Below are 72,089 nucleotides of genomic sequence, written 5' to 3'. Positions count from 1 at the left end.
CTATTAAAAGATACCAAGCCTAGGACGTCCAAATCCTTAAATGGAGCACAGAAAAAGTCCAAGCCCATAAGACTGGCGCTCAGCGTCCCAACTTAGTGCGCCCAGGCGTTACTTTGAAAGAATCTGTGCTTAGTGATGGCAAATTTATGATCACCAAAATATGATGTCACAAACTTGTTGAACAATCGGAAAGTATGACCGAATCGTTTCAAGTAATAAACTCAGTAAGACCAAGTATCGTTCTCCCAAAGGACTCACGGCCTAGTTTAGTTATGTGATTCGTTGATTAGCTAAGACTTAAGAACAAAATAATTGGATTTTACTATGCAAAAGACGAAAATAAACATGTATGCATTAGGTTGATCAATGGCAAAACAAAATACAAGCACTTTCAATGAAATATATGGATGAATATGTTGTTGGGGATCAATTTCATCTTATCCACTCTCATATATTCTAGGAATTCAACATTCAATTCATCATTGTTAATGCCATTCTCTAAATTACCTTGTCAAGAAGGCCTATCCCTAATTACGAGTTCATACAATTCCTAGCATTCCTAATAATTAGTTCTTTTAGCACAGGAGCTTATCGACAACCAATATACTATTGGGAGTAATTCCCCGGATCTAGACTTCCCCGTACGTTCCCGTATTGACAAAACCAATAATCATGCATTGAATGAGTTAAACAAAGCAAGCATTGAGCGAAGAGGAAAAACCCTAACTAATGATGAAAGAAAGCATAGGTCTTAGATTAAGATGTAAGCACAAATTCCATATATGAGAGCTTCAAAAGATTACATTGATTCCCCAACAAACATACAAGGTTTAGTTCACCATATTCATGGTGAACCTAGATGAACAATAATGAAAGAATGAAAGATAGAACCCTAGAAAGGTGAAGAGGTAGCCTGAGCATCCAAGATCCTCCTTCAAAGGGGTGGAAAAGAGAGTGTTTGCTTCGTTTCTGCCAAAGATACAAACCCTAGGACGTCCTAAAACTTATATACTATTCTAAAATTACAGAAAATTCAGGCCCAAGCCCATAAGTGTGCCGCTCAACGGTAAAGTGCCGCTCAGCGGTGAGTGCGTGAGTTGGTTTCTTCCCCTCAGCGGCCATTTTGCCCCTTAGCGGACCTCCCGTGAACTCCTGAGTGCCGCTCAACGGTAAACTGCCGCTGAGCGGCAGGTTCGGCTTCTCTTTTTGCACTTTTTGGTGTCTTTTCTGATTTCATCTCTCTCCTTCTTCACTTCTTTCACTAAATTCACCTTAAAACCTGCACAAAAACACTGAAATCAAGCATAAACCTGTCCAGCTCTCTTATTTCTGAAAATATGAATAAAAGCATGATTTCAAGCTAGTTTCTAAGTATAAAGGTTGCTTTTAGTGTCAATTTTAAGCATGAAAATATCAGTTTTTCAACTGTTATCACAACCCCAAACTTAGAACTTTGCTTGTCCTCAAGCAAACAAGATGTAACTCAATCTTCTACCAATTCATATGATGGTTCACTTATTCAAAAATCTTCTTTTCAAGATAAGTAAAGACTTCAATCAAACTTATGACCAAGAGTTCAATCAAGATGTGCACATGCTTTAGTGTTCACAAAGTCATTTAAATTCCAACAAATGCTATTTTTCATGAATGATGAATCAATTAAGCATGGATGTTCATGTGCTCATGGGATATTTCCTCACTAGGTAAAGTGTTTCACTCACACACAAGTGTATAAGAGGTAATCACTCATTCACTCCACTATCACAATGTCACATGAATCAATATTGCCTGTCATTTTACCACAATCAAAAACATTCACAAGCATGTGGTTGGGCTAACAAGAAAATTGGTTTTTCTGGATCACAAAATCCTTGAGTTAAGAGAATTATAACAACACAATTATTCTTATTCTTCCCAACTTGCCTTTGCATTTGCATTGAGCTTTTCTTTTTCTTTTCTTTCTCTTTTTCTTTGCATATTCTTAGCTCAATGCTTTTACTTTTTCATGTTTTCCCAACAACCCCAAACTTGAACATTTAACAATACCACACATGATTTTCTACTTAACTCAAGGTACAGTTTTTCAACAAGGGTTTTCAATTTATGTTCAAGGCTAAGGGTTCAAAGGATAGAACACAAAGTGTTCTCTTTTAGTGGACTAACTTTATGAATTTGGCCAATAAAAAGGGTTCCAATAAACGGCCTTGATCATATGATGCAAAACAAGCAATTGATTTAATCATAGAAAACCTGGGCAAAATCATTCATGCTTTCAAAGTAATAGCATTCAATCAATAAAAACTCTGGAGCTCAAAACCTCACATATAAGCTTATTCACAATTGACATACACATCCTGCTTAATCTCATAATCACAATCAAAATATCCTGCATTTGTTCACAAAGCTTGTGAATCACCTGTATAAGCATTTTATGTGCACATCTCAACATCAATCAATCTCAAAGTATCATAAAGCATTACTTATCACACAATCACAGTCAATAAGCAAACCATCATAATAGACAAAGTTTCCAATTGAGTACATCAAACCCTAGTCTAAAACAAAAGTAAATAAGTTCAGAACACTAAACCAAACAAAAGCATAAGTTCTGCTCTAGTTATGATAGCATTCATCAGTAAATGCTATCTCAGCTCCTCATCAATCTGAGTTGTCCTCTGTATCCTCCTTCTTCTTGGATCTTATAGTCTTGATTCTTTTTGCCCGATGAGGAGGCCATCCCTGCATCAAACATAATTCACAAAACCAAAAGATACATTGTTAAGCATTAGTAAATCACAATGAAGAAATCAGCCCCTTCAATGATACTCTCTCCCAACCCCAAACTTAGATGGAAAACTAGTGAGAAAGTGAGTGGAAGAGAGATTTTCTCAAGAGGGAAGAGGGAAAAGATGTGGAGAACCTTTGAAAAGGTATGTAGGAGTGTGTGTGCAAAGAAGATTCTGAAAAGAAAACCTAAAACGCAGCTTGGGGTATAAAAATATCCTAATGGGCTCGGGTTCCGCTAAGGGGCAACCAAAGCCCACTCTAAGATAGTACCGCTCAGCGGCACTTTCGTGAAGTGCTCTTTTCCTTCCTTGCTTAACCTAAGTGCCTCCTAGACATGCCTCTCACTGGTTCCCTGCAATTCAATGTTTAGAATACTTATGCAAACCCTATTATGCAACTAAAACGAAACAAACAAAAACAATCAATCAACTGGGTTGCCTCCCAGGTAGCGCTTGTTTAACGTCACGAGCCTGACCCAAAATCCACCAACACCCATCAGTAGGTGTTTAAAATCTTACCAACACCCATCAGTAGGTGCAAAATTTTCTCCCCAACACCCATCAGTAGGTGTTACAGACTTAACATCCTTCAGTAGATGCTATATCCAACTAGCATCCTTCAGTAGATGTTATGTCCAGCAAAATATTTACAAAATAATGTTCAACAAATTTAAAAATTACAAACCAAAATAAAATTAAAAGTTCTTAAATCAACTGGGTTGCCTCCCAGCAAGCGCTCTTTTAACGTCATTAGCTTGACCCAATAAAGCTCAAGTTCCTTCTTCATAGTTGATGTTGTTATCCCACCAACTCCTCAGTTGTTTCCTGTGCACTGTTTTGAATCTTCTAAAATATGGAGACTCTATCTCTATCATCTCCTTCTCTTTAAAGTCTTTCACAACCCACAACTTGTTTTTTATTCTCACAGGTGTACCAAGTTGGGGTCCTCCTTTCTTCAAGTCATCAGGAATTTCTCCTCCCCTTCCAATCTTCTCTCCTTTATGCACCTGAAACAACAAACAATAGTTACCTGTGACCTTGGGCTTTTCATCTTGATGGCTAGTCATGTGTGCATCTTGAAATACAGCTTTATAACTAGCTTCTTCCTCCTGTGTTTGCGTCTCATCTTTAAAGACGTCTACAACCACTCTCTCCTCTCGGTCCTGGAGCACCACTGTCTATACCTTCATTTACATCAATGATAGCTCTGGCCATTTTCATAAACAGTCTTCCAAGTATGATAGGTATCTTCTCTGTCTCCATCTTCATCACCACAAAGTCTGTCAAGAACTGAAGTTTGCCAACACAAACTATAATGTCCTCTGCAATCCCACATGGCTCCTTTGAAGATCCATCGGCCATTACTAGATTAACCTTTACAGGTTTCACATTAACATTGCCGATTTGCTCCAGTAAAGAGTAAGGTATCAAGTTAACACTTGAACCTAAATCAAGAAGAGCTTTCTTAACCCTTTTCTTCCCTATGGTACAAGGGATAGAAAAACTGCCTGGATCTATTGCTTTAGGAGGGAATGGCTCTTTTTTAACAGTTATACACTCCTTTGCCTCATCATCTCTACTTCTTTTCTTTGTAGAGATGTCTTCATCAGATTTCGTGTAAACTGTGATTTGTTGTAGAATCTGCTCCCAAGGTGCATCATTATCCACCATTCTGAATAATTCAGTGAAATCCAGTTGTTTCCCTTGATGTATTGGAAAAGGAAAAGTGCTTTTGCTCTCTATTTCTCTTTTCTCTTCTGTTTCTCCTTCTAACTCAACTATTTCTTCTTCAGAACTCTCTACCACCTTGCATTCTTCTTTGGGGTTAACCTCAGTATTAGCCCCAAAATTTCTATTTGGTCTTTCCTCCACCTGCTTGGTGACCTGCCCCATCTGAATCTCCAAATTTTTTATAGCAGCTTCAGTGCTCTTTTGGGTAGACTCAGTGATGAGAGGGTCGCACCTCCCACAAAAGTTGTGCATAAAAGAATGCAGTATAATACTAGGAAGTGACTCCTAGGTCGTCTCTCAAGGACCAAATGTGGTTCAGTCTCAGATCAAACACATAGTGGAGGGGGGGGGGGTTTGAAAGTGTTCTTATGATTGGAAATAAACTAAATTAAAACACCAATAAGCAAAGCAGAATAAACAAGAGAACAGTCCGGAAATCTCAAGAAAGCAATGTAATATCTCTAATGACCAACATATCTTACTTAAGCTAACATTACAATTAAAATATCACGACCGAACAAAATTATTAACATTAAAGTAAAAGAAAAAATTTAACCAAACTCTACAATAAACAAATATCCCAACACAATTTGGTCTATTAAAATTGTAACACTCAATTGAAAAGATGACAAGCAATTCCACATATAATGTAAAATATCCTAAGACAAAAGAAATAAAACAACGTAAATTTTTCTCTACCATTAACCGTGACCCATGTGCATCTACCAAAAGGGTTTGAAATTGCAAAGGCTCCTAAAACTCCTCTCTAGCCGTGACTTGTTGAACATTCCAGCAAAATAATCATGTGCTTCATTCTCCAAGAGAGTGCTCCCTTTAATAAATCACTGTTGCTTCACTTTTTCCAACTCCATTCTACAAAGTATTAATTCCTAAATTGAAAATGGGGTAGCCTTTCTCCGTGGAACATGTCAGCTACTCTTCTTCCAGCTCCACTTTTCGTGCTTACCCTTTCATCCCATAAATCACCGCATCCTATTTTCTAGAAAGCAAAATGGAAGCATTGTCCGCATCTACTCTTTTCAATTAGCATTCCAGCAGCTTGCACCATGCACACCACTCTCTTCCAGCTCAACAACGTGCCCGTGACAGCTGCTGGGCCATTCTCCATTCAACACCGCTTCATTCTCCTTCTCCCGTGCGCTACCTTTCTTTCCCTCTCGGTGGCTGCTCCAATACATCACCTTGCTGCACTCCAAAAGCAAGTGAATCAGTTGTGTGCTTCCTAATTAAATCCTCATTCTTCCAGCTACCATTCCCGTACGCTCCCTACTGTGACAGCACCTCCTACCTAGCTTGCATCCCAGCCTTCAACCATGTGCTTCTTCCTTTTTCATTTAATAAAAATTGTTCAAGAAAAAAGACCAAAAGAAGATGGCGGCTGCTGCCTCCTCTTCTTCTAATTTAAATCTCCATAACAGCATCAAGCACAGTGCATAAAAACCAAAAAAAAATGAGAAGGGAATGAGAGTTTAGCCACAGGAACAAAACATTCTCCTCCTTCCTCTATTGAAAACCGTGTTCAAAAAAATAACAAAAGCAGAATGAGAAAAACCCCCCACTCGTAACTGGTTGGCGGCTGCCCTAAGGGCCGTGGGTCACCTTTAATAAGGGTGGGGTCCACATAAAAACCCTAAGGTGCCAAGTCATTTTCCTTTACATTTTTGGGTCTAGTCTACTTTACCAAAAATTGTCCCAAAATGTAAAAGTTGATACAGAAATTCTAAACTACTGAATTACAATTTAATTAATTCTAAAATGTCTGTGTGGAGAGTCTTGAATTTATTTGGCATTCTTCCTGATGTCCCAAAATGTATTTCCGAAATTTTCCTGCACTTCAAAAATTCACTTAATCAGCTCAGAAAACCCAAATTAGCACAATTACAAATTTTCGACCAAATTTAAGCAGAATTCGGAAAACGGGGAAATAACAAACAATTAAACACAATTCCCTGGTTTATTTAAGTGCAATAAACTAAATATAATTCAAGAAATAACGACTCATCAAAATAGACCACACTTAGTCTTTTGCACTCCTGGGCAAAACCAAAACGAAAACCAGGGAACTACTCAAACATCAGGGAGCTGACACAGACTCGACAGACAGACAACAAAGACTCCAAGACAGAAACACAGTTGCACAATTCTCACAAAATCTGGATGGTAAAAGGTATAGGCAGAATCCCACACAGAGTCAATGAAAGCAAATACTCAAAGAATCATCCAAACAGTTCAGTACATGGAAAACATTCAATCAATTCAAGAGATGAATCAAAAGCAACAGAGCCTCACAGATGCACACAATCAGTGTTTCTCTCAAGTGTTTAAGGTAAATCAATGTCACTCAATGCACTCAAGAAAGCAATCACAAATAGACTTGGCAAGCCTCTAATATCAACACTCAAGCACATACGCATGTTCAAATCAAAAGGTCTTTTCATGGTTGTAATGGGGCCAAGGACAAGGGAGGATATATCTGGATAAGAAGCTACAAACCATAAGGAACAGAGGAGCAATTGGGAACAAGTGTAAACACAGTCAAATCACACCCAAAACCTCTAATTCAATCCTCTTCTTGACTCCATTATTCACAAATTTTTTTATTTTTTTTTATATTTTTTTTTCATCCTGTATCTTTTCTTTTCTCTCTGTTTAGGACACAACTATAAGAGACAAGATACACAACATATTTACAAACACAAAAACAAGAAGAGGAACCAACCAGCCAATTCATTAGAATCCCTAAGGAGACCACACTTGTTCCCAAAACACCTCCAAAGCTCCAAAATTTCCTAAGGTTAAGGTAATCATGGTTTTTTCACTTAGGGCCACTATATGAGCTTCAAAACAAAGAAATGAGGAAAGTATAGGTTCAAAAGGGGTTATCAAAGGATTAGAACAAGGTAAGCTTATTTGGCTAGAGAGGCTCAAGAACAAAACTGCCTTTATCACTTCCAAACATGCATATCAATCAAGAATTATCAACAAGAGTCAAGCCAAGGCATATGTGCAAGCAATCAAGAGACATATCACACACAAGAAAGAACATAAAGTGGCTCAAATTCTCACACAGGGCATTTGTGTCACAATCAATTCAACTCTCAAACATCATGATCATCTTCCAAGCAAAGAAAAGCAAGGAATCCAACATCTCAGAGTATCAATGACGTGAAGGAAAACTGACAACCTAACCACAATCCAGAATTCACGAAAAGCATGCAAAATTGTACACAAGACACAACAAAAACTACCTAGAAAAGAAAAAAAAATTTTAACACGGAAAACAAAAATTAACAAAGAAAAATCAGAATCTCCCCCAATAGACCACACTTAAACAACACAGTGTCCTCAATGTGTCATAAGCATAAGATCATAAATCAAAACAGTATGATCAATGTGCCTTTCCAGTAGAAGCTGAGGATGTGAACTACATGACCAATCAATACCGTCAAGGGAACTACAATCAAGGGTGGAAACCCCACCCAAGCATTGGTCAAGGGAAAACTGGGCAAGCTGGTCAATTCAAAAACCCTAAGGTGCCAAGTCATTTTCCTTTACATTTTTGGGTCTAGTCTACTTTACCAAAAATTGTCCCAAAATGTAAAAGTTGATACAGAAATTCTAAACTACTGAATTACAATTTAATTAATTCTAAAATGTCTGTGTGGAGAGTCTTGAATTTATTTAACATTCTTCCTGATGTCCCAAAATGTATTTTCGAAATTTTCCTGCACTTCAAAAATGCACTTAATCAGCTCAGAAAACCCAAATTAGCACAATTACAAATTTCTGACCAAATTTAAGCAGAATTCGGAAAACGGGGAAATAACAAACAATTAAACACAATTCCCTGGTTTATTTAAGTGCAATAAACTAAATATAATTCAAGAAATAATGACTCATCACTCAGTTTTCTGTATGAAATTATTAAGAGTTTTCTCCATCGTCATGGACCTTTCATTAAGCATAGAGATCTGCTGCCATAAGGTGGGTTGCTGCTGCTACTTATTGAATTGACCAGCTTGCCCAGTTTGCCCTTGACCAATGCTTGGGTGGGGTTTCCACCCTTGATTGTCGTTCCCTTGACGGTATTGATTGGTCATGTAGTTCACATCCTCAGCTTCTATTGGAAAGGCACATTGACCATTGATATGGTCGCCTCCAGATAATTCGCACAACTGGGATTGTACCTGTGCAGCAGTCTTTAACTCTTTGGGTAATTGTGCAAGAGTTTTAGTAAGAGTCTCCAGCTGTTGAGTTAGAATCTTGTTTTGTGCTAGCAAGGCATCATGTGTCTGTAATTGGAGAACTCCTTTTTGTTGCATAGGAGCTCATCTCTCACTGTTCAGCTCATTATCACTAGTAGCCATGTTTTCTATAATTTTGGTTGCTTCCTCTGGAGTTTTCCATTTAATATTTCCTCCTGCTGAGGCATCAAGCATCATCTTGGTTTGTGAACCAAGACCTCCAAGGAAAGTTAAGACTACTTCATGTTCTTCAAAGCCATGCGTGGGTGTTTTTCTTAACAAGCTTTTGTATCTATCCCATGCATGCCCAGTGATTCTTCCATGCCTTGCCTAAATGAAGAAATCTCTTGCTTGCCTTTTGTCACCTTTGATTGTAGGAAGTACTTATTTAAAACCTTTGTTACCACCGCTTCCCACTCTGTGAAACTTCCTTCTGGGAAAGAATTTAACCAAAGCTTAGCATTGCCTCCTAATGAGAAAGGAAACAAGCTAAGTTTGATCGCTTCATTTGGCACCCCATTAATCTTTACTGTGTTGCAAATCTCATTGAATGTAGTGAGGTGCTCATATGGGCTTTCATGAGATAACCCATTGAATTGGTTGCTTTTCACCAGTTGGATCAGTGCTGGTTTGACCTCCATATTAGCTGCATTGACTCTAGGTCTAGCTATACTGTTAAAGTGCTGAGGTCCAGCTATATTGGTGTAATCGGCAAGAGTTCTTCTGATGTTGTTGTTCTCCATATTTTCTGTGTTGTGGTCAGAACCTTGTGGTGATGATTGCAACAGAGTTTCCGGAGGAGGGAAAAGTTCTCTAGATGTTCGGATTCTTCTCCTCCGTCTACTCTCGTCTAAACCTTCAAGAAGAGGTTCTGTTGTTTTCTGGCTCCTTGTTCTAATTGCTTCCTGCATACACAAGAAAACAAAACCCTAGAAAATTGGTTAGCACAAAAAGATATAGGAGAAGATATAAGATTCAGAGAATAAAATAAAATAAAATAAAATAAAATAAAATAAAATAAAATAAAATAAAATAAAATAAAAGCCGAAAAAATAAAAACAGAAAATAAAAACAGAAATTCAAAATTAAAGTCAAAGATAATCAATAATCACACAAATTAACCAGTTAAACCACGAGTCTCCGGCAACGGCGCCAAAAACTTGATGACAAATTTATGATTACCAAAATATGATGTCACAAACTTGTTGAACAATCGGCAAGTATGACCGAATCGTTTCAAGTAATAAACTCAGTAAGACCAAGTATCGTTCTCCCAAAGGACTCACGGCCTAGTTTAGTTATGTGATTCGTTGATTAGCTAAGACTTAAGAACAAAATAATTGGATTTTACTATGCAAAAGACGAAAATAAACATGTATGCATGAGGTTGATCAATGGCAAAACAAAATACAAGCACTTTCTGATGGACGAGCACCCGAGGAGAGACCGATAGAAGCTGTGCGAGCACGATTCGAACTCCTCGAAGCTTCTTCCAGAGAGAGGATGTAGCGGAATTGATTGGAACGGAGCAAATCTGAGAATGAACACGAAGAACCCTAATCTGGACCTAAGGAACCCTAGAAAGGTGCAGAACATCAAATGAACCGATTAATCGGTCCAAAACAAAGATTGAATGGTGGATAATATGAAAAATAGTGTTTCAATCGGTGAAATCGAAGGAAACCTAAAGAAGAGGTGTTTTAGGTTTGGAAACTAGAAAAATAGAGAGGAAGCAGATATCGGGACATGAGATGATACGCGAAGGAGTATGGTTCGGTGAAGAGAAATGTGTTGCGCCGATGAAGAATCCTCTCTCTGATGCGCGAGAGATTAAATGAAAACGAAGGAGGTGGTAACGAAAAGAAGGTGTGGCGAGGCTTTGCGCGAGAGGAAGGAAGACGCGTGGATAAGGAGTGCTGACAAACGGTGATGATGTGTGATGAGAGAGAAGCACGGTGGAATGAAAAAGGAAAGTGAGATAGGTGCTTGGAAGGTGGCTAGAGGGAGTCTTTGGACTCTCTAGCCTGACTTTCAAGAGAGAATTATTTCTATTTCAGAAAACTTAATTCTCATTAATCTCAAAAGTGCCAATACAAGAGAGGAGTTGGGTATTTATAGTAACCCATGCTCCTTAAGAGCTAAGCTAGGAAAGATAAAAATACTAAAGGAAGACTAAGTCAAATAGGATTCCATCATGGGATTCCATCACTTTCAATGAAATATATGGATGAATATGTTGTTGGGGATCAATTTCATCTTATCCACTCTCATATATTCTAGGAATTCAACATTCAATTCATCATTGTTAATGCCACTCTCTAAATTACCTTGTCAAGAAGGCCTATCCCTAATTACGAGTTCACACAATTCCTAGCATTCCTAATAATTAGTTCTTTTAGCACAGGAGCTTAACGACAACCAATATACTATTGGGAGTAATTCCCCGGATCTAGACTTCTCCGTACGTTCCCGTATCGACAAAACCAATAATCATGCATTGAATAAGTTAAACAAAGCAAGCATTGAACAAAGAGGAAAAACCCTAACTAATGATGAAAGAAAGCATAGGTCTTAGATTAAGATGTAAGCACAAATTCCATATATGAGAGCTTCAAAAGATTACATTGATTCCCCAACAAACATACAAGGTTTAGTTCACCATATTCATGGTGAACCTAGATGAACAATAATGAAAGAATGAAAGATAGAACCCTAGAAAGGTGAAGAGGTAGCCTGAGCATCCAAGATCCTCCTTCAAAGGGGTGGAAAAGAGAGTGTTTGCTTCGTTTCTGCCAAAGATACAAACCCTAGGACGTCCTAAAGCTTATATACCATTCTAAAATTACAGAAAATTCAGGCCCAAGCCCATAAGTGTGCCGCTCAGCAGTAAAGTTCCGCTTAGCGGTGAGTGCGTGAGTTGGTTTCTTCCCCTCAGCGGCCATTTTGCCCCTCAGCGGACCTCCCGTGAACTCCTGAGTGCCACTCAGCGGTAAACTGCCGCTGAGCAGTAGTTGCGGCTTCTCTTTTTGCACTTTTTGGTGTCTTTTCTGATTTCATCTCTCTCCTTCTTCACTTCTTTCACTAAATTCACCTTAAAACCTGCACAAAAACACTGAAATCAAGCATAAACCTGTCCAGCTCTCTTATTTCTGAAAATATGAATAAAAGCATGATTTCAAGCTAGTTTCTAAGTATAAAGGTTGCTTTTAGTGTCAATTTTAAGCATGAAAATAACAGTTTTTCAACTGTTATCACTTAGCGCACCTAGAAGGGCGCCTAGGCGTGAGTTGCGGTACTAACTGGCACTCAACAGCACAAAAAAGGTGCTCAGGCGGCAAGGGGAGACTTCGACACTGAGGGCCTCCGAAAGGGCGCTCACGCGCCACCTGCGGTCCTTACGATGATTTTCCAGCTTTTCCTGAGTTCCAGCTCCTTGATACTTCAACTCTTTTTCCAAACGATCCTAATTTCTGTTAAAACAAGGAAAACCAAGCGTAAAACCAATAATTCCACCTCCAACTCTCCTATTCTCATAACTAAAGCCAAAAGCATGATTTCAAGCTAGTTTCTAAGTCATAAAGGGTGTTTTTAGAATCAAAATTAAGTATCAAATAGCGGTATTTTCAACCGTTATCAAAACCCCAAACTTAAAATTTTGTTTGTCGTCAACCAAACAAGATGTAACTCAGCTTTCAAACAACCAATACAATGGTTCACACATTCCAAAACTCTTTCTTTCAAGACAAGTAATTACTCAAATCAGTTCATCACAAAGAATTCAGTTAAGATGTACACATGCCTTGATTCAAACAACTCATCATGGTTCTCACAAAATCACATAATATCCTACAGATGATATTCTCATGAATGATCAATTAACTAAGCATAAATGTAATCATGTATTCATGGAACTACTCATCACCAGTCAAAGTGTTTCACTCAATCACACAGGTGTATATAGAGGTAACTCCTCACCAGTCAAAGTGTTTCCTTTCATTTAACCACAATCAAACACACTCACAAACAAGTATCATCACAAGGACTTTCCATGGCTTGTAATGTGGTTGCGCTAAGAAGAACATTGGTTTTTCTGGATCACAAAATCCTTGAGTTAAGAGAGTGATTCATAATTTTTTTTTTCATTCAAACACAATCTCTTGTTCCAATAACTCAATTTCACTTATTGTCAACTTTCCCTTGCATTGAGCTTTTCTTTCTTTCTTTTCTTTTCTTTTTCCTTTGCTTTCATTTGCTCAATACTTAGCTCAATGCTTATTCTTTTCATTTTCTTTTTTCCAACAACCCCAAACTTGAACTTTTATCAATACCACACAAAATATTCTCAACTTAACTCAAGGTAAAGGTTTTCCACAAAGGGTTTTATTTCATGATTTAAGGCTCAAGGTTCAAAGGATAGAACACATTGTGCTCTTTTTTTTGGACTAAAATCATGCATTAACTAAAAAGGGATAACAACAGATGGCCTTGATCATATGACACATGCAAGCAAGCGATTCAATCATAGAAACTTGGGCAAAATCATTCATGCTTTCAACGGAATATCAATCATTCACAACACAAACTCTGGAGCTCAAAACCTCACATACAAGCTAATTCAAAGTTCTAGATAATTCAGATAAACATCCTGCTCAGCATCATAATCACAATCATAACATCATGCATTTGTTCACACATCTATGAGCAATCACTTGCATATCAGCATCTTATGTACCATCTCAACATCAATCAATTATAAGAGCATCATCAAGCAATATTCATCACAACACAGTAAGCGCTTGTTTAACATCACGAGCCTGACACATGCATCTTCCATTGAAAGCATCATCAAGCAATCTTATCATAGTAACATCCATTAGTAGATGTTGTAGAGCATCCATCAGTACATGTTGTGCCATAGCAAGCTCATAACCAAATCACGAAATATAACTAAAATTTAAATTACATCACCAAAATAAAAAATCAAAGTTTTTAAATCACTGGGGTGCCTCCCAGGAAGCGCTCTTTTAACGTCCCTAGCTTGACTCAATAAAGCTAAAGTCCAATCTTCTATGTTGGTGTTCCTCTTGCTTTCTCACACCAACTCATCAACAACTTCTTGTCCACCTTTTTGACTCTTCTAGAATACGAAGCTTCAATCTCTATTATTCCATTCTCTTTTAACTCTTTCATAACCCATAACTTGTTCTTGAATCTCATCGGTGTGCCAAGTTTGAGTTGTTCATTCACCGAGTCATGATGAACCATCTTCCCTTTACCATCTTTTTCTTCCTCCTTAACATGTGACAAGAAACAATTTTTGCCTTTGTTGATCGGCTTAGCATCTTCAGGCCTAGTCATTAGTGCATCTTCATATGCACCTTTATGACTATTCTTCTTAACTTGAATCTTCTGTTCCACATTGAAGACATTAAATATCAGCTCCTCTTCTCGGTCTTTAAGTGTTATCATCCCATCATCCACATTGATGATTACCTTGGTCGTTTCCATGAATGGCCTCCCAAGAATAATAGGAATCTTCATGTCTTCCTCCATTTCCATTACCACAAAATCAACCAAGAATCTAAGTTTGTCTATGAAAACCACAACATCCTCCACCACACCATAAGGCTTTTTGGTAGATCCATCCGCCAATTGCAAATTAACCTCAGTGGGCTTCATTTTAAGACCATCAATCCTTTCAAGCACAGATACGGGCATCAAATTAATGCTTGACCCTAAATCAATTAGGGCTTTGCCTATCTTAACATTCCCTATGACGCAAGGAATAGTAAAACTTCCTGGATCTTTCACTTTTAGAGGAAGTGCCTTCTGCAAGATAACATTGCAATTGCCCTATACATCAATAGTTTCCTCATCTAAATATCTCTTCTTTTTGAGGACTTTCTTCATGTGCTTTGCATAAGCAGGAATTTGTTGTAGTGCTTCGGTCAAGGGCATAGTAATCTCCAATTGCTTGAAGATCTCCTTAAAACGCTCATATTGCTTCTCTTTATCAATTTTTTCACACTTCTTAGGGTAAGGAAGAATCTTTTCAATTTTGTCAAATTTTTTCTCTCCCCTCTTCTTTTCTTTCTCTTTTCTATCAACCTCACCTATTCTTTCTTCTTTTTCTTCTTTCAACTCAACTCTTTCTTTTCTCTCCTCTACTTTCTCATCACTTATACTCACAATAGCTTTACATTCTTCCTTAGGGTTAACCTCAGTATTAGCCCCAAATTGCTTCTAAACTTTATCCTCCAACTTCTTAGCCAGTTGGTCCACCTGCATCTCCAAATTCCTTATAGCAGCTTCAGTTCTCTTGTGGTTGGAGATAGTTACCTGCATAAATTGTTGAAAAGTTTCTTCAAGCTTTGAAGTTCTGTCAGATAATATTGATATTTGTTGTCATTGTGATTGTTGTTGCGATGGTTGATAACAGTTGAAAAAATGTTATTTTTATACTTAAAATTGACTTCAATTACAACCTTTATGACTTAGAAATTAGCTTGAACTCATGATTTTGTTGAATTGTTGGAAATAAGAGAGTTGGACAGGTTTTATACTTGATTTTCTTATTTTTGCAGGTTTTGAGATGAAATTGATGAAAGAAGTGAAAAGGGATAGAGATGGAATCAGAAAAGGACACAAAAAGTGCAAAAGAAGAGAAACCACAAGTACCACTCAGCGCAAACTACCACTGAGCAGCACTCTCAAAGACCCGTTGGCACCGTTGATGGGAGAAATGCTGCTGAGACAGTTTTATGGGCTTGGGCCTAATTTTCTGTATTGTTTAGAATAATATATAAGCTTTAGAACGTCCTAGGGTTTGGATCTTTGGCTGGATCGAAGCAGAAACACACTTTTCACCCCTTGGCGGTAGAATTGGAGATGATGACTACTCTCCTCTTCTCTTTCTCGGGTTTGTCTATCTCTTCCATTCTTTCATTCCATTGTTCATCTAGTTCTTCCATGATGATGGAGAACTAAACTTATTTTGTTGTTGGGGAATCAATGTAAATCCTTAGAAACTCTCTTGTATGGAATTTGTTCTTCAAGATCATTTTTATGATACATGCTTTATTTCATTAATTGTTAGAGATATTCTCCTTTGCTCAAATGCTTATGATATTTTATTCATGTATGGCATAAATCTTATGATTTGTAAGTATCAGGAGATTTCGTACCCCTAGGGTTGGACGATTTAGGGATGTGACAGCTCTCCTCTTCTCTCCCTAGGATTGTTATTGAGAGATATCTTACAAATCACGATCTGGGGAATTCTTCCAACAGTATATTACAAACCTAGACATAGGAGTATGATAGTTGGTTGCCTTTAAGCTTCTGTTCACTATAATGCATGATTAATTGCTAGGGAGCCAAGACATTGTAAACTAGTGATTATGATTAGGCTTTCTTTGCCGAGACATCGGGTTTAACGTAATTTATAAAGTGGCATTAACATTAATGAAAAGAATGATGAATTCCTAAATACAAGAGAGTGGATAGGGTGATATTGATAAACTCGAACAACATATTCATCCATATATTTCAACTCACGTGTTTTGTTTCTTCTTGCCCATTGATCATCACATGCATACATATTTACTTTTCAGTCTTTTGCATTTGAAACTTACAACAATTTGTTCACAAGTCTTAATTAATCAATAAATCACATAAATGTCTAGGCCGTGAGTCCTTTAGGAGAACGATAATTGTTCTTACCAGGTTTATTACTTGATACGATTCGGTTAACAAGTTTTTGACTCTGTTTTTGGGGATTAAAGATTTGTTGATCAGTGGTTTATTAAATTGTCCTTCTTGCCCAAATTGCACAAATTGACCTTGACCTATACTTAAGTGAGGTTTCCACCCTTGATTGAAATTACCTTTGCGGAATTGATTGCCCATATAATTGACGTCTTCTTGGGTCTCCACTGGAAAAGCACATTAACCATTGATATGATCACCACCACATAGTTCATAGAGTTTCAGTTGAACCTGTGAAAAATTCTGCATTTGAGAGAGTTTCTTTGTCAAATTCTCCAATTGTTGAGTGATAATTCTATTTTGTGCAAGCAAAGCGTCATGAGATTGTAACTGTAAGACTCCCTTTTGCTGAGATGGAGCTCCTCTTTCACTATGCATTTCATTGTCATTTGTAGGCTTATTGTCAACTAATTCATAAGCTTCCTCTAGAGTCTTACACTTGATATTACCTCCAGCTGAGGCATCTAGCATCAATTTGGTTTGTGAGCCAAGACCTCCAAGGAAAAGAGTTACTATCATTGCTTCGTCAAAGCCATGTGTGGGCGTCTTTCTCAACAAGCTTTTATCCCACGCTTGACCTAACGTCTCCTCCATGCCCTGCGTGAAAGAAGAAATTTCCTGTTTACTGATAACAATTGAAAAACTGTTATTTTCATGCTTAAAATTGATACTAAAAGCAACCTTTAACACTTAGAAACTAGCTTGAAATCATGCTTTTGTTCATATTTTCATAAATAAGAGAGCTGGACAGGTTTATGCTTGATTTCAGTGTTTTTGTGCAGGTCTTAAGGTGAATTTAGTGAAAGAAGTGAAGAAGGAGAGAGATGGAATCAGAAAAGACATCAAAAAGTGCAAAAGGAGAAGCCGCAACTGCCGCTCTGCGGCAGTTTACCGCTGAGCGGCACTCAGAAGCTCGCGTTGGATCCGCTGAGGGGCAAAATGGCCGCTGAGGGGAAGAAACCAACTCACGCACTTACTGCTGAGCGGCACTTTACCGCTGAGCGACACACTTATGGGCTTGGGCCTAAATTTTCTGTAATTTTAGAATAGTATATAAGCTTTAGGACGTCATAGGGTTTGTATCTTTGGCAGAAACGAAGCAAACACTCTCTTCTCCACCCCTTTGAAGGAGGATCTTGGATGCTCAAGCTACCTCTTCACCTTTCTAGGGTTTTATCTTTCATTCTTCCATTATTATTCATCTAGTTTCACCATGAATATGGTGAACTAAACCTTGTATTGTTGTTGGGGAATCAATGTAGTCTTGTGAAACTCTCATATATGGAATTTGTTTTTACATCTTACATTTAAGACCTATGCTTTCTTTCATCATTAGTTAGGGTTTTTCCTCTTTTCTCAATGCTTGCTTTGTTTAACTTATTCAATGCATGATTATTGATTTTGTCGACACGGGAACGTACGGGGAAATCTAAATCCGGGGAATTTCTCCCAATAGTTTATTGGTTGCCGTTAAGCTCCTGCACTTAAGAACTAATTACTAGGAATGCTAGGAATTGTATGAACTCGTAATTAAGGATAGGCCTTCTTGCAAGGTGAATTAGAGAGTGGCATTAACTAATGATGAAAAGAATGTTGAATTCCTAAAGTATATGAGAGTGGATAAGATGAAATTGATAACCCCAACAACATACTCATCCATATATTCTATTGAAGTGTTTGTATTTTGTTTTAGCCATTGATCACATTCATGCATACATGTTTATTTTCTGTCTTTTGCATTTAAACCTATAATCAATTGTTCTCAAGTCTCAAATAATCAACAAATCACATAACTAAGCTAGGCCGTGAGTCCTTTGGGAGAACGATACTTGGTCTTACCGAGTTTATTACTTGAAACGATTCGGTCACACTTGCCGATTGTTAAACAAGTTTGTGGCGCCGTATTTCGGTGTTCATAAATTTGTCATCAAGTTTTTGGCGCCGCTGCCCGGGACTCGTGGTTGAACTAGTTAATTTGTGTGATTATTGATTATCTTTGACTTTAATTTTGAAATTCTATTTTTATTTTTTCTATTTTTATTTTTTTGGTTTTTATTTTATTTTATTTTATTTTATTTTATTCTCTGAATCTTATATCTTCTCTTATATCTTTTTGTGCTAACCAATTTTCTAGGGTTTTGTTTTTGTGTATGCAGGAGGCAATTCAAACTAGTAGCAAGAAAACTGCAGAACCTCTTCTTGAAGGTTTAGACGAGAGTAGACGGAGGAGAAGAATCCGAACATCTAGAGAACTTTTCCCTCCTCCAGAAACTCTGTTGCAACCATCACCACAAGGTTCTGACCACAGCACAGAAAATATGGAGAACAATAATATCAGAAGAACTCTTGCTGATTACACCAATACAGCTGCTGATGGAATCGTACTTGACGTAGTCCTTCTTTCGTATTTTTACTTTTTATAGTTTAGCTCTTAAAGAGCATGGGTTACTATAAATACCCAGCTCCTCTATTGTATTGTTACTTTTGAGATTAATGAGAATTAAATTTTCTGAAATAGAAACAATTCTCTCTTGAAAGTCATGCTAGAGAGTCCAAAGACTCCCTCTAGCCACCTTCCAAGCACCTCTCTCACTTTCACTTCCTTTCCACCGTGCTTCTCTCTCATCACACATCATCACCGTTACTTCAATCTGTTCGTCCGCGCTCCTTAGCCACGCGTCTTCCTTTCTCTCGCGCAAAGCCTCGCCACACCTTCCTTTCATTGCCACCTCCTTCATTTGCATTGAATCTCTCGCACATCAGAGAGGATTCTTCATTTGCGCAACACATTTCTCTTCACAGAACCATACTCCTTCGCGTCCCCTGCCTATCGAAGCCTCGCGAGATTCCATTTCTCGTTTCAACCCCAACTTGCACCTTAAGGTAATCTCGCTACAAACCCTAGCTTTATTCATCTCATCTCCAGATCTCTGCTTCCTCTCTATTTTTCGAGTAAAACACCTCTTCCTTAGGTTTCCTTCGATTTCACCGATTGAAACAATATTTTCCACAATTTCCACCGATCAAACCTTGTTTCCCGATTCAATCCATTTTCCACCGTTCAATCTTCATTTTGAACCGATTAATCGGTTAATATTGGGTTTCCTTCCATTTCTAGGAATTCTATCGAATTTAACCCTCTATTTTTCTTGTTCTTCTTCGAGTTTTTGTTTTTCTCCGCTGCGTTCACATCTAGAGGAAGCTTCGAAGGACTCCGCGTCGCGTCGTCGGCCTCTCCTCCGGCGTTCGTCCATCAAGTGGTATCAGAGCTCGGTTCGAGCACGCTTCAAAGGTAAGTTGCTCGCGTCTCTATCTTCAAATTTTTTTTCTTCCTTTCCCGTTGTTTTCGCTTGAATCCGAGTTGAGATGTTTCGATTCGGTCTTGGCCGATTCATATTTTGTTCATTTGATTCGCGTTCTGTTTCATGTCATCGTCTGATAGTTTCATCTCTTTTTGATTTTTTGCGTTTTGTTTCGTTCAATTTTTGATTTGTTCATCATTTTCTATTACTGTCTTGTGATCTGGTTTGTGTCTTCATTGAATCAATTCCAGGTGTTTTCTAGTTTGATGTTGAACTCATTTTCTGATTTTGTGCTTGTCTGTGCCTTGAGTCAATGTTTTTTTTTATCATTTTATTCGGTGAATCCAATTTGTTTGAGTCTTTTAATTTGAAAATCACATTTCTGTCATGTTCTAGTCTTGTGCTTTGTTTTAATTGTCAATTTAATTCGAGTTTAACTAGCTGATGCTTGTGTTTTGTGATTCATTTGTGTTGCTTGCACTGAGTAAGTTCCTTTCACCTTAAATAAGCTATGATATTTGGATAAATGAGCTTGGTGACAGATTTCAGTGGTGGAGATAATGAATCTCATGTTCTTGAATCTGTTTAATGATAGCTTTGCTTGGTTTCTGCCTAATCAGTAACAAGTGCATACCAAGTGAGCAATGAAAGGCTCAGCCTAGCTCAGTTGCACATTGATTAATTAGCATATTTGTTATTTGGCCAGCTACACCGAACTGGTTTTTCTTTGCAGAGTCTGTGAGTCATTCATACTTGGTTTTAAATTCTTTGCCAAGTTCTGATTCAAATTTTTCCAGTATTGTCTTTGTTTCGTTGGCATCAATTGTAGTAAATGATTATGCATAATTGCATTAAAATTGTTTACAACAGTGATTGAACTAAGTTTGATCTACTGAGTTTGTGATCCATAGTGTGCTTCACTGTTTTCACTTTGCTATTAATTCTGCAATTGAGAATACATTTTGGTCACTCAAGGAAGCCTAAACCAGTAGTATTTGAAACTATAATTGTAGTTGAGAGTGATTAGTCTCTTGTTTTCCTTTGGATATTTTCTTTGCGTTGAACCATGTTCATTTTCCTTTGACAAAAAAAATCTGATTAAGTTGAAAACTGATTAAGTGATCTGTTGTGAACTGTGACTGAAAATAGCAAGTTCTAAAGTGTTATCCAACTCAGATTTGGCTATCAAATTGTGATAAAAAAATAAAAAAAAAAAGCAAGGAGAACTGGTGCATATCACAATAGTGTTCACTGTTTCAGTAAACTATCTCTGCCAAAATCAGATATAACTTTCTTCAATTATAACTGGTTCAACTTAAGTCCTTTTCTTTTTTTTATTGTTTTTAAAATTTGTTCTAGTTCTATTCCTTAGGTTCTATTTGCTGTGCTTACTTTGATCAAAAGCTTTGTTCTTGCTTGTCATTGTTGAATGTTCTGGTTTTGTCTCAATGCAAGTGTAAACTCTGATCTGCTATTCATAATTGAGCTTTTGTTGCTTTCATAATCTGATCTAGAGTTGATCTTGAGTCAGTTCTCTGTTGTGCTGTTAGTTTCATTATCTGGTGCTTACATTGTTTTGTGGCTGTCCTGTTCTGTTCTGCATATCACTTTGCCTTGCCTAGCCTTTGCCTATTTGAGAAGTTGTTACTCTATGGTTTCTGGAATTTGAAAGAAGGTTTGTGTGCTTGGTAGCATCTTAGGTGGTGGTGGTCTGGAAGACTCTCCAGCTTTGTACTGCCAAGGGAGAATCTCCCTTCCAAACCTTGCTATTTTTTTTTAAGTGCTTTGAGCTTCCAGAGAGACCTATTTTTTTTTTGTGAGCTTTGTGTGGCTACATCTAAAGCCAAATATCCTTGTTGAGAGTGTGTTCTTACTTCAGTTCTAAATCTGAATTGTGCTTACCAATTAGATTTGTGCAGTTTTTGTTTTGATTGCCATTTATAGCTGGTGTTTGAATTACAAAAAGCTGCAACAGTACAAAAGCTGAACAAGGAGTCTCATGACACGTGAACTAAATGGGCTTTGGAAGTGCAGACCAGAACCTTTACTGATGCAGTTGTAGAAGTTCAACAGAGTATAGCTTGAGCAACCAGTAGCAGCCATCTGAACTGAAGGGAGTTTTTTTCACCTTAAATTGCATTTGTTTTGGTTGAACTATTCTTGCTATAACTTATCTTTGACTAGCATAATTTCAAGTGTTGAATCTGGTATGACAGTTTTTTGTGCACTAGGATTAGCCAATCTGAATTCTAAATTGGAATTATTCTGCATTGCATTGGATTGGTCAGGTTTTGATTAGTCTGGATGGTTGTTTAATCAGCTTTGATTTACACCTATTTGCATCTGGTTTAATATCCATTTCCATTTGTACCTTGCTGAAATTTGGTGTGAAATTTTAGTGTGCAGAGCTGATCTGTTTGGGAGTTTAGTTGGAATTACATAGCTAAAAGTAGTCTTGTAAATAGGGAAATTGATTAGCTTACCTAATTCTAGTTTGGTTAGCTATTTCTAAATTTCATTTGACATTGATTTGCATTGTGTACTCTACTGAACTAGTTGTGAATTTTCTGTGTAGTTTTGGAAAAGCCATACTGCTTGTACTGTAGCAGATTGTAAATTGTGAGCTAAATCCAGTACTGTAGCAGATTGTAAATTGTGAGCTAAATCCGTGAGACAAGTAGCATTTGCATCTTGATGTGCAGTTTTGAAGGGAGTTTCTTCTACCTTCACTTACTTTTGTTGTGATTGAACTGCTCTTGTTATGGGTTGTAGTTGCTTGCAATTTGTGATCTATTGATTTTGGAATGAATTGTTTGTGCAGATTTCAGTTGAAGAGAAATATATATATAGCTAGTGCAGCGTCTTGCAATTTGAGAGCAAAAGCAATTCTATTAGCTGCCAGGATCAACAAGTGCACACGTGAAGGCCAGAGAATAAAAGGGAAGTTCTTACTGTTATGTGTTTTCATTGTGCAATTTGTCTAACTAAGGAAATTTTGATTGCAGCTCTGTGCATTTAATTTTGTAGGATTGAACTGGCCTGGAAAATTCAAGACAATTGATTCCAGAAGCAACAAAGTTGAACCAAGACTAAGATGTCAAGAAGCCAGATTGGGCACGTGGTTTTCCTGCAGTATGAACAGGACCGTAGCATAGGATTCTTGCTTTTGTAATTGTTTTTTTTTCTTCAATTTCTTTGTAATAGGTTTGTGTTAGCCTACTGGTTGCTTTAGCTTTTGTTTTGTAAAAGGGCCTTTTATAAAGTCCAAGTGCTTTGGAAGAGTCCTTGGTGCTCTTTCAAACTCTTGGCAACTTTAACTTGCTTTAATTTTAGCATAGTTAGACAGGTGAGTGTGTCTTGTTAGCCAAAGCAACAAGCCTCACCATAGGAGTAGACTTTAATATTGATTTGTTTTGTGTTTTACATTTAGGGGTGATTTAGGCTAAAAGGGATTAAACTCTAAGCCTTTTCACATTAGAGTCCGAAGAGTTTAGTCTTTTAGTGTTTAATTGTTTGTGATTGTTTGAGTTGTGTACTTTGTTTCTAAAGGTGATTTTAGTTTAACGGGTAATTAGTTAGTAGCCTAAGACATTTCTGGCAAGGCAAGACTTGGTACTTAAGCAGCTCTTTAGCTCACCTCTCTTACCTGGGACTTGTCTAAGTGAAAGTTTTGAACCCTTTAAATTAAGAAAACTTTTAAAAACAAAGATGTCTTCTTATGGTTCATATAGGTCTTCTAGGTTAGATAATATTGATGAAATGTTTAAACAAGCTAGGAATCTTCCATCCTTTGGTGAAGACATAGGTGCATTAACATACCTAGCTTGGGAAAAAGAAATTGATAAAATAAATCCTTGGTTTTATGAAGAGAGTGAATATTATGTTCTTAGTATATATCTCTCTAAGTTAGAAGAGCATGCAAGAGAGTGGTGGAATGAAAGACAATATCATGTTAGGAAAGGTAGAAAGTCCTCCATACGTGATTGGCATGATTTAAAAGCTTGCATGAGAAGAAAGTTTGTGCCTTCAAGCATTAAAAGAAACCTAGAACTAATTAGGGATTGCATTGATGATGGAAAATTATTTCTTGAGCGTTTAAATGATCATGGGTTTCTTCGTAGAGAATTAGAATTTGGGACAAGACTTAAAGAGATCAAGGATAAGAAAAAAGAAAGAGAGATTGAGAGAAAAGAAAAGAAAGAAAGGAAAGAAAAAGAGAAGAGAGAGAGAGAAGAAATAGAGAAAAGAGAAGAGAGAAGAAGAGAGGAATTAAGAAGAGAAGAAGAGAGAAGAAGAGAAGAAGAAAAGGAAGAAAGAGAAGCAAATAAAAGAAAAGAAAAAGAGAGAAAAGAAAAAGAGAGAAAAGAAGAAGAAAAGAGAGAAAGGAAAGAAAGAGAGAAGAAAGAAAAGGATAAATTGTTACTGATGACAAATCCTATTCTTTCAAAGACCATGAAACTTAAAAGGGAAGGTTTCCAAACCTTTAATTCTTTTTCAATAATTGATTACTTTTTAATTTTTGACTTCTCTTTCAAACCAATTGTCATGAAAACATTTTTCAAAATATGACAATTCAAATTTTGAGTTATTGTTATCTTTAAGAAAACAATTAACTCAAGATAAAATTGAATTTGGACTTCTAAAATTTTCAAAGATTACTAATCAAAGTATTAGAACTTCTTATTCTCTTGTTTTTAAAGAAAAATTCTTTCTTGGATTGATATTAACCGAAGATATATTTGATGTGTATTGCAGATTCGTGTTTGATCCAGGAGGAAGAAAACTAGATCTAAAAGAATAAGGCCACTCCAAGATGGCCATGCTCCCAAAGATTGTGTGGAGCTTCTTCATAAGGCGATTGTCAGATTTGAGGACAAATCTTTTCTTTAAGAGGGAGGGTATGATGGAATCGTACTTGACGTAGTCCTCCTTTCGTATTTTTACTTTTTATAGTTTAGCTCTTAAGGAGCATGGGTTACTATAAATACCCAGCTCCTCTATTGTATTGTTACTTTTGAGATTAATGAGAATTAAATTTTCTGAAATAGAAACAATTCTCTCTTGAAAGTCATGCTAGAGAGTCCAAAGACTCCCTCTAGCCACCTTCCAAGCACCTCTCTCACTTTCACTTCCTTTCCACCGTGCTTCTCTCTCATCACACATCATCACCGTTACTTCAATCTGCTCATCCGCGCTCCTTAGCCACGCGTCTTCCTTTCTCTCGCGCAAAGCCTCGCCACACCTTCCTTTCATTGCCACCTACTTCATTTGCATTGAATCTCTCGCGCATCAGAGAGGATTCTTCATTTGCGCTACACATTTCTCTTCACAGAACCATACTCCTTTGCGTCCCCTGCCTATCGAAGCCTCGCGAGATTCCATTTCTCGTTTCAACCCCAACTTGCACCTTAAGGTAATCTCGCTACAAACCCTAGCTTCATTCATCTCATCTCCAGATTTCTGCTTCCTCTCTATTTTTCGAGTAAAACACCTCTTCCTTAGGTTTCCTTCGATTTCACCGATTGAAACAATATTTTCCACAATTTCCACCGATCAAACCTTGTTTCCCGATTCAATCCATTTTCCACCGTTCAATCTTCATTTTGAACCGATTAATCGGTTCATATTGGGTTTCCTTCCATTTCTAGGGTTTCTATCGAATTTAACCCTCTATTTTTCTTGTTCTTCTTCGAGTTTTTGTTCTTCTCCGCTGCGTTAACATCTGGAGGAAGCTTCGAAGGAGTCCGCGTCGCGTCGTCGGCCTCTCCTCCGGCGTTCGTCCATCAGCTGGACCTTAGCACTTTAACAGCATAGCTAGACCAAGAGTCAATGCAGCTAATATGGATGTCAAACCAACGTTAATCCAACTGGTGAAAAGCAATCAATTCAATGGGTTATCTCACGAAAGCCCATATGAGCACCTCACTACATTTAATGAGATCTGCAACACAGTGAAAATAAATGGGGTGCCAGATGAAGCGATCAAACTAAACAAAAACTAACAAAGAAAAATAAAAATATCCCCCAATAGACCACACTTAAACTACACAGTGTCCTCAATGTGTCACAAACAATAAGATCAGAAATCAGAACAGTGAACAAATCATGGACAAGTGCAATAAAAGTACGGAAAGGGGGAGAAGAGAGAAAGAAAACTCCCCTGGTCATGGTGGCAGTTGCCAATTTTGGACTTTCAGGGAGATGTCTTCCACCACAGGATCCAGCCAGGAAGTTTTGAGGAAAAATTGCTTCATCCTCCATATTTGATCAAGCAGGGAAATGTCTTCCACAGCTGGATCTAAGAAGAAGTGATTGTTGATGAGTGGGTTCAGCAGGTGCCTATTGATCTTGAAGCTTTTGTCAGTGTCAGCACCTTTGTTGTCCACTGTGGGTGTTTGTTGATCAAATTCATTTGTACCTCCAGCAATAGGGTTAGTGCAATGTGGTTCCAAAGAAATGACATGCAGGGGTATAACACCCAATCCCAGTGTAACAGGCTGAACAACAGATAAACTCTCAGAACATGAATCAATTTCAAATTCAGAAACAATATCAACCACAGATTCAGATTCATGTTCAGTGCATGGAGAATAAACATACGAATTTGATATCAAAAATTGATTCTCATCATGCAGAGAGGGAGAATTAAAAACAGACTCATCAACAATACAATCACCAACATACCTATCAACAGCATAATCATCGACAGCATAGTCAAAATTAGGTATGTTTTCCTCCACTTCCCTAAAGATTGGAAAAGTGGTGGAAGATGAAAATTGTCTACCTGATTCAAAATTACTGCTTATACCTGCCTGGTCCTCAAGATCTTCAGCAGTCTCCTCAGGTGCAAGAGTGGGACCATCTGAAGGTGGGAAAGTATGTGGCGCAGTAGTAAGCTCATGACTCTTCTCCCCATCTTCTATATTGATGCCACTATCATCATCATCTGGAATCTGAACAGTCTGAAATGGTAACTTTGAATCTTGAGACTGTTCCTCAGTGAGTTGAGTGGCCATCTGCCCTATCTGATCAGTCATACTCTGAATGGCAGCTCCTATTTCTTGCTGGAACTGCATGTTCTCTTGCTGAAACTGAAGGTTCTGCATGGTCATCTGCTCCAACAACTCCTGCAATGTAGGCTCAGAAGTAGAAGGCTGAGGAGCTATTTGAGCAGGAGCATCATATTGCTGACTTTGGTATTGCTGGACTGGTGGAGGCATGAAAGTACTCTGGAATGGTGGTTCTTGATATTGATGCTGTGGAGCATTATACGATCCCAAAGTAGGGTCATTCCATCCAAGACCGTTGCTGTAAGCATATTGCACAAGGGAAAATTTGCTCAGAAACTGATGCTCAAGATATCCCCAATCGGTAACGGATCTCAGAGGAAGAGAGTCTTTCCAATCCTTAGCTGCTCCTTGTAATGAATGCGGAAATGCGCTCAAGAAAATGTAATCAAGAGGGACATCTGGAGGCTTCATTGAAGAGCACATGATGTGGAGCTCCTCCAAATGTCTGTGTGGGCATTCTCCTGCAAAACCATGAAACTTAGGCAACAAATGTATCAGTCCAGGGGTGAGATCGCAATGAAGATCATCCTCCTTAAGTGAGACCGGCTCACAAAGCGCACTCTCAGAAATTAGAGGATGAGTCGTATTGTTCTCAACATAGAAATCAGCAGAATATGAATTACAATCAGAGTAACATGCAGAAGGAGAATCATAATCAGAGGCACTAGCAAAACAAGCAGTGTTCACGAAATCAAAATAGGTAGACATGGAAAAAGAAGAATACTAAAAATCACGAAACAAATAAAACACAACACATTTATACATGCAACACGCACACACAAAACAGAACATCACATCACATCACATCACAACACAAGACAAAACACAACACACACAAACACAACAAAAAGACCTAAGACTGAACCGTTGGTCCCCGGCAACGGCGCCATTTTGATGAGCGGGTCGCACCTCTCACAAAAGTTGTGCATAAAAGAATGCAGTACAGTACTAGGAAGTGACTCCTAGGTCGTCTCTCAAGGACCAAATTGGGTTTAGTCTCAGATCTAAACACGTAGTGGGGGGTTTTGAAATTGTTTTTGTGATTCGAAACAACTGAATTAAAACTGGAAATTAAACACAACTAAACATGATTGACGGTATTCCAGTGCATGAAAACATTAAACTGAACATTGCAATAAATAAATATCCAAACACAATTCAAGTTATAGAAATGCAACACTTAAGCTAAAACATTAAATGCAATATTGTAAGGTAAACATTAAAAGTAATGAATCTAAAGATGTGGATGCAACCCGTGAGCTTCCAAAATGAAAAACCTCATGAGCCCTTAAAAGTCGTGATCATGTGCGTGATTCAATGCTTCCAACCGTGACATGGTCCCTCCTAATAATGCTGGAATGCTACTCCAAATGAAATGTCCTTCTATTGCTAAACCCAAATGAATGCACCGTGTGCTTTTCAAAAGAAAATGAAAATGCTTCTCAATATCTATCATCAGACCGTGACATGTGATTCTAAAATGAAAAGAAGTGAATCCTCCTTCCGTGATGGACTTTGGAGTAAACCCTTATGACGTGACAGCAGCAGCTCTTCTCGGTGACACCCCTCCATTTGAATTAAAAAAAATATAAAATGAAATGTAGCTTTTTTTTTTCCTCTCAACGTGCTAGCATTGGAGCTCTCCATCAAAGACGTGGTGGCGTGACAGCGTGTGCTTTTCTTCCTCCCATCATCAACAGCGGGACGTGTCAGCAGCTACTTGAAGAGTTTTTTCAATCAATCACCGTTAGCATCTTCTGGAGAAAGAACACTCCTTTTTCCTGCTAGACAACAACCGAATGATGAATGACTAATGTGCACAAAAAAAAAGAAAATGCTCACGCCCCATTCTCTCTGACCGAGTGCTGCTGGACTTGACTTCCCACTAACTCCCACCTAACCATCTCTTCATTCTCAAAGCAATTTGGTGCAGCGTTGCAAAGGAAATCAACCACCCTAATACTAAATAAAAAAAATGCAAGGTGCTCTTCAAATGCTAGAGTTGACGTGACCACTCTTCATTCTTTAATGAAAGAAATATCATAGCATCAAGCATGGTACTTTTGCATTCAATGAGAAGAGAGAAAATGTTACTTCCAATTGAAAATGAGCATCCTTTTTCGTTCCAGTCAAGAAGTAAAGAAAGGCTTCAATCAAAGTGCATAAAAAATAAACAAAATGAAAATGCCAGAGTGTGCTTCTTCCATTCTGCAAATTGTAACAGTGTATTTGTTTACACTCCCAAGTTCTTCCATTCTCCCCAAAAAGCGTTCAAAAACCAAGAGCCGAAAAACTAGTAAAATCGTGGCCAAAACGCCTGTGACGGCTACCCTAAGGCCGTGTGGCTGTTTTTAATAATTGTGGGTCCACACAACAAAACCCTAGGTCCAAGTCTCTAATCTCTACTTTTGGGCCTAATCTACTTTACCAAAAATTGACCCAAATTGTAAGAGTTGATTCAAAAATTCTAAACTACTGAATTACAATGTAATTAATTCTAAAATGTCTGTGTGGAGAGTCTTGAATTTATTTGGCATTCTTCCTGATGTCCCAAAATGTATTTCCGAAATTTTCCTGCAATCCAAAATGCATTTAATCAGCTCAAATATTCCAAATTAATTAAAATAAAAATTTCCGATCAAATTGAGCACAATTAGGAAAAATGGGAAAATACTAGACAATTAAGTACAATTCCCTGGTTTATTTAAGTGCAATAAACTAAATATAATTCAAGAAATAACGACTCATCAAGCACCTCACTACATTTAATGAGATCTGCAACACAGTGAAAATAAATGGGGTGCCAGATGAAGCGATCAAACTTAGCTTGTTTCCTTTCTCATTAGGAGGCAATGCTAAGCATTGGTTAAATTCTTTTCCAGAGGGAAGCTTCACGGAGTGGGAAGCAGTGGTAACTAAGTTTCTAAACAAGTACTTCCCACAATCAAAGGTGAATAAAGGCAAGCAAGAGATTTCTTCATTCAGGCAGGGCATGGAAGAATCACTTGGTCATGCATGGGATAGGTATAAAAGCTTGTTAAGAAAAACACCCACGCATGGATTCAAAGAAGAGGAAGTAGTCCTAACTTTCCTTGGAGGTCTTGGTTCACAAACCAAGATTATGCTTGACGCCTCAGCAGGAGGAAACATCAAATGGAAAACTCCAGAGGAAGCTACAGAAATCATTGAAAATATGGCTACTAGTGACAACGAGTTCAACATTGAAAGAGGATATCTTAGTCAGAAGGAGTTGTTACAATCAAATGATGCTTTGCTTATTCAGAATAGAATTATCTCTCAACAGTTGGAAGAAGTAATTATGAAGCTTTCTCAAATACCACAAGAAATACAACAGGTCTCAATGGTTCAAGGGCAACAGCAAAAATGGCAAATGCAATCTACTTCATCTGAGAAGACAACAAAACTTGACGAGACTTTCCAACGATTCTTGAAGACGAATGCATCTTATTGTCAGAATGTGGATGCTGCATTTAAAAATATGGAGATCTATGTTGAGCGAATAGTTGACAAGATGAAACATGATAATCTCAGAAAGGAGTGTAAAACTGTTGTGACCAGAAGTGGTAAAGTGTTAGAGGAGAGAAAAAAAGAAAAAGAGGAGAAAGAAAATGAGAGTGAGAGTGAAAAAGAAACATGTGAGTGGAAAGAAAGTGTTGAGAGAGAGAGAAAGAAAAAAAGAAGAAGATGAGAGGAGAGAAAAAAAAGAGAGAGAAGAGAGAGAGGAGAGACAAAAAGAAAAAGAGGGTGAAAAGCCACTTCCTTATCCAAAGAGTTATTCAAGGAAGGAGAAAGAAAAGTAGTTGGAAAGATTCATGGAGTTGTTTAAGAAGCTGGAGATCACTATACCATTCTCTGAAGCATTGCAACAGATGCCAGCATATGAAAAGTTTTTGAAGGAACTTCTTACAAAGAAAAACAAGTACATTGAAAAGGAAACTATCAATGTACAGGGTAACTACAGTGCAATCATACAGAAACTACCTCCTAAACTTAAAGATCCAGGAAGCTTCACTATTCCATGCACCATAGGAGATTTGAAAGTTGGAAGAACATTGATTGATTTAGGAGCTAGAATTAATTTAATGCCGCTATCCATGTGTAGAACAATTCAGGGTTTGGAAATCAAACCAACCAGAATGGCTCTTCAACTGGCAGACAGGTCTCTTAAATATCCATATGGAGTGGTTGAAGATGTTCTAGTGAAGGTTGATAAATTTGTATTCCCAGTGGATTTTATTGTGATGGAGATGGAAGGAAATAGTGATGTTCCTCTTATTCTTGGGAGACCTTTTATGAAGACTGCTAGAGTTTTAATTGATGTAGAGAATGGTAAGCTTCAATTGAGAGTTGATGATGAAGAAGTCACTTTTGACGTATCCAAGGCCATGACATATCCAAATGATGACAAAGCATGTTTTCAATTTGATGAACTTGATGAAGTTTGTATGGTGCAAGAAAGGATGGTGCGGAATATTTCTCCATTAGAGAAAACTCTCATTGATGCATGTGAAGATTTAGATGAAGAAGAAGAGAAATTGATTGATGAATGTCTGATGGACTTGGAAACATTGAAAAAGAGTCCAGTGGAAGATCCAATATTTGAAATAATTGATAAGGAAGAACAAGTCAAAGCAAAGATGCCAGAATTAAAAAGATTGCCATCACATCTGAAATATGGTTTTCTAGAAGAAGATGGAACAAAGCCAGTCATCATTAATAACTCTTTATCTCTACAAGAAGAAGAGCAGTTGATAGAAATTCTGAAAGCCAACAAAGAAGCAATTGGGTGGTCAATATCGGATCTTAAAGGTATTAGCCCAACTTATTGCATGCACAAGATTTTTATGAAAGAAGATTATAAACCAATTGCTCAACCACAGAGAAGGTTAAATCTTGTAATGAAGGAGGTGGTTAGAAAAGAAGTGTTGAAATTGTTAGAAGCTGGTATCATCTATCCAATCTCTGATAGTGAATGGGTGAGTCCAGTACAGGTGGTTCCAAAGAAAGGTGGGATGACAGTAATTTATAATGATAAAAATGAACTTATTCCTACTCGTACAGTTACTGGCTGGCGTATGTGCATTGATTACAGGAAGCTGAATAAAGCTACTAGAAAGGATCATTTTCCTCTTCCTTTCATGGACCAGATGTTAGAAAGATTATCAGGTCAAGCTTTCTATTGTTTTCTAGATGGATATTCTGGATACAATCAAATTGTGATAGATCCAAAAGACCAAGAGAAGACGACTTTTACTTGTCCTTTTGGTATTTTTGCTTATAGAAAGATGCCATTTGGATTATGTAATGCTCCAGCTACATTTCAAAGGTGTATGCAGGCAATTTTTGCAGATCTCTTAGAAAAATGCATTGAAGTATTCATGGATGATTTCTCAGTTTTTGGAAATTCTTTCCAAAGATGTTTGGCTAATCTGAACATTGTTCTCAAAAGATGTGTTTAGGCAAATCTTGTTCTTAATTGGGAGAAATGTCATTTCATGGTAACTGAAGGAATTGTACTGGGGCATAAAATCTCTGCTAAAGGAATTGAGGTAGATAAAGCTAAAGTAGAAGTCATTGAGAAACTGCCTCCACCAACAAATGTAAGGGGGATTAGGAGTTTTCTTGGTCATGCTGGGTTTTATAGAAGATTCATCAAAGATTTCTCAAAAATTGCTAAACCATTGAGTAATCTTTTGATGAAGGATGCTCCTTTTGTGATGAATGAAGACTGTTTGAAAGCTTTTGACACATTGAAGAATAAATTAGTGTCAGCTCCAGTAATTGTAGCGCCAGATTGGAATCAAAATTTTGAATTAATGTGTGATGCAAGTGATTATGCAATAGGAGTTGTTCTTGGCCAGCGAAAAGAACAAAAGTTTCATCTAATTTATTATGTTAGCAAAGTTCTGAATGATGCTCAACTGAAATATGCTACCACAGAAAAAGAATTCCTGGCTATTGTGTATGCTTTATAGAAATTTAGACCTTATCTTATTGGGTCTAAGGTGATTGTCTATACAGATCATGCAGCTATCAAATATTTGTTGACAAAGCCAGATTCTAAGCCACGTCTGATTAGATGGGTACTACTGTTGCAAGAATTTGATGTAGAAATCCGTGATAAGAAAGGAAGTGAGAACTTGATTGCTGATCATTTGTCACGGTTAGTCAACAATGAGGTCACTAGCAAGGAATCCGAAATCTGAGAGTCTTTTTCATATGAAACACTCATGTATATTCAGCAGAGGCCATGGTTTGCTGATATGGCTAATTTCAAAGCTGCAAGGGTCATGCCAGAAGACTTAACTTGGCAACAAAGAAAAAAGTTTTTGCATGATGCTAAGCAGTTTGTCTGGGATGATCCTTATTTGTTCAAGATTGGAGCAGATAATCCTCTGAGGAGATGTGTGACAAATGAAGAAGTAGAAGGAATTCTTTGGCATTGTCATGATTCACCTTATGGAGGACATTTTAATGGAGAAAGAACAACAGCAAAAGTCCTTCAATCAGGGTTTTATTGGCCAACCTTATTTAAAGATGCCCATAATCATGCTAGAAATTGTGATAAATGTCAAAGAGTAGGGACGATCACTAAACGTCATGAGATGCCTTTACAAGGCATTTTAGAGGTTGAGGTTTTTGATTGCTGGGGTATTGACTTTGTTGGACCCTTCCCTCCATCTTTCAACAATGAATATATTTTGGTAGCAGTGGATTATGTGAGTAAATGGGTGGAAGCATTAGCTTATCCTAAAAATGATGCTAGCATAGTAATTAAATTCTTGAAGAAGCAGATATTCTCACGTTTTGGCACTCCAAGAGTGCTGATTAGTGATGGAGGTTCTCATTTTTGCAATTATCAGCTAGAAAAAGTACTCAAACACTAGGGAGTGAAACATAAGGTAGCTGCACCTTATCATCCACAAACCAATGGACAAGCTGAGGTGTCTAACAGGGAAATAAAGAGGATCCTGGAAAAAACAGTGACTTCATCAAGAAAGGATTGGTCACTCAAATTGGATGATGCTCTTTGGGCTTATAGGACGGCAATGAAGACGCCTATGGGATTATCACCATTTCAATTAGTCTATGGGAAAGCATGTCATTTGCTAGTAGAATTGGAGCATAGAGCGTTGTGGGCTTTGAAATTCTTGAATTTTGATCCTTATGAAACTCAATGCACACGTAGAAGGCAGATTTTGGAGCTTGAAGAAATGCGATTACATGCATATGATTCATCCAAGGCTTACAAAGACAAGATCAAATTTTATCATGACAGGAAGTTGGTGAATAGAGTTTTCAATCCAGGACAACAGGTACTATTATTCAATTCAAGATTGAAGATATTCCTTGGGAAGCTGAAGTCAAAATGGTCAGGACCATTTGTGGTAAAAGAAGTGCATCCGCATGGAGCAATTGAAATATTTAATCCAGCTGCTGATGATCCACAGAAAAGTTGGGTGGTGAATGGTCAACGTCTCAAGCCCTATCTAGGGGGAGAGGTGCAACAATTGTCCACATTGATGCTGTTGGTTGATCCTTGAAAGTTTGGGTCAGGCTCGTGACGTTAAACAAGCGCTTACTGGGAGGCAACCCAGTGTTCTGTACGTATTTTTGATTTAGATTAGGGTTGATGTACTCTATTGGAAACCTGGTTTGTTATGATGGTTTGCTATTAACTGTGATTGTATGATAAGTAATGCTTGATGATGATTATTGATTGATTGATGTTGAGATAGATGTGCGCATTAAATGCTTATACAGGTGATTCACAAGCTTTGTGAACAAATGCAGGATATTATGATTGTGATTGTGAGATTAAGCAGGATGTGTATGTCAAATGTGAATGAGCTTATATGTGAGGTTTTGAGCCCTAGAGTTGTTATTGATTGAATGCTATTCCTGTGGAAACATGAATGATTTTGCCCAGGTTTTCTATGATTGAATCAATTGCTTTTTTTGCATCATATGATCAAGGCCGTTTGTTGGAACCCTTTTTATTGGCCAAATTCATGAAGTTAGCCCACTAAAAGAGAACACTTTGTGTTCTATCCTTTGAACCCTTAGCCTTGAACATAAATTGAAAACCCTTGTTGAAAAGCTTTACCTTGAGTTAAGTAGACAATCTTTTATGGTATTGTTAAATGTTCAAGTTTGGGGTTGTTGGGAAAGCATGAAAAAGAAAAAGGAAAAGCATTGAGCTAAAAGTTAAGAATAAGAATGTGAAAAGAAAAGAAAAAGAGAAAGAAAAGAAAAGAAAAAGCAAAGCTCAATGTAAAGGCAAGTTGGGAAAAATAAGAATAATTGTGTTGTTATGATTCTCTTAACTCAAGGATTTTGTGATCCAGAAAAACCAATTTTCTTGTTAGCCTAGCCACGTTATAAGCCATTGAAAAGTCCTTGTGATGATGCATGCTTGTGAATGTTTTTGATTGTGGTAAAATGAAAGGCAAAGTTGATTCATGTGACATTGTGATAGTGGAGTGAATGAGTGATTACCTCTTATACACTTGTGTGTGAGTGAAACACTTTACCTAGTGAGGAAATATTTCATGAGCACATGAACATCTATGCTTAATTGATTGATCATTCATGAAAAATAGCATTTGTTGAATATTAAATGACTTTGTGAACACTAAAGCATGTGCACATCTTAATTGAAATCTTGGTCATAAGTTTGATTGAACTCTTTACTTATCTTGAAAAGAAGATTTTTGAATGAGTGAACCATTATATGAATTGGTAGAAGATTGAGTTACATCTTGTTTGCTTGAGGACAAGAAAAGTTCTAAGTTTGGGGTTGTGATAACAGATGAAAAAATGTTATTTTCATGCTTAAAATTGATACTAAAAGCAACCTTTAACACTTAGAAACTAGATTGAAATCATGCTTTTATTCTTATTTTCAGAAATAAGAGAGCTGGACAGGTTTATGCTTGATTTCAGTGCTTTTGTGCAGGTTTTAAGGTGCATTTAGTGAAAGAAGTGAAGAAGGAGAGAGATGTAATCAGAAAAGACATCAAAAAGTGCAAAAGGAGAAGCCGTAACTGCCGCAACTGCCGCTCAGCGGCAGTTTACCGCTGAGCGGCACTCAGAAGCTCGCGTTAGATCCGCTGAGGGGCAAAATGGCCGCTGAGGGGAAGAAACCAACTCACGCACTTACCGCTGAGCGGCACTTTACCGCTGAGCGGCACACTTATGGGCTTGGGCCTAAATTTTCTGTAATTTTAGAATAGTATATAAGCTTTAGAACGTCGTAGGGTTTGTATCTTTGGCAGAAACGAAGCAAACACTCTCTTCTCCACCCCTTTGAAGGAGAATCTTGGATGCTCAGGCTACCTCTTCACCTTTCTAGGGTTTTATCTTTCATTCTTCCATTATTATTCATCTAGTTTCACCATGAATATGGTGAACTAAACCTTGTATTGTTGTTGGGGAATCAATGTAGTCTTGTGAAACTCTCATATATGGAATTTGTTTTTACATCTTACATTTAAGACCTATGCTTTCTTTCATCATTAGTTAGGGTTTTTCCTCTTTGCTCAATGTTTGCTTTTGTTTAACTCATTCAATGCATGATTATTGATTTTGTCGATACGGGAACGTACGGGGAAATCTAGATCCGGGGAATTTCTCCCAATAGTTTATTGGTTGCCGTTAAGCTCCGGCACTTAAGAACTAATTACTAGGAATGCTAGGAATTGTTTGAACTCGTAGTTAAGGATAGGCCTTCTTGCAAGGTGAATTAGAGAGTGGCATTAACTAATGATGAAAAGAATGTTGAATTCCTAAAGTATATGAGAGTGGATAAGATGAAATTGATAACCCCAACAACATACTCATCCATATATTCTATTGAAGTGTTTGTATTTTGTTTTAGCCATTGATCACATTCATGCATACATGTTTATTTTCTGTCTTTTGAATTTAAACCTATAATCAATTGTTCTCAAGTCTCAAATAATCAACAAATCACATAACTAAGCTAGGCCGTGAGTCCTTTGGGAGAACAATACTTGGTCTTACCGAGTTTATTACTTGAAACGATTCGGTCACACTTGCCGATTGTTAAACAAGTTTGTGGCGCCGTATTTCGGTGTTCATAAATTTGTCATCATTTACCTTTGTTGATTTTAGATTGTGGGAAGTATTTGTTCAAAAACTTTGCAACAACATCTTCTCATTCAATAAATCTATCTTCTGGGAAAGAATTCAACCATAACTTAGCATTGCCTCCAAATGAGAAAGGAAACAAACTAAGCTTTATAGCATCATCCAACACTCCATTTATCTTTACAGTGTTGCAAAACTCATTGAAAGTTGTCAGATGCTCATATGGATTTTCATGAGACAATTGGTTGCTCTTCACCAATTGTATCAATGCAAGCTTTACTTCCATGTTTGCAGCATTGACCCTCGGCCTTGCAATGTTATTAAAATGATGAGGGCCAACTACTATTCTCGGCAAAGAAAGCCTATCCTTAATTACTAGTTTACAATGTTTGCCTCCCTAGCAATTAATTCTAATTTATAAACGCACAAAAGCTTAAAGGAAACAAACCCTCATTTCCCTATGTCTAGGCAATACTGCTTTTGGGAGAGATTCCCCAGATCTAGATTTTCCCGTATGTGTTCATATCGACAAAATCAATTATCATGCTATGAATGAGTTAAATAAAGCAAGCATAGAGTATAGAGGAAAACCCCTAACAATTAGCGAACAAAGCATTTAAAATAAGAATCAATTCAATACATGAGAGTTTCAAAGGATTACATCATTTCCCCAACAACAATTGAAGTTTAGTTCACCATAGACATGGTGAAACTAGATGAATAATGGAAAACAATAGGATAGAAAAACCCTAAAAGATGAAGATAAGAGCTTCCACCTCCCAATCTGCATCCAAGAGAGTGTTTTTGTACCTCTTCTTTCAAAAGATACCAAGCCTAGGACGTCCAAATCCTTAAATAGAGCACAGAATAAGTCCAACCCCAAGAGACTGGCGCTCAACGCCCCAACTTAGGGCGCCCAGGTGGGACTTTGCAAGCATTTGCGCTCAGCACCCCTGGAAGGGCACCCAGGCGTGAGTTGCAGTATTAACTGGCGTTCAACGGCACAAAAAGGGCGCTCAGGCGCCAAGGCGAGACTTCAACACTGAGGGCCTCAAAAAGGGCGCCTAGGCGCCACCTGCGGTCCTTCTCTTTGATGATTTTCCAGCTTTTCCTGAGTTTCAGCTCCTTGATACTTTAACTCTTCTTCCGAACCATCCTAATTCCTGTGAAAACAAGGAAAACCAAGTGTAAAACCAATAATTCCACCTTCAACTCTCTTATTCTCATAACTAAAGCCAAAAGCATGATTTCAAGCTAGTTTCTAAGTCATAAAGGGTGTTTTTAATATCAAAATTAAGTATGGTATTTTCAAGCGTTATTACTAGGTTTCCCCGTATGTGTCCATATCACAAAAACCAATAATGATGCCATGAATGAGTTAAAGATAACAAGCATTGAGTGAAGAAGAATAAACCTAACAATTAATGAAAGAAGTATAAATCAATCATAATCAATTCAAAATACATGAGAGTTTAAGAGGTTACATCTTTCCCAACAACAAATAAGGTTTAGTTCTCCATTATCATGGAAAAACTAGATGAACAATGAAAAGAATGAATGAAAGAGATAGAAAAACCCTAGAAATAGAAGAGGAGAGTTGTAACATCCCTAAATCTACCCCCAAGGGGTGAAAAGTGTGTTTATGTGCTTAAGCCATCAAGAGATAGAATCCCTAGGACATCCAAGTCCTTAAATAAAACATAAAAATAACAGAAAAATGGGTCCAAGCCCACTTCGTTGGTGCTCAGCGCCCTAAGTGGGGCGCCTAGGCGTGGTACGGGTCAAATCTAGGGTGCTCAGGTGCCCTTCTGGGGCGCCCTTTTGGGGCACCCAGGCGCCTTGCACTACGCTAGCGCTTAGCCCCGCTCAAGGGCGCTCAGCCCTGGCGGTAGCATTCCAAAACTCACTTTTTTTGTTGCTTTGCTTGCTTTTATGGCTGATTCAGCTCCATACAGCTCTATATATTGTTGGAAATTCTTCCAGGCACATTATTAGCTACAAAATAAAGGGAATTTATTGATAAAATCATAAAGTATAAACTCTACTCACTTATTCACAAAACTAAAGCAAAAACATGAGTTCAATCATAGATAATGGTATTTTCAACTGTTATCATGGGGTCGGTTGGAATGAAAAGTATAAAGTGATGTTGAGGTAAGGTAATAATAGTATAAGAGATATGAGTAGAGAGTGTGGTTAATGTGAGTGTTACGTGAGAATCATGGAGTGGAGAGGAGAATGTGAAATGTGAGTGTTAATGGTGGAGAAAATGGTTGTTTAGATGGGTTATAAGTAATAGAAGAAGAATGTTGTTTGGAAAAGGATAAGAAAAAGAAGAGTGAGAGGCTGGTCTGTTGAGGTTGATAAAAGAGAAGATGAAAAGATAAAGTGGAGTGCGGCTTTGAGGGGGGGGGGGGTAATGATGATCATGTATGGGAGTTTACTTGCAGCATGTTATGACTGGAGTAGAATGTGGGTGTTGTTTTATGTTGGGTTTCGGTGTTTAAAATCAAGAAGGAGGAATAAAACAAGAAGAAAAGATGGAAAGTTGCATGGATGTTGGACTGCCATGTATGAAGTGAGTGAGTGGATGATTGGGAGGAAATAATGGGGAAATTACGTTTCAGTAAGATGTGGGTGGGTGTAAGGGAATGAGAGATTGAGTTTGAAAAGTGAAGATTGGTCTTGGTCTAGAATTTAAGAGAGGGTAGACCTGTGTGAAAGGTAGAGGGTCTTTGGGTTTTCTAAATGAGGAAATGTGAATGGATTATGTACCAAGAGTTAAAATGAAAGGTATTGAAGTTGTTGAGACTATTTATATTTTGATAATGGTGAGATAATCTTATGATTTGTGGGGGGATACATGATATTGTGAATATGGTAGGATTTGTGATGTGGATATGAAACTATGTTATTTCCTTGTACTGTGGTCGGTCATGGATGAACTTTTCGTACTGAGCTATGTTGGACTCTCGTTTAGAGATAGTGATTCGAGTGTCACTTTCCTCTATGGAGGGATGTGGATGTCTCACCCAAAATGACTTCGGCTCGTGTGAGTATAGTGCTCGGTGGGTGCGCCTAACCGAAGTTTTTACTCGTAATTCCTTGAGAAGTCAGGGATATATGTTGTTGCGATGGAAGACTACTCGAATTGCCCTGTTAGTGAGAATAGGTTCCTATTAGTGATAACAAGTTATGACGGCACAGTAGAAGGAAACGACATTGGTTCATGAATTAATTGGTTATGACGATTAAATATGTTGTATGGTTATATTACTCTATGTTTAATATGAATATGATATGTTGTTCATTATGATATTTCTGGTTGCTCACCCTTGCATGTTGTGGTTGTGGTTTCCGCCTACGATGATCGTACTTGTACGGGAGTAGATGACATTGCATATAGGACTGGAACAAAGTAGCTGACGCGAGAGTTGGGATCTTTTATTTCGGGGATGATTATTTATTCTACTTGAATGTTTTCAAACTTGGTACTTTTATTGTAAAAGAGATTATTTAATATTTTTGTTTGAAACAGACAACATGTATAATTATGTTTTGCTTCCGCATTTTAATCAAAGAAAGCTTGATTATCTTAAACAATTATTTTATAGAAAAGTTTTGAAAAAATTTTACACCATGACATCTCAAAAATCGGGGTGTTACAGTGAGGGTATTTTATTCTAATTTGAAGATAAGTGATGGAACACTCTACTCTAGAGTAAAGCGAGTAGACATAAAGCTAACAAATGAAGTGTGGATTGAGATAGCCAATCTCAAACTTGGAGGTGAGCAATGTCATCTGGGAATGGAAGATTTTCACAAGTTCACAGTATATCAAGATTGTTTAAGAAATCCAGATGAAGTGAGGGATTACTCTCACCACATAACAAACAAAATGAAGAAAGATGATCGTTTGTGTGCCTTCATCATCTCTTGGATTCTGATGCCAAAAGGAAGGAATCATGCACAGGCAACAACTGAGGACTTGTGCCTTCTGAAAGCTCTCAAAGAGAATATCCAAGTCAATTGGACAACTACTATATTTGAAAACATGCATAAAGTAACTAGGCTTGAATCTGCTAGCCTACCCTACTGTGTATTCATTTCTAACCTGTTGATTCATTTTGGTGTAGAGTGTGTAAATGAGTCTAGTGAATCCTATGGGAAAAGTAACTTGATTGATAAATCTGCATTACATCACATGGGACTCCAACACGGTCCAGAGGGTTGGATGTTTAAATTAATGTCGAATTTCATTAATATACGACGTTAACTTAACATCAAATTTTGTCAATATTTGACGTTAATCATTTTTTTTTGTTTTTTTAATTAATTTTGATCCTTTTTTACAACTCTATGAGATCTGAAAAGCAAAAAAACAACAAATTTCAGTGTTTGGTATTTTATAAAGCATGAACTATGAATGTGTAGTGTAGTATCAACAGCAAACAATAATAACCAACAACAAACAAGTTCAATCAAACAACGACAACAACAAACAAGTTCAACTAAACAAAAACAACAAACAAGTTCAATAAAAAAAACAATAAACAAGTTCAACAAATAAGTTCTTCAAAACGAAAACTAACCTTCAAAAGGTGGGTTCGTCAGAATAAAGTTTCGTCACATTAAGAGAGAAATCAGAATGCGCCTATGAGGGACAAAAGTGGGTATCGCGCGCTAAGATAAAGTGAATGAATTTTCAATCTTCCGCTCAAATTTTTATTGAATTCAGTAACCTTTTTACGTCAAATTTAAAAGTCATTTTACGTTTTATATCTTTTTACGTCGAATTACAATTCTAAACAACGTTTAATAATTGCATTTATTCACAAAAATGTCACCGCTCATTTTTAACATTGGTTATTCAATGGTTGAACGTTGAACGTGTGACGTTATATGCTGTTTTTGTACTAGTGAATGAAGAAAATGAAGAAGATGAAGAGAGTGAAGAGGAGAGTAAGGCAGATGAAAGTGGTGATGATGATGATGAATTGCTGATTTGTGACATGAAGAAAAATAAAAATACGAAAAGATTGTAGGCATAAGTAAAGTTGAATCTGAATCAGAATAGGGGTCTTAGTGCTCTAGATATGAAGTTTTTTTTTATGTTCCTGTTTGTCTTGTTTAAGGCTTTTTAAGCCATATCTTATTGTCTAGTTGTAATCATCTTTTAATATCAAATGAAATGAAATTATGCTTTTAGTAATCAATCAATGAACTGTGAATGGTGATTGGTTTGATTGAATCTGATTTTATCATTTGTATGATAGCAATTGAACTTTTCATGGTTACATCATTACAATTGCATATTCATAATTAATATGTGTTAGTGATTCTTTATCAGTTTTGTTGCATATGATCTAACACTTTATCTAGATGAGATGAAAGGATTATGCAGGTGATATTAGTTGATTGATTGTACACTGTGTTGAAAAGAAAATTCAATAATACTCTGTTGCATTGGAATCGATTAAAGGAGAATTATAATCGATTGAAATCCGTCAACTAGTTTGAAGTTTCTAAACTTCTTATTCTTTTACTTTAAACCCTGAATTATGATTTGTTGTATGTTTATTCATCATAAATCTCATTGTGTATAATCTCCGCTGTGAATTTGGTATGAGCTTATGGATGATTAAACTAAACTGTTAGTTTCAAGCTATGTCAAATTTGCTCTGATGCTAAATCTATAATATCTTTTGGTACATTGCTTGAACATATTTGAACAATACATACTCTGTTATATCTCTATCATGCAACTTTGAAACTGGAATGTGATATGCATATTGGTAGGGGGAGTGTTGTATTCTACAATATGCTTGTTCACATGTTAAAAAGGGAGAGAAAATATTAGAATCATGTGAATATTGCTGACAAGGGGAGCATCATTATTTTTCTCTTATAACATGCTTAATGCCTATCTATATGATTCATTATCCTTGTTTCAATTACATTTTGGTATATATCTTTTTTTGCTAATGCCCAAAGGGGGAGAAATAATTGAACATTGATTGAGATGATTGAATGTGGTTGAAACTATGAAATAATTTTTGATTGTGTATTGTGTACATCATGGTTGTTTTATTAATCATGGTTGTGCATCATCAAAAACGGGGGAGATTGTTGATAGGGGAGCACATGTGATATTTAAACCCAATATCTATTATGTTGGTTTTTTATGATGACAACACATTGATAAAACACATGAATGTTGTCAAGTCACAATAGAAAGGAGTTTTTGTGTGTTATATCAATGCATATTTCTGTGTGTTATATCAATGCATATGCTGATTTAAAATTGCAATAATGCATATGTTGAACATACTATTGTGACTACATACTATTGTGTTTATGATGTGATTATATGTGTTTGCACAATGTATGATTCTGTGTTATGAATACCATATGCACAAAAAGCATATCTGAATGACAAAATCGATTACAATGTTGTAATATTCAACTAAGGTCATCATATAGCTTATGGTAGACAAACTTATGGTTTTGAACTGTGGCAAAATAACTAGTTTAAATCGATTACATTAGTTATTAAATCAATTAAAACTCGTGTGTTTGCATATATCATTTTCAGATGTGCTATGATGGATCTTTGGAAAGAAAGGTTTTCAAAATTCTGTTAAGTGTTAAAGCTTAATTGATTATATGTTTTCTGTATTCAACTAAGTTTGTTATGTTTGAAAATTGATTTCTTGCTTGTCATAACTATTATAGCGGTCATATTTTTAAACGTGTTTGACCAACATTTAATGAAAATCGATTACATTAAATTTGTATTCGATTAACGGCTAAAGTTGTTGTAATTCTGTTACGTGTGTTTAATGTAACCGATTACATATGTAAAGTAATCGATTACCTTGCGTCAGGACTGAAATAAGTTATATATTGATGCATTGTTTGAAAATTTGTAACAATTGATCATACTCACATTTTCATATCTGATTGAATTCATTTAAGAGATTTTACAGATTGATCAAAAGCTCCAAGAATCAAGAACGAGAAGAATTAGATCATCTTGAAGCATTCTTGAAGTAGAACAGGGGACTATATTGACTTATTATTTTCGCACAACTAAAGGTGCATTTATAGAGATCAGGAGAGAAGACTTGCAATCTTGGATTTGTTGTTTCCCTTTATGTGAGCGTTAGCAAGAAGAGTGGTCACTCTTGACTTTGAGAGGGGATATCTCAAAGGGTTTGCTGCAATAGGGACGAGTTGTTTTGTGTTGGCAGGTTTTGTTGTTCTATATTTGATTGAGAGTTTGTGAGGTGTTTACATTAGAGAGTTTCTTTGTAAAGCCTTGGCTGTAATACTCTGATCATTATAGTGAATTACTCTCCAATCTAAGGTTGATTGGGAGGGTGACTGGATGTAGGCATTGAGGCCGAACTAGTATAAAAACTGTTTAGTTTTCTCTCCTCTATCTCTTTGCATTTTTCTTTGTCATTACATATACATGTACTGTTTCATTGCATACAACTTTGCTGCATAAGAATGATTTAAAGAACCTTATAATTTGCGAAAAAGATTTTAAAAGTGCAAGTTATTATAAAACACCAATTCACCCCCAAGGTGTTGAGAAAAAAAGTCCATTAATTCTAATAGTAGTGAATAAGGTAAAGAAAATGCAAAAGAAATATCATAAAACAATGGTCAATAAACATCATACAAGAATGATCACCACATCAATACGTAATGGTCAATAAACATGATAAAACATTGTCTTACATTATCTTATAAGCAAAAGAAACTTTATAGCAACATTGTCTTACATTATATATTACACCACAAAAATCAGATCAAACATTGTTCCTTCATCATTAAACATTACATAATATTCAAAAAATTGTCTTAAAAATGAGAATGCAAACATATTTTAAAAAGTAAACATCAGTTCATTTATCAGATAGAAGCATAATAGATTCCTGAGTAATAGGCACATCTGTTGGTGGAGGTATGGTGACTTGGGTTTGTTGAGTACATTGGTCAATAGGCAGAACTGTTGGAGGTCTTTGTGGACAAGATCTTTTGTATTGTCCAAGTTCTTTGCAAATAGCACATGTTTTTTTACTCTCACCCTTTCTTAATTCAGAGTAATTCTTCTTTAACTCCCAAGCCTCTAGTCTTTATTCAGAGTCATTTTTTGGCCTTTCACGTCGAATTTGAGTTCGACGACATATCGGGAGACGTTAAATTGACGTCAAGTTTAAAAAGTTCGACGTTAATCAACAAATAAGTTCTCCAAAACAAAAACTAACCTTTCATAAGGTGGTTTCGTCGGAATAAAGTGTTTCCATCGGTGGGAGAGAAAACAGAATGCGCCTATGAAGAACAAGAACACGAAAATAATCAGTCAGAACAAACGAAAATTATACATAAAGTAGTTAATTAACATACATTTGTATCAAATGAAAGAAAGATTCATGTGATGGTCGTCAAACTTCGTTCGAGAAAAGTTTGATAAGAGAAGGAGGTCTCGCGCGCTAAGACAAAGTGAATGAATTTTCAATCTCCCGCTCAAATTAAAAAGGGGAAACTTTTGGCTAACAAATAATACGTCGAAGCTCCTACAAAATTCGACATATTATATGTAGTTTAAAAGATAAAAGAAAAAAAGAATTAAAAAGGGGTTACTTTTCGGCTTCTGACTGACAAATTTGACGTTCTACAATTGCATTTATTTAAAAAAATGTCATCGATCATTTTTAACGTTAACTATTCAGTGGTTGAACGTTGAACGCATGACGTTATACATTGTTTTTGCACTAGTGCATATTAGTTGGTGTAATTGTAGTTTATGATTTATTTGTGTTATATATATATATATATATATATATATATATATATATATATATATATATAATTATTTATTTATTTATGATAAATACAAATCAACAATTTGTATGCAATTTATATATTAACATACATAAAAGAATGGTAAGTGAATATAATCTTGACTTATGATCTACTTTTTTTTTTTAAATAAATCTGTATAAATTGGTTTTGGATAATGAGATTTGGATCGAATATGTACAAACACCATTTTCTTAAAACATGTTTTTGTAACTTTTCTCTTAAATTACTACGATGACTCCTGAATCTATTTACATTATTTTCCTCCTCCCATTAGTTGCCACACAAATCGGTAATAGCATAAATGAGTGGTAAGTACCACTTACATACATGTAGTATTTCTTGACAACAAATTGAGGACATTATTAACGGACAAAGTTACTTAATTTAAAAAAACAAAAAGACAAATTCTATAATTAAAATTTTATAATATCTAAAATGACACATTTGTGAAACTAAAGTGGAAAAAGAATTTAATCATATTATTTAAAACCAGATGACAAGTGTTGAATGTTGAAGGCAAACGTTCGATTGATAATGCTTTAAAACACCAGGTCAACGATACCCTTCGCCGACGGTTTTCATAAATAATCATAGGGTAATTTCGTCCTTTTCTTTTCCCCTGCTGTGTAGTATTTGGTAATTTGGCTTCTTTGTGCAAACATCAACAACAAAATAAACGAATCAAGAATAGAATAGTATGATCACCGACAGAATTGTTGAGTCATTTTCTTCTAAATAGCTTAAATTATTTTCTTCCAAGCAACAAAAGGCTACATGGATACCACCATTATGATAATTCATAGCTTAAATTGTTTGTGATATATTAAGGTTTTAACGTGTGAAGTTGTAATTATCCGGTCCCAAACGTGGCTCATTAAGCGTTGCTAATGTAATCTTATTGTGTAGTTTATGAATTACACGTTTGCATATGTAATAGGGTGCTCGTAACTTACCACTAATGGGTACTTTCTACATGTATATTGCTTATAAGCAAAAGCAAAGTTCCTCAAAATTACTTTGTTGCGTCAGCAAGAGAAAAACATGAAAATGCAAAAGTATATAAGGAAAGAAAGAGCGGAAGAAAAGAATCTAGCTTTTATCTAGTACATAAGGTATTATTTTCGAAAAAAACAATATAAATATCAAGTTGGCATATAATGATAATAATTCACAAAATCTATCTTTGTCTTCTACACCTTTAGCCTTCAAAAAAAACTTCAATGCAAATTAATTTCTTGAATTTTCCTTTTATTACATATATATATATATATATATATATATATATACACTAATATAAAAACTAATTTCAAAATCATACAAAATTTAACACACCCAAACTGATTAATTTTCAATAATGTAGTTGCTTACATTATTATTCCCTCAAAAATCGTTTTAATAGTCATAATAAGAATATTGATCTTTTCAAAATTATCTTCTAAACAATATTTACTATATACTTTTATTTATTAGTTAGTTGTGTTTAATTCCTTCATTTATTAATACATAGAAATTGATTTTTTTTCCTATATAAATCACGTGTATTTTTCACACAACAATTTGTTTCAGTGATACTTTCTCTATAAATATTTCAAGTCAAATAATCAAGAGAGGATTTTTCATCAGCACTTAAAGAATGCAATTAATTTATACATAAATAAAAGTAAAGTAAGTAACTTCTCAAAATAATTTATCCAAACACTTATTTTTTATGAATACTTATGAAAGGAAGAATATATACGGAGAAAGTATTAACCATATATATGAATAAAGTCGATCCAATTGAGGATTTTTATCTAATATTAATTGTTCATTATTGTATGAATAACTATAGACATTAATAATTTGCAGAGTAATGAAAAATCTATGCAGGCAACAGTTAAGACAAGGAAAGCAGTTAAATGATAATTTATTGAGGAAGTGTTGAACACAAAAAACAGCAAGGAGAGAGAGTGAGAGAGAGATGAAATGTAGAACGAGAATGTCACTGCCAGTGGTAATGGGCAACCACTGCATGAGTGGACCAACATCAACATCCATGGAAAGGGTCATCATTCATCATGAGACACACGGTTAACAAGGTAACTTAACCAGCAAAAACGGGACCTTGGACTCAAGGTTTTTCCTGAACCATGATAACTAAGTGGGTCCCATTTTCCCTAAAACAAGTAGTGGGGTCACAGTATTTGCTGAACCAGCTGTTCTCTCTCTCTCATTCTCTCCTATCATTGAAACCCTTTGTCCCTTCCCAAGATCTGATTACATTTCCCTGCTTTACAGGGGGAGATAGTGCAAGCGTAATCTCCAAGTTCTTTCATCTTTTTGTTACTTTTTGTTAGAGACACATAGGCCCAGAATAACTTGTAAGTTATTTGATTCAGATCTGTCTCTTTGGTTTCACTTGAGGTACCATCATTTTCCGTCTAAATCTGGACCCCCTTTTTTAAAATTGCTATTTTTGCACTTTCCCATTTCCTCTTAATGTTGTTGGAGCCGTTTAATGTTCAAAGTTCTTCAATTTCTTTCCTTGCTTTGCTTTGGTGAAAATTCTGTTAGTTGCAGAAGGGTGTTGCATAATTTGACTGGAAATGTTGATTTGATTAGATAAATCTGCATTCTGTGTGATTCTTTGCAGTCGAAATGCACAAAAGGAAGATAATTCGGTTCTTCGTACTGTTGGATTCAATATGATTCAGCGAATGAGGATTTCAAATTACTCTTTGTATTTTTCACATGCCATTTGGATTCCTTTTATGGATAAGGATTTGAATTGCTCAATAGTTCAGATCAGTTAACTTTCAATCATTCCTTGATGATAAATTTCTCTACCAGAAGCCAGAAGCTGGTTCCTGGTTTCCTTTTCATAACTTTTTTTCTTGTTTTCAAAAGCTAAAAGGCTTACATAATTAGTTTTTCAGCATCAATTTCATAGCTCTAGTAGCATTTAATAACACCAGTTGGTGTGCTACTGGATTTCCAATTCAAAGACAAACTGAATTCTTGAATTATTTTGGGTTGAGAGATGATATCATGAAATTTACATATTTCCTGTGTTAAGGGTCCAAGTGAGGAATGCAAAGAAAATGGGGAGGAAGGGAAGTTGGTTTTCTACTGTGAAGAAAGCTCTGAGCCCTGAATCAAAGGAGAGGAACTATCAGGTTCTGATGAAATTTATGTTATAAAATATTAATGTTGATTGCAAAAGAATAACTGAGAAGTTCCTGTTATATCATGTGGACTTGCACAATACACCTGAAAGTACACGCTTTAGGAAATTTTGTGAGCTTTTTTACAACAATTTATAGTTAACATTTCTCAGGTATCCAGCATGTTCCTTATAGTGTTAACAACTGCATTTTTCAGAAAACAAGTAGACCAAAGAAGAAATGGTTTGGAAAACAAAAGTTGCAGACTTCAGCGTCACAATCCGAAACTGATAAAGCACCTCCTCTTCCTCCACCCGAGGTTATTTTACCTCACTCTGAGATTGAAACCAGTCATGATGACGTCAAAGTTGAAACTGCAGTTGTTGCCGAGGAACCTGTTCCTGCTGTTCAGACAGAACCTGTGGATGTCCAAGCCACTACAATTGTTCAGTTACACAGTAAACCAACAGAAGAAGTGGCAGCAATAAGGATTCAGAAAGCTTTTCGGGGATACTTGGTATATTTTGCTATTTTACATTTAAACCAATGTAACTGATTCCATTCACCTTCCCTCTTTCCATTATCTGTTGAATATTTCCATTTTTTCTCTACAACTACTTGGGACAAAACCTTAGTTACAATGATGATATAACACTTTCATGTTCACTGTATACTAACAGTTGGTCAATTCAAACTCTTAAAATGTAAATTAGTAGTAAAAAGTATATATTTATTATATGTGCTAAGTTAAGAGGTGATATGTGCTGGAAAGCTTCTTGATTCATGATAAACTGCCTGCAAGCTGAGTTATTTCTCAATAATCATTTAGGCAAGAAGGGCATTGCGGGCTTTGAGGGGACTGGTGAGGTTGAGATCACTCATGGAAGGGCCAGTGGTGAAACGTCAAGCTATTAGTACCCTCCGTTCTATGCAGACTTTTGCACATTTGCAAACTCAGATTCGTTATAGGAGGCTCAGGATGTTGGAGGAGAATCAAGCTCTACAGAAACAGCTCTTACAGAAACATGCAAAAGAGTTAGAGAGCATGAGGGTCTGTGTTTCATTTCCCTTGACTTATTTTCTGTTTTTGATCCTGTTGACATAAAGATAATATTTACTTTACTTTTAGATGAATTTTTAATGCTTTTAACTATTTTCAAATTCCTATAATAGCTTGGTGAGGAATGGGATGACAGTGTACAATCGAAAGAACAGGTTGAAGCCAAGTTACTGAGCAAGTATGAAGCTGCTATGAGAAGAGAAAGAGCAATGGCTTATTCATTCTCTCATCAGGTTTTCTATTTGTCGTGAATTTATATTTGATAGGATAGTGAAACTGAAATTAGAAAGGATATATGAAGCAAATATTTTGGTGAATTCAGAGATCAATTAACTTAGTCTTCTTGTTTGGATAAATTTTTCAATTAAAACTCATAAGAGAAGAAAATAAGAAAGGTAAAATGTATTAAACTTTTTCCATGAAGGGAAATTTGTCCAAACTATTTTGTTATATCACAAAATAATACATAATATATAATGGACTATAATAGGAATATGGCTACTGGTGGGATTTCCTTGAGGTTTTGAATACATTGAACTCCAGTTTTTACCTTAAACAAGTGCTACTTTATTCTTTACAGCAAAACTGGAAGAATTCATCAAGATCCATAAACCCAATGTTCATGGATCCAACCAATCCAACCTGGGGTTGGAGTTGGTTGGAGCGATGGACGGCAGCCCGGCCCTGGGAGAGCCATAGCTTGGTGGAGAAAGAGAAGAATGACAATAAATCTATTAGAAGTTCTGGCCGTGGCATTACCAGTGCTGAAATCAGCAAATCATTTGCTAAGTTTCAGCTCAATTCTGAGAAGTATTCTCCAACAGCGAGCCAAAATCCAGGCTCACCTAACGTTGAGTCACATTCCCAGCAATCGCATTCAAATCCTCCCAAGTCAGCTTCTCCAGCAGCTGCTAAGAAGCTGAAGAAAGTGAGTCCAAAGGACATCATGGCTATAGATGATGAGACCAAAAGTGTGATGAGTGTGCAGTCAGAGCGGGCAAGGAGGCACTCCATTGGTGGATCAACAGTGGGAGATGATGAAAGCCTTGCAAGCTCCCCAGCAATTCCAAGTTACATGGTGCCAACTAAATCTGCCAAAGCCAAGTCCAGAATGCAAAGCCCACTAGCTGCAGAAAATGTGACCCCAAATAAAGGGTCCCCTGCTGGGACTGCAAAAAAACGTCTTAGTTTCCCTGCTTCACCTGCTAGACCAAGAAGGCATTCAGGTCCACCAAAGGTAGAAACCAGCTTCAATGCTGAAATCGCTGTGGGAAATGGTGTGTCTGGCTGATTACATAGCCACAGGAAAACGATGAAAAAACAAGAAGTTGAAATATGGTGGCAAGAATAAGACAAAAGTTCATTTGAATTGTCCCTTAATTTATTTATTTATTTATTTATCATGTGTATCTTCGTCTTATCATTTTTATATTGATTTGGGGTGAAAACTGTTTTGCCTACTACATTTGTGTATTTGTCGTATTCCACGCCTGGTATGTACTCACAATTTGTGCTGAGGGGATCAAAGGTGGTTCATGAGAGTTCTATGGACAAAAGAGCATTCAGCTGCAGAATGACTTACTGAGCCTCCCCCAGTATCTTTCTGCTACTATTCATTCTTATTTCTGATATAAAATGTATATTTAATTTCATTGCCCCCATTATTTGAGTCAGTTAAATGTTAGTGTGTTCTGTAACCTCATATGAGTACTTTTTCGGGTGTGGGATCACAATTAACGTTTCTTCACACTTTTTTGTGAATTCTTTAACGTTGTATTGATCTTCATTACTAAGCTATTTTTAGTCCTTCGTCTTCAAATTTCTAGCGTACGTATGTTCGATCATTTAATATATTATAAATTTTGAAGTGGGTTTTTAATTAAGGTTGACTTAATTAGGATCCAAAAATAAGTATGTTTTACTTGTAAATGTGTTAGATTTGTGTTTGCTTATGTCTAATGGAAGGATAACTGGTCGTTTTAGTGGTGTGCCAGTCAGTCTACATTAACTTAGGATTGAAATCGATAAACTAACGTTTACCTGGAGACATTTGCAGTCCGGTCAAAATTCTTCCAAGAACATTGGCCGCCCGATCAATGATACGTCAATGTTCTTTCAGGAACATTAATCGTCCGGTCAATGATAAATCAATCAGTCATAAATTCAAGTGTTTGTAAATAACTATGCTTTCATCCTGTTAATTGGTTTGTAAATATATATATTGATCATATTTTTCACTCTTAAAAGCATTTTGCAACATATTTTGTTTTATATTCCATAATTTGATTTACTTTAGTACTAAAAAAAGTAAATAGTTACAAAATATTATTTAAATATAAAAGGAATCAGAAATTTGAATTGTTGAATATAATGAAAATTATATATGGGATTAATTTTCTTCGTGTTGAATATATACATAGGATCTTCTATTTATAATAGAAGAAATATGAGCTAAGTCCAAAATACAAATAATAACAAATTAACTAAAGATAAAAGATAAATATAAAATAAAGATAATATATCTATCACTCTCTCTCAAGCTGGTGCATACAAATATGAACCAAGTTTGTTACTAATATAATCCCTAAAGACTTAGTGAAAACTCAGAAGACTCCCCTTGAGCAACAAATCTAGGAGGTTGCTCCATGTAAATCTCTTCTTGCAAATCGCCTTTGAGGAATGCCACCAGTGGATAAAGAAGTAATTGTTGGAGAGCGACCACGGCTATAAATAAACAAACAAAAACCATCTTTTCCATGAAAAAAAAAACATATATGGATGGATCAAACGCAATGGATGAACACGAGAAAGAAACTATAAAAATCAAAGATTCTTCAATCAAGGCACCTAAAAATGAAAAAAGAGCAACCTCGATACTCTGAATAGCTACCTGAGAGGACGAGACGTGCAACAACACACAATAAACACGACCTCGACACTCTGAATTACTACTAGACATGCCACCATACACAATGAAAAAGGGAGTAAATCCATAATTTCAAAAGGCGCTGAGAACACATAAGAGCTTCGATGAGGCATCGTTAATGACATCATGGTCGCCTGGCCGAGACAATCAAAATCATGTGATCGTCAGTCGAAACTAGAACTCCAGTAGTGACAACGGTAGACGATGGCGCCGCTGACAACAATAGATGGTGCCACCGGCGTATGTAGTGGCAGAGGCACCAAAAATGTTTTCCTCAAAAGAACGTAGCTCTAGATACCATGTTGAATATAGTAAAAATTATATATGAAATTAATCTCCCTTTGTTAAATATACACATAGAGTTATTTATCTATAATAGAAGAAATATGCACTAAACCCAAAATATAAATAATAACAAACTAACTAAAAATAAATATAAAATAAAAATAATATATCTAACGTAAATAAATAAAAAAAAATAATTAGTTTCATGATCTTTTATAAAGGAGACATAAGCTTTGTTCGCTTCATATTTTCTATTCATGCGGATGTAAAGCGGGACCCATGCGTGTTTATTTTCATGAATCAATGTGTATTTGAGAGTGATCATTTAGGATACAAACTTAAAGAAATCCTTGGTGTGGAAGAATTAATGTGAATATTAAATGTTTTTATTTAAATGTCCGATAACTTTTCTCCCATTACACATTATTCTCTTTCTTTTATTGTGCATGAATACGTAAACATATATTTGCTATTGTGGGCGGTTAAGCAAAACACAGATTCAATTTTTTAAAAAAATTTTAATTACAAAACTAAATATTTAATTTTTATTTTATAGCTAATAAAATGTATTTTTTTCTACTACAATAATTATTATTTTTTCAAAACTATTCATTTAACATTTTTTAAAATAATTCCAACTAATCCAAAAATAATTTTATACTACTTTTAACATTAAGGGAAATTGGTAATTTTCTTTTTTATTTATTAAAATATTTTTTAAATTTATCGGTTAAATTTCTCACAAACTTTACTTCTAAATTCATTATCTATGACTTCCAAATTCTTTCAAAAAAATAATACACATTTTACTCTCAAATTTATTAAATTCATTCACTCACTCTTCTATCCATCTTTACATCTTCACAAGTGAACACATCTTTAAAGTTAAATAAAAAAATATAGGCTTAATTACTTATTTTGTCTCTAGTTTCGCTCAAATGTGTCAAGTTGGTCCATCCACTAATGGAAAAATTGTTTTTTATGATAGGTAAATATGACCTATTATGATAAGTAACCTGGCATCATAGTTTTGGACATCATAATAGGTTTGCCCATTTTATGACGTAGTAGAAAATTATGTCATAATAAGTTCAGCGTATTATGACCTACTTTCATTCACCTATCATAATAGGTCCAGTATATTATGATAGATTTTCATTTATCAATCATAATGTAACGAATATATTATGATGTAGTTAGACTTACCTATCATAATATGTAATGTTTATGATGTAAATCTTTTCACCTATCATAATATGTTGAATATATTATGACAAGTAATTGTTCACCTATCATAATATATGCTTTTAATAAATAAACTTTTATTACAATGCCACGTGTCGCATGTTTATTGGTTTATTTTAAAATAATTTTCTTTTAAAAACTGTCGAAATGGACGTAGGTAAGTTTTGTTTTAAGTGATAATCCGAAAATACCCCTGTTTGTTCATTGGAAATGAAGGTCTCGTTTCCCTGCGTCTTCATTTTGCTTTCTCTGTGATGGTTTTCTGTGCGTGGTGTTCTCTCCCTCCATTTTTGTAAAGGTGATGTTTTTCGTAGATGTTCTAGTGCGCAATGGCAAGGTCCGGTGAGCATTGTCTGACGGCGAAGGTAAGTGGTTTGTCATTCCATTTCGTTGCATGGTTTTTTGGTTTGGGTTTAGGTTTGGAGTTTGTATCATTTTGTTTTGCTTATTGGGTTTAGTAGTTTTGCTTATTTTATTTTGTTTGATGTACTTGACCGTTCGTCACTCTTTTTCGACAAAGTATATATGTACTTTGAACGAATGCTTGACAGACGAGCATCGGTCATTGATAAGAAGACTCCATTTTCGTGGTTTTTAGATGTGAATGTAAATGTTAAACTAGGTAGAAATATATTGAGTGAGTTATTGGGTAAGTGGGATGACTCGAGTAGTGGTTTTTTTGTTGGAAATAAAGTTTTGACTATAAATGAAAATGATTTTTATTTAGGGTTGGGATTGAGTACAGATGGTGAAAATATTAACTTAAAGGAGGAAATGGAAAATATTCAATGTGTGAAATACATAGGTAAAGGAACAAAGGATTTGAATTCGATATACAAAATTCTAATGCGAAAACACAAGAAAAAGATCCCTTGTTCTCATTTTTGTAGCCTTTACCTATTGGTAGGGATATGTGAGATTTTATTTCCGAAACGTAGCGGAAAAGTGTTTCCTGTAATGTTTGATATTGTTGACAACTTAAGTGGTTTGGGTAGTTATTGTTGGGGTAGTCTAGTTTATCGTTTTTTGTTACGTAGTTTGTGCAAAGCTTCAGAAGGCTTGAAGAAAGGCAAAGGTACAACAAACGTTTACGTGGATGGTTGTGTTTACATGCTGCAGGTAATTATGACTTGTTGATGTAAAATGTAAATTGTTTGTTTATTGTTTTGTGATTTTAGTTTTTTAGTAGAAGTTAAGATGATTTATTTTTCTTAGGTATGGTTTTTTGAGCATTTTGTTCCACCCGAAGGTCCAATCGATAAATTTCCTCGAATATTGCATTGGATGAATAGAAGTATTGGAGACAAGTTCATAAAACGGTGTATGGAGACAGGTTTGGTATGTGGTTTGTTATCCGAAGTTTTGTTATGTTTTGATATATTGACAAAACTTGTGTAGTCTGAAATATATGGTTAAATTTCAGGTTGTTGATGATGTTTATGTTGGTGCTTCAACCAAGGATAAGAAGGAATACAGACCACCACCAACAACAAAGGATGCCCAACCAAGACCAAATAAGATACAAAAAAGAAATCGAAGAGAAACTTTTATACGTGCCTTAGAGGACCAAGAATTTCTAATTGAAGAACTTAAAAGGAGGGTTGTAGTTTTAGAGGCACAATTGGCTGAAGAGAAGGCAAGACGACAAAATAAAGATGACGGTGGACAAACTGTGCCTTGTACAGAACCATCCACGAACACTAGTTTTGTATCCCCTAGTGATACAAGAAGGTTTAACACCATAGGACCCATCACAAGAGGAATGGCCAAAAAGCTCCAAGATGAGTATTCTCCCCAAGGTCAAGTACTATTTGCTATCTTTGGATGGAAAATTGGAGAACAAGAAGATATTCCAAATTTGCCAAAACATGGAGAAGGGTAAAGTAGACATTTCTATACAAGAAGGGGTGTGCTTATCCTTCTATGGGGCGGCATTAGTAATTGTTTTCTCCACATAAAACTCATTTGTCACGCGCTTCATAAAGTTTTCTAGAAGCCACACATTTAGCACATGAGTTCAGATCTGAAACGTGTAAATTGCTTGCTTAAGCCTTGAGATTGATCTATAAAATCTCATAGGCAAAGCTTGTAGATTACTTTTGGATTGTAGTAAAGAATTTCTGCTGAAATGTTTAGCAAATTCCTTCTCCAAGAGTCACTTCTTAGCTTGATCTCCATTGCAACTTTCTTCCACTCTAGGAAGCCTTCTGAGTTGTGAATCACCTCTCCAAGCTAGCCTCCATATCCATTCACCATAAACACCAACAATCCGCTACTACACATCCAAAGATCCTAGCCAATCTGATCCTGAAATTCCAAGTCTGCACAACAATCTACAACTGCTACAGCTATTGTTACATTGGTTTGAGCAGCCTTCCAAGTCTCCCTGCGCCTCCAATCTCTCGGCTCATCTTCTCTACATCTCCTAAGATGTATCAAGTGGTATTCAGAGCATAGGTTCTAACTTGAACCGTGAGATAAGTGGTTTCATATTTCATTTTCCAAACTGTCATTCAATTCCTGCTATGTCTTCTGGTTCTTCTGAATTCTGTTTCTGTTTCAGCATCTATGATGTGTTTAGGCTTCTATGTTTTGAGTTTTATTGATACCAGCTCTATTTGCTTGAGTCTATCATCATTTTATTCGGTTAGCTCTTGCTGTTTTGAGTCATTTTAATCATTTGAGCATCATTTCCTGTTTTGTCTTAGTCATGTTTGGTTAATTTGCTGTTTTTGTCATCAAATCTGGTTTTTAACCAAGTTTTACGGTTCTGAAAGTGTTGGATGTGGCTACACCAATTAAGAGCAATGAACAATCAAGAGATGAGCTCAGATGTTTAAATTTGCCAACCAAACTCAGATCTGCATGGCTTTTTAGTTTCTGTTCTGTTATTCCAAAAAGTGTTACTGCTGTAACAAAACTCCACTATTCATTTAGCATTGTGCACTGTTCTATTGAACAACAATTGAATGAGTTAATGTCTGAATCATTTGGAACATGAAATGATTTGATTCCAAGTGTTTTGTAATGTTGTAAGCATCAACAAAATGCAATAGCCGATCTGCATGTGCCTTTGAGTTAAAAATTCTGCATAATTTGAGTTGGATTGGTACTAGATCATTGCCAATCATTTTTTTAAGTTGATTCTGCTGTTTTGAGCAACTTTCAAATACCATTTTCAGACTCTTTTTGATGTTTTTAATCCAGAATCAAAGCCAATCTACATTTTGAACCTTGTGGTTGTGAATTTGAGCTGAAAATGACCACTGCAGTATTCCAAATCTGTTACACTGTGATTTAGCTCATTATATCTGTTTCTGCAAGTCCTCACTCATCATTGAAACATGTTTACATCATTGGAATGAGCATATAAACTATATTGTGCATTTGGTCATTTTTTTCTGGGTAGATTTTTGCTGGCTGCCAAGAGCTATGCAGTAAATTTTTGGGTCCAAAATTTCAAAGTTTGGCTGTTTGATTCAATAAGAGTGGATGTAGTAAAAGCCATTGGTCCATAAAATATCAAAAGTTCAAGTTAAAAAGAGTGATTAAAACATTAAAAGGCAGAATAGGACCAATACATCCTGATTTCGAAATTCTGGTTGCACCTTTGAACATTGCTGTCAAAAATTAATGCAAGTTCATTGAGACATTTCAACAAACAGTTTGGTCCACTTTCATTGCATAGCTATTTCGTGCTTGATTCTGGTTTCTGGTCTTTTATTGCGTTTTAAATCTGTTTTAGAACCATTCCTAAGATCATTTTGATGTGCCATCGTGATTGATAGCCATTTAATTGCTTGCTTTCTGAATTTTGAACACTCTGCACACCATCTGTTTGACAAAAGTCCTGGTGTTGCTGTCACTTGGATGTGATTTTACTGGCAATTGTGGTGGTAGTTTCTGTGATTAACTGGTTTGTTGGATAGGTGAACTATAATTCAAATGGCTCATTGCAAGTGGAAGCATCAAAGGAAGTTCAATGGGTGAGGAAAGTGATTGAAGTTGAGTCTTGAAGAAGGAAAGGCCGTGATCAATTCTGTCCAGAATTGTCCGACCAACAACTTGCAGCAGAGTTGTATTCTGCAGAAAATTCATTTCTTTGTTTAAGCACTTTGCAGCTGAGAGAATTGTTTGGAATCCAGTAGATTCAAGTTCTTTGAGAGCAACCCAAAGCTGCACACATTGATTCCTTAGCCTATTTTAACTTTTTCCTTTCCAATGTACCAAATTTCTTTGTAATTTCCATTGGTTTCTTTGGTTGTAATTTCCAAACCCAAGCAAGTGAGGTGCTAGAGTTCACAAGTGCTCTTCCCTCATTTGTAACTAGACTCAAAGAAGTCTCACAACCTAAAATTGAGTAGGCGGTGAGTGTGTCTTAGATCCAAAGTCTAAGCCTCACCTAGGAGACCTCACTTTAATTACTTTTCCAATTTTGATGTGCGAATAGGAAGCTCTCTTAGGGGTCCGAATTTAGAGTTTAGGTTGTGTCCTTTCTTTGCTTTGTGTTTTCTTTGTTGTCTTTAAGACTTAAGTGGATTTAAGAGTGATTTTGATCTAAGGACTCTAGTAAGTAGCAAGAAGCATATTTGGCAAGGATAAGGCTTGGTACTTAAGCATTCCTAGTGAATCACCTCCCTTACCTGGAATATTGCTTTCAAGTGAAAATCTCTAGTCTTTACTTCAAGAATAACATTTAAGTCCATCATAATGTCTAGAAGGCATTCTCCTAGGATTAGTGATAGTGAAAAAGAACATTTTTCTCTTCAAACTTTAGTTAATGAATTCAAGGAAATAAGAAGAGAAATGAATGAAGAGAAAGTCAATAGAGAGCTTCAAAATGCTGTTATTTAAGATGAGTTGAGATTGATAAGGAAAAGTAAGTTCAGGGGAAGTCAGAGTGAAAACTCTCAAGAGGGAGGGATATCTTTGAGTATGTGTGATTATTACCCTCATCAGCCTTCTACTTCTAGGAGGCATAGGAGAAATTCTCATGCACCCCCACCCCCTAAAGAAGTCAATGTTGTGTTGCCTCACTTCCATGGGAAGGACAATGTAGAGGCTTATCTTGATTGGGAGATGAAGGTAGAACAATTGTTTGAATGCCACCAAGTGAGTGAAGAGAGGAAGGTCTCTCTAGCTACCCTAAGCTTTCAAGGGTATGCAATGTACTGGTGGACTGCCTTGGTCAAAGAGAGGCTTAGACATCAAGCCCCTCCCATCCATTATTGGAATGATCTCAAATCTGCCCTTAGGAGGAGACACATTCCCTCCTACTACAATAGAGAACTCATGGATAAACTCCAAAGGTTACAACAAAGGTCAATGATAATTGAGGAATATAGACAAAAGATGGAGTTGTATATGATGAGGGCAGGCATAGTAGAAGGTCCAGAAATTACTTTAGCTAGATTTTTAAGTGGACTCAATTTTGACATAAGAGATAGGGTTGAACTTCTACCTTATAGAGATTTGAATGATCTTGTTCAAATGTGTATAAAGGTAGAACAACAAAACTTGAGAAAATCTTCTTCTAAAAGAATTCAAGTTCAACCTACTTTTGAAAAGAAAATTTTTAAAGAAAAAGAGCCATTTAAACCTCTAGCCAAAATAGAAGAGAGACCCAAGAAAGAGACACCCTCACACACCAGAACAAGTGAAATCAAATGCTTCAAATGTCTAGGAAGGGGTCATGTAGCTACTCAATGTCCTACAAAAAGAAACATCATTTTGAAAGGCAAGGACATTTATAGTAGTAAAAGTGACACCCCAACTAGTACAAGTGAGAGTGAGGAAGAAGAAATGGAAGAGGAAATATATGCTGATGATGGGCAACTTCTCATGGTGAGAAGAATACTTAGCAACCAACCAAGTCTTGATCACCTATCACAAAGAGAGAACATCTTTCACACAAGATGTAAAATTCAAGAAAATCATTGTTCTCTCATTGTTGATAGTGGATCTTGTTGCAATTGTTGTAGCACAAGGTTGGTTGAGAAGTTGAAGCTTGATATTATACCCCATCCAAAACCTTATAAACTTCATTGGTTAAATGAAGATGGGGATATAATAGTCAAGAATCAAGTGAAGTTGGCATTTTCCATTGGGAATTTCAAAGATGAAGTTTTATGTGATATAGTTCCCATGGAAGCATGTCATGTGTTATTGGGGAGACCATGGCAATTTGATCATCAAACTATCCACCATGGTCTAACCAATACCATCACTATCCATCAAAAGGAAAAGAAGTTTGTGCTTCATCCTTTGACTCCTGCCCAAGTGGCTAAGGATCAAGCACAAATGAAGATTTTAAGAAAGCAAGAACATGACCAAAAGAAAAAGTCAAAAAGAAAGGAAGGTATAGAGATAAATGTACCACCTAAGGTCACTCAACATGAAGTACTTTTAAACAAAAAGACTCTACTCAATACACTTCAAGTTGAGCAACCTTCATACCTTCTTCTTTGTCAAGGGACACTTACATGCATATCTAGTGATCCAAAGACTTCAACTCTTTCTCCAACCATTCAAAAACTTTTGAAAGAATTTGATGATCTATTTCCAAAAGAAATTCCAAAAGGGCTTCCACCCATAAGAGGAATAGAACATCAAATTGATTTCATTCCAGGGGCAATTCTTCCTAATAGGCCAGCCTATAGGACAAACCCCCAAGAAACTAAGGAGATTGAAACACAAGTCCAAGAGTTACTAGATAAAGGCTTACTTCAAAAGAGTCTAAGTCCCTGTGCTGTACCAGTGTTGCTTGTACCAAAAAAAGATGGGAAGTGGCGCATGTGTTGTGATTGTAGGGCTATCAACAACATCACAATCAAATATAGACATCCCATTCCTAGACTTGATGATATGTTGGATGAATTGCATGGAGCACAAATATTTTCAAAGGTAGATTTAAAAAGTGGCTATCACCAAATAAGAATTAAAGAAGGTGATGAATGGAAAACTGCCTTTAAGACCAAGTTTGGATTATATGAATGGCTAGTTATGCCTTTTGGTCTTACAAATGCTCCAAGCACATTCATGAGACTTATGAATCATGTTCTTAGGGATTGCATTGGGAAGTTTGTAGTTGTCTACTTTGATGACATCTTGGTATATAGTCAAAACTTGCAAACTCATGAAAATCATTTGAGAGTTGTTTTAACAATTCTTAGAAAACACAAATTGTTTGCAAATTTTGACAAGTGTACCTTTTGTGTTGATAGTGTCATATTTCTTGGATATGTAGTCACCAAAAATGGGGTTCATGTGGACCCAGAAAAAATAAAGGTCATCCAAGATTGGCCTCATCCAAAGAATGTAGGAGAAGTAAGGAGCTTCCATGGGTTGGCAAGCTTTTATAGAAGATTTGTTCCTAACTTCTCTAGTATTGCTTCACCCCTCAATGAGTTGGTGAAAAAAGATGTTACATTCCATTGGGGGGATAAACAACAAAAGGCTTTTGAGCTACTCAAAGAGAAGCTCACATAAGCACCCATTCTAGCTTTGCCAAATTTTTCCAAAACTTTTGAGCTAGAATGTGATGCTTCAGGATTTGGCATAGGTGCAGTATTATTACAAGAAGGACACCCAATTGCATACTTTAGTGAAAAACTTCATGGTGCCTCTTGTAATTACCCCACCTATGACAAAGAACTCTATGCACTTGTGAGGGCTCTTCAAACTTGGGAACATTACCTTGTTGCCAAGGAGTTTATCATTCACAGTGATCATGAATCACTTAAGTATTTGAAAAGTCAACACAAGTTACAAAAGAGGCATGCTAAGTGGTTGGAATTCATTGAACAATTCACTTATGTTATTAAATACAAGAAAGGAAAATCCAATGTGGTGGCTGATGCTTTGTCAAGAAAAATTAATCTATTAGCCACATTGGGAGCTCAAATTCTTGGATTTAATAACATTCTTGAATTATATTCACAAGATCTTGATTTTACTCATATCTATGAGGAATGTCTCAATAAGCCTCAAGGAGGATTCTATGTGAAAGAAGGGTATCTTTTTAAAGAAGGAAAAATTTGCATTCCTCAAGGTTCACATAGAAAACTCCTTGTTAAAGAGACACATGAGGGAGGTTTAATGGGGCATTTTGGGGTAGAAAAAACCCTTGGCATGTTGAAAGAAAAATTCTTTTGGCCTCACATGAGAAGGGATGTTCAAAGGCATTGCTTTAAGTGTATAACTTGTTTAGAAGCTAAATCTGAATCAATGCCTCATGGACTGTATACTCCTTTGAATGTTGCTTCCACCCCTTGGGAAGAGATAAGTATGGATTTTGTGTTAGGTCTTCCCAAAACTTCTAGGGGTTTTGATTCTATCTTTGTGGTGGTAGATAGATTTAGCAAAATGGCTCATTTTATACCTTGCCACAAAGTAGATGATGCAAGCAACATTGCAAAGTTATTCTTTAGAGATGTGGTTAAACTTCATGGGTTACCTAAGGTAATAGTTTCGGATAGAGATACAAAATTTCTTAGTCACTTTTGGCGGACCTTATGGTCTAGATTAGGGACTAAGTTATCTTTTTCTACTACTTGCCATCCTCAAACAGATGGTCAAACTGAAGTAGTCAATAGATCTCTTTCCACTTTACTAAGGGTAGTTCTTAAAGGAAATCACAAATCTTGGGATGAGTACCTACCTCATGTTGAGTTTGGCTACAATAGAGTAGTTCATGGAACTACTAAATTGTCTCCTTTTGAAGTTGTTTATGGTTTCAATCCTTTGACACCCATGGATTTAATACCCCTTCCAAATTCTATTGAGTTTATTCATCAAGATGGGGTATCTAAATCTAAATTTATCAAAGATTTACATCAAAGGGTTAAAATTCAAATTCAACAACAAAATGAGAAATATGCCAAGAAACATAATAAGGGCAAGAAAGAGTTAATATTCAATGAAGGAGATTTAGTTTGGATTCATCTTAGAAAGGAAAGATTTCCTCAATTAAGAAAATCCAAACTCAATCCTAGAGGAGATGGACCTTTTAGAGTGATAAGGAGGATTAATAACAATGCATATCAACTTGATCTTCCTCCTGAATATGGTGTTCATGCTACCTTCAATGTATCTGATCTTAAACCTTTTTCAGGATTTGATAGTGAAGATGAAGACCTTTTGGATTTGAGGGAAAATCCTTCTCAAGAGGGAGGGGATGATACAAGAAGGTTTAACACCATAGGACCCATCACAAGAGGAATGGCCAAAAAGCTCCAAGATGAGTATTCTCCCCAAGGTCAAGTACTATTTGCTATCTTTGGATGGAAAATTGGAGAACAAGAAGATATTCCAAATTTGCCAAAACATGGAGAAGGGTAAAGTAGACATTTCTATACAAGAAGGGGTGTGCTTATCCTTCTATGGGGCGGCATTAGTAATTGTTTTCTCCACATAAAACTCATTTGTCACGTGCTTCATAAAGTTTTCTAGAAGCCACACATTTAGCACATGGGTTCAGATCTGAAACGTGTAAATTGCTTGCTTAACCCTTGAGATTGATCTATAAAATCTCATAGGCAAAGCTTGTAGATTACTTTTGGATTGTAGTAAAGAATTTCTGCTGAAATGTTTAGCAAATTCCTTCTCCAAGAGTCACTTCTTAGCTTGATCTCCATTGCAACTTTCTTCCACTCTAGGAAGCCTTCTAAGTTGTGAATCACCTCTCCAAGCTAATGTAAGACCCTGGAAAATAACGTACGCCGGAGTACGCGTGGCAGCTGGAGAACGAGACACCTCAACAACGTACGTGGCAGCAGCAGGAAGAAGCATTCCAACAGCGGACGCCAGGTGTCACGCTGCATGGAGCCTGGAGTGACGAACGCAGTGCTATCCGCGTGTCACTCGGAGACCGTAGCATGTCATTGACGAACGACAGGTGTCATACCGGGGGAAATCTGGAATCGATAGTGGAAAGCACGTGTCCGCTAAACAGAGGACGTTCGGTCGGTGCTGGAAGAAAATCTGAAAATTCTCAGAAAAACACTCCACTCTCTGCAAAACAACCCCTTTTTCCGATTTCCGAAGAGAACCTTTCTCTTCTCCTTCTCTCTGAGTTTTCTTAACCTTCCCTCTAATAAAACACCCGTTTCATCTACTCTGATCTTCGTCGGGCACCGTGGAAGCAGTTCCGGCGTCTCAAGCTTCATCTTGAACCGATTGGATTTCCAGTCTAAGATGGTAAGTCTTCTCCCCCTTAGTTGTTCTTCCTGTTGTTACAGGCAAACCACGTTTTGATTTCATACGAGAGTATAGTCTAAGTTATCTGGGTTTCTTAATGTTTGGTCTAGTTTGGAAGAGTTTGGTTGAGCGTTGAGAGTAGAAGGAAATCTTAAGTCCGTGAAGTGATTCTGAAGGACGTACGTTCACACTAGAGGTAAGGGAAGCTTATTGATTTAATCCATACGCTGTTGTATGTTTGCTGAAAAGGTCTGCATGTTGATGAATGAATGGATGTGTGTATGCAGTATGAGTATGAATGCATGATGGATGATGGTTGAGATGTATGATTATGAACATGGATATTTATGGTGTATGAAATAAATCTGTATGAGGATGTTGAATATGAATTATTTAAAATGAATGTTATAAAGTCTATAAATTGAAATTTATATGAAGTATAAAGTATAAGCTGAAATGTTGAAATCTAGAATCTGGTGTAGTTGAAAAATCTGAATATGGTAATTCTCTCTGATAAATTACGCTCGTTATCGTACGGTCTTATACCGTTCGGTTCCCTGAAAATGACTTAGAATGGAATTCTTTCATTTGGAAAGAACTCTGATCGAGAACGAGCGTCCCCATTTGAATTCCTATATCTGAGCGTTCGGTTCAGCTCAGCTGTATATAAATACTTTAAACTTTAAAATAACTAGCGCTCGGTCTTAAACCAAGCGTTGTCCTAAATAGCGCTCGGTCTTATACCAAGCGTTCGTCCTAAATAGCGCTCGGTCTTAAACCAAGCGTTCGTCCTAAATAGCGCTCGGTCTTAAACCAAGCGTTCGTCTTAAGTAGCGCTCGGTCTAGTACCAAGCGTTCGTCCTAATTGGTGCTCGGTCATCTACCTAGCGTTCGCTTTAATGTAGTGTTCGGTCTTATATCGAACGCTCGTCCTTACTTTCGATTCCTTAACGGACGTGACTAGCGTTCGTCCAAATATGTAGTAAATGTATATGGTCGCGTTCGGTCTTTGACTGGCAGTCGACTCCTTTAAACGAATGGTTCATAGGGTAGTCAATTTCTAGTCTTGTTGTTGTATCTTCATCCAATTGGATTTTGTTTAACATCCTGGTACTTAGAATATTCTGAGTATTGATTGTATCACTCTAGAGTCATTTCATTCAAATGGATTGAGTAATAGTAACGTTCGTCAAATAATCATAGGTCGAGTTATTCTGATTGACGATGAGTACTTCTTGGTCTCGCTGTTTACGTTCGTCCTTGTCCTTCAGAGGGTTGAACGTTTGTTATTTTGGGTAATTGAAACGAAGGATGAAAATGATAATAAAGTATGAAGAATTAAGAGGTGAACACTATATGGAACGATTATATGATATTGGATTTTGGACGAGCGTTCCAGGGAGGAACGTCTCATATGTGATGAATATTGGATTGGTAAAGTATGACTGTGGGCATGCTAATGCTGGCTTGGTCCATCCTGATATTCCGTGATACTCATCTTCAAGTAGAGGAGAGTAGTCATGTGTGGGAATGGCAGGAGGTTCTATTCCTTAGGGGTACTTTGGATAGAGCTAACCTCGAGTGGCAGCTGTTGAGTGTATCCCAGTTACTACACCACTCGGGTGCAAGGACGCCTGTAGCTACACGGTTCATACAGTCCGGACGGTCTGTCTAGTACATATATATATATTTCTATGTTATTCTATGTTAAGTTACATGTTGTGTGTGAATTGTAATGTTAAATGTATGTGTTGATTGTATGAATTAAATTATATAAGCTTACCCTTTCGTTTTCCTTGTGTTGTTCATTTGTCTATGTACGTTCGTCCTGTCTTGCAATGATCATCCGTGTGGATGTGAGCAGAAGGCGAGGTCACCCTGGTAGACGTCATCGAGAAGAGAACCTGGTTGAAGTGGAAGTCAAGGCCGAGCCTTAGACCACTCGTTCACTTTTTAGCTTAGATGTTAGTTTATTTTTGACGTTCGGCTGTTTAATTTTGTAAAGCCGTTCGTTCTAGACATTCGCTGTTCTGCTTCGTACATGTTAATTCTGTACAAAAGCCGTTCGGCTTTTGAACTTCGTTTTTTTAATGTAAAGACTGCTTAATGTGACTGTTAATTGTAGTTAATTCTGATTTATGGTAATTACTGTATTTTGGGATGTTACATTAGTGGTATCAGAGCAGTTTTGTTCCTTAAGGAACACTGTAGGTTATGAGCATACTATGTTTGTGCTGTGTACTCAACATTCGTTTGATGAGTGTATCAAACCGTCCGAATTTAACTAATGATTATTTCTCTGCTTATCAGAGAGAACAAATGGCACCAAGATCACATCCTCAGCCTGCCGAGCGTGATGCGTCTGACCACATCAGACTACTGGAATCCGTAATAGAGGCACTTCAACAGCAGAACGCTGCTTTGATACAGCAAAACACGGTCGCCTTGCAGAGTTTGGAGGCTGCGAGGGCACACTCTGAAGCTACCCAAAGACAGCTGATGGAGATCATAGAAATCACTAGGAATAATACTAACCCAAGGATGAAGCCTTACGTTCGTCCAGTGTTGCCATCTATTTCTAGGGGGTCCCAGTCACAATCTTTGGGGACGGACGGTTGGTCTGGGCAGAAAAAGACCGTGAAATGTTTCAAGTGTGGAGGACCACACTTCCGATCGTCGTGTCCTCAACTGGTGGAATCAAAATATTGCCTTCAATGTGGGGGACGCGGACATGTCAAGAACGAGTGCAGCATGGGAGGACGAGCAGGGTTAGGGCCACCAAATGCTGGAAGAGGTCAACCAGGAAGAGGTGGCCGAGCACAAGTGGGATGAGTCTATGTCTTAACGGACGCTGAAGCAACGAGCTCAGGTACGATCATCACCTGCACTTTCTTGCGGTATGAACTGCCCTACTGTACACTGTTTTATTTATTGTGATAAGGAAGCGGTTCGGTCTGATAATGTAAATGTCAGCAATTGGATTAGTTTTAATATCCGACTGTGAGATAGATGCTTATTATTATATTAGCGAGAGTGTAATTTTCTAGAACTGACTAACTTAGGAGAATACTTCACGAGAATGGTGTGTCGACATTCGGTTTCTTTTAAGATTAGACCGTTCGGCTAAGATGTATCACCTAGTGACATTGACAGAAATCAAAAACCTTTGAAGACGTATGTTAGGGTTGGATCACGAAGGCGTTACAAGGAAAGAGAACTTAGGACTCCATACACCGGAACCATAGTGCTTAGAATAAAATATGAGTGATATGTGTATTGAGTTGATTAATGGAAAGTAAATAATCATTGTAAATAGATTAAGAAAACAAAGTGTAATGTATCGGATTTAGTTCAATAATATATAATTTGAGTTTTTGGTCTGGTCACATATTTTTTTTTTTGAATACCTTTGTTATTATGATGTGTGGGTTTGTGGATTTGATTATCTGGTGAAGTTTTGTGTTCGATATGTTGCAGTTGTGTTTGTAAGATGTTGGTGTTTGAGTGGTCTTACAGGGTAGTAGGTGGTGTGATGTCACCCCAAGCAGTGAGGAAGAACCCATTCTCAGTGGGGGAACAAAGTTGGGCAAGGTCTAAGTTTGTCGTGTAAAAATGTTGGTGTTTGAGTGTTGGTAGATGGTGGTTGGTGATGTCATGTGACCCCAAGGAGTGGGGAATGACCCTTTTGGAGTGGGGGGAGCAAGTTGTGCAAGGGCTGAATCAGACTGCTCCAAAAACCCTGCTTTAATCGTTTACACAACCCTGCTAAACGATTACGCGAGAGAAAACAAGTTTTTGTACAGAAACCTGAACCGAAGTAGTCAGTGAGAGTAACGTGGATGACCATTGTGAAAACCAGTATGTTTGAGTGACATTTGCACTTGTCTGGGGAACATGTTGGTGTGTGACTGTTGGTAGATGGTACTTGGTGATGTCATGTGACCCCAAGGAGGGCAACGACCCAATTTAAGTGGGGGGACCAAGTTGAGCAAGGGCTGAATCAGACTGCCTCAAATACCCTCTTGTAATCGTTTACAGAGGTCTGGTAAACGATTACGCGAGAGAAAATCGTGTTTTGTACATAAACTTCAACTTAGGTAGTCAGTCAGGGTAACGTGGGTGACCATTGTCAAACCGAGTTGATTTCAGTCACATTTGCACTTGTTTAGGGAACATGTTGGTGTTTGAGTGTTGGTAGATGGTCCTTGGTGATGTGATGTGACCCCAAGGATTGGGGAATGACCCTTTTGGAGGGAGGGGAGCAAGTTGTGCAAGGGCTGAATTAGACTGCCTTAAAATACCCTGCTGTAATCGTTTACAGAGGTCTGGTAAACGATTACGCGAGAGAAAACAAGTTTTTGTACAGAAACTTCAACTAGGGTAGTTAGTCAGGGTAGCGTGGGTGACCATCGTCAAAACCAGTTGATTTCAATCACATTTGCACTTGTCTGGGGAACATGTTGGTGTTTGAGTATTGGTAGATGGTGGTTGGTGATGTCATGTGACCCCAAGGATTGGGGAATGACCCATTTGGAGTGGGGGGAGCAAGTTGTTCAAGGGCTGAATCAGACTGCCTAAGAATACCCTGTTGTAATCGTTTACAGAAGCCTGGTAAACGAATACGCGAGAGAAAATCGTGTTTTGTACAGAAACTTCAACTAGGTAGTCAGCCAGGGTAACGTGGGTGACCATTGTCAAAACTAGTTGATTTCAGTCACATTTGCACTTGTCTGGAGAACATTTTGGTGTTTGAGTGTTGGTAAATGGTGGTTAGTGATGTCATGTGACCCCAAGGATTGGGGAATGACCCATTTGGAGTGGGGGCAACAAGTTGTGCAAGGGCGGAATCAGAATGCCTCAGAATACCCTGCTGTAATTGTTTACAGAGGTCTTGTAAACGATTACGTGAGAGAAAATCGTATTTTGTACAGAAACTTCAACTGGGGTAGTGATAACAGTTGAAAAACTGTTATTTTTATGCTTAAAATTGATACCAAAAGCAACCTTGAAGACTTAGAAACTAGCTTGAACTCATATTTTTGCTTTAGTTTTGTGAATAAGAGAGTTGAAAGTGAATTTAATGGTTTTGTGCAAGATTCCCTTTATTTTGTAGGCTAATTGAATGATTTGAAAGAAGAATTGAAGTACCGAATGATTGGAGTGCTAAAAAGTCAACCAGAAACCTGAAGAGTCAACCAGTCAACCAAAAAAGTCAACCAGTCAACAAAAAAAGTCAACCAGTCAACCAGAATACGAAAAAAGTCAACCAGACGAGTTTTGGGCCAGTTTTATGCGATTTTATGATCTGTTTGGGCCTGGACCCGTTTTCTATTATTTTTATGTCTTATTTAAAGACCTAGATGTCTTAGGGTTGGTATCTTTGGCAGAAACGAAGCAAACACTCTCTCTTCCACCCCTTTGAAGGAGGATCTTGGATGCTCAGGCTACCTCTTCACCTTTCTAGGGTTTTATCTTTCATTCTTTCATTATTTTTCATCTAGGTTCACCATGAATATGGTGAACTAAACCTTGTATGTTTGTTGGGGAATCAATGTAATCTTTTGAAGCTCTCATATATGGAATTTGTGCTTGCATCTTAATCTAAGATTTATGCTTTCTTTCATCATTAGTTAGGGTTTTTCCTCTTTGCTTAATGCTTGCTTTGTTTAACTCATTCAATGCATGATAATTGATTTTGTCGATACGGGAACGTACGAGGAAGTCTAGATCCGGGGAATCTCTCCCAATATTATATTGGTTGTCGTTAAGCTCCTATGCTAAGAGAACTAATTATTAGGAATGCTAGGAATCGTATGAACTCGTAATTAGGGATAGGCCTTCTTGACAAGGTAATTTAGAGAGTGGCATTAACAATGATGATTTGAATGTTGAATTCCTAAAATATATGAGAGTGGATAAGATGAAATTGACCCCCAACAACATATTCATATATATATTTCATTGAAAGTGCTTGTCTTTTGCTTTTGCCATTGATCAAAACCTCATGCATACATGTTTATTTTCGTCTTTTGCATAATACAATCCAATTATTTCGTTCTTAAGTCTTAGCTAATCAACAAACTACACAACTAAACTAGGCCGTGAGTCCTTTGGGAGAACGATACTTGGTCTTACCAAGTTTATTACTTGAACGATTCGGTCATACTTGTCGATTGTAAAACAAGTTTGTGACATCATATTTTGGTGATCATAAATTTGTCCATCAAGTTTTTGGTGCCGTTGCCGGGGACTCTGGTTTAACTGGTTAATTTGTGTGATTATTGATTATCTTTGACTTTAATTTTGAATTTCTGTTTTTATTTTTCTGTTTTTATTTTTCGGTTTTTATTTTATTTTATTTTATCTTATTTGATTTGATTTTATTTGATTTTATTTTATTTGATTTGATTAGATTTGATTTGATTTTATTTTATTTTATTTTATCTTCTGAATCTTTTATCTTCTGAATATATATCTTCTCCTATATCTTTTTGTGCTAACAAATATTTTCTAGGGTTTTGTTTTCTTGTGTATGCAGGAAGCAATTAGAACAAGGAGCAAGAAAACAACAGAACCTCTTCTTGAAGGTCTAGACGAGAGTAGACGGAGGAGAAGAATCCGAACATCTAGAGAACTTTTCCCTTCTCCAGAAACTCTCTTACAATCATCACCGCAAGGTTCTGTTCATAGCACAGAAAATATGGAGAACAACAATGTTAGAAGAACTCTTGCTGACTACACCAATATAGCTGGACCTCAGCACTTTAATAGTATAGCTAGACCTAGAGTCAATGCAGCTAATATGGAGGTCAAACCAGCACTGATTCAACTGGTGAAAAGCAACCAATTCAATGGGTTATCTCATGAAAGCCCATATGAGCACCTCACTACCTTCAATGAGATTTGCAACACAGTCAGATTAATGAGGTGCCAGACGAAGCTATCAAACTTAGCTTGTTTCCTTTCTCATTGGGAGGCAATGCTAAGCTTTGGTTGAATTCTTTCCCAGAAGAAAGTTTCACAGAGTGGGAAGCAGTGGTCACAAAATTTTTAAACAAGTACTTCCCACAATCTAAGGTGACAAAAGGCAAGCAAGAGATTTCTTCATTTAAACTGGGCATGGAAGAATCACTAGGGCATGCATGGGACAGGTATAAAAGCTTGCTAAGAAAAACACCCACGCATGGCTTTGAAGATCAGGAAGTAGTCTTAACTTTCCTTGGAGGGCTTGGTTCACAAACCAAGATGATGCTGGATGCCACAGCAGGAGGCAATATTAAATGGAAAACTCCAGAGGAAGC

At 36.7% G+C, this 72,089-nt stretch overlaps 1 protein-coding gene across 6 annotated transcripts; it reads left to right on the top strand.

Annotated features, from left to right (window-relative positions):
* The first annotated feature begins 47,873 nt into the window (after positions 1-47,873).
* On the top strand, positions 47,874-51,796 carry LOC124829683 (protein IQ-DOMAIN 2-like). Of its 6 annotated transcripts, none has more exons than XM_047303242.2 (7): positions 47,874-48,010; positions 48,210-48,292; positions 48,988-49,087; positions 49,293-49,592; positions 49,905-50,126; positions 50,249-50,368; positions 50,716-51,796. In XM_047303242.2, the coding sequence occupies exons 3-7, from the start codon at positions 49,013-49,015 to the stop codon at positions 51,424-51,426; spliced, it is 1,428 nt and encodes a 475-aa protein (XP_047159198.2). In that variant the 5' UTR covers positions 47,874-48,010; positions 48,210-48,292; positions 48,988-49,012; the 3' UTR covers positions 51,427-51,796. The 6 variants fall into 6 exon arrangements, with proteins under 6 accessions (XP_047159198.2, XP_047159197.2, XP_087949172.1 ...); XM_047303241.2 differs by having other exon boundaries at positions 48,210-48,335; XM_088093046.1 differs by lacking the exon at positions 48,210-48,292 and having other exon boundaries at positions 47,879-48,010.
* The last annotated feature ends 20,293 nt before the right edge of the window (positions 51,797-72,089 follow it).

Source organism: Vigna umbellata, chromosome 6 (assembly GCF_029865625.1).
Source record: "Vigna umbellata cultivar VRB3 chromosome 6, Vumbellata_1.0, whole genome shotgun sequence".
NCBI lineage: Eukaryota > Viridiplantae > Streptophyta > Magnoliopsida > Fabales > Fabaceae > Vigna > Vigna umbellata.
The sequence above is the reverse complement of the archived record's forward strand: the minus strand, read 5'-3'. Positions and strand labels throughout refer to the sequence as shown.

Coding starts and splice junctions, on each gene's coding strand:
- LOC124829683 (XM_088093044.1), top strand. CDS start 48,617: ATGATTCAGCGAATGAGGATTTCAAATTACTCTTT. Junction 50,127..50,248: donor AAGAGTTAGAGAGCATGAGG/GTCTGTGTTTCA, acceptor TTCCTATAATAG/CTTGGTGAGGAATGGGATGA. Junction 50,369..50,715: donor CTTATTCATTCTCTCATCAG/GTTTTCTATTTG, acceptor TATTCTTTACAG/CAAAACTGGAAGAATTCATC.